Source organism: Dermacentor albipictus, chromosome 6 (assembly GCF_038994185.2).
Source record: "Dermacentor albipictus isolate Rhodes 1998 colony chromosome 6, USDA_Dalb.pri_finalv2, whole genome shotgun sequence".
NCBI classification, from domain to species: domain Eukaryota; kingdom Metazoa; phylum Arthropoda; class Arachnida; order Ixodida; family Ixodidae; genus Dermacentor; species Dermacentor albipictus.
Window position 1 is genome coordinate 18689648 of NC_091826.1, and position 72089 is coordinate 18761736.

Below are 72089 nucleotides of genomic sequence, written 5' to 3' on the forward strand. Positions count from 1 at the left end.
GAAGGTACTGCAATGCCGGGCCGACCGGCGGCGCAGGTGAAGCAGGCGTTAAGCACTACCCATACGTGTGCCCATCGCAAAAACACTGCAATGCAGGGCCCACCCGCGGCGGAGGTGAAGCAGGCGTTAAGCACTCCCCATACGTGGGCCGATCCCGAATATAGTGCGGAGGTGCAGTTCGCCATTAAGGGGCCCACATACACAGCTTTGCTGGTCATCCTTCTTCACAGAGTGGAAGGGCACTGAGATTTCTTTATATAGTTTTTCCGCTTGCACTATTACATAGTGTGTTTCACTAAACTTGAGCCAACCTTTAAAAATATGCAAATACTACGTAGATGGACAGAACCAAGGTAAGGTTGTTTGCCGTCGCTTGGAGGTAGATTAATTTTGCATTCGGCAATAATTAGACAATTAGTCTTACTTAAGTAATGAACTTCCCAATTATTATAATCACATGAAAACTAGCAATGAGAAAATTGTAGAGCCATGCGAGAAACTCAACATATACAGCGTTCTGTTGTTCAATAGGTGCTGCATAAAGCGTTTTTTTTTTCCGAGCGTGAAAGAAGCCCGTGATTACACGCACCTTGCCTCGAGCGGCCGGTTGCGCGGCAGTTTTGTGTGTATTCGCGGGCTTCTTCGCGGGCTTCTTCGCGGGTTGAAGAGCGGGATGTCCCAACCTGGCTACTGGATTTAGGACGCACTGCTTAGCCCCCGGGGGCTGCTGTGGGAACACGCGCCACAAATCTCCGAATTCGATACATAATTTGGCGAATGTTAGCAGCTCCCACAGACGAGTTCGAGCAAGTGACGTTGACGCGCACGACCAACCCGCCCTCGTTTCCGTGTGTCCGTTCGCGTTCGCGTTGTGGTTACCAGCACAAACGATATCGACTCACCGTGGTGGCCCAGATGGTACGGGGTTGTGCTGTTGAGGTTTAGGCCACGGATTCCGTCCCAGCCACGGCGGCCGCATTCGGAAGAGGGCGGGATGCATATATGCTCGTGCAGCGTGCATTGGGTGGACGTTGAAGAAACCCAGGTGCTCGAAATTTGGATTCAGAGGATCCACCCCTACGGCGTGCATCAATCAAGAAGTGGCTTTGGCACGCAGCATCCCAGAATTTCAATGATATCTGATATCGACAGGCGTTATCACAGTCAAATGTAGATGAGAGGCTCCCTGCATTCTATACGGGGTATGAACTGACGTCATCAAGGTCGCTATATTGTAGTACAGCGAGCACGGTGAAAGCCTGCGTGTAATCACAATCCGCTTATCTCCAGAAGCACAGTGGAAGCTGTGAATTCGACTACAGTATGGCGTACGTGACGTCACTTGAATACTCCCTATACAAGCGGCGGGGGTGGGGTGTGTATGTGGCACCAGTTAGGGGGGGGGGGGGCAGCCAGTCCGTCTCCGCTTTATTATTCGACGATGGACGCCTCATGTCGCTGGGAGTTGGCTTTGAGGCTACGTAACTCTTCACCACTCCGTTTCAAAGGGGATGCCAATAAGTCATCATTGTCGAGGCTACCTGGCATGCGTTCCTGCAGGTGTTCCCATTCATACCGCTGATGATAACACACACGTAAGCAAGACAAGGCTGGAAGCGTGTTATTTAACACCTTAAGGCCCGTTGGGGAATCACGTATCAGCGGCCAGCAGGAGCGACATCTTGTGACACTTTGTCCAACTACAACGCCTTCGAAACGTTTCTGTTGCGTGAATGTTATCGTCGAACGAAAAAAAATGAGGACAACCGTATATTAATGCGCGCGTCTGCCCACGCTTCGCATCGGCACAAGCAGTAAATCGCGGTTACCGCGTTAATAGGTTTTTGTATGCCCAGTTGCGAGCAATGCGAGCAAGATAGCGCTACCAGCGTTGCTGCCGTCCACCTCTCCGTAACCTGGCATGCGGCAATAAGTTATGTTCACCGACAACCTCAAACTGTCCATAAATTACACGTACAGTGTTCAGCAAATGAAACGCGAACAACGCGAAATGCAGTCAGTGCATCACAAAGGCTCTGGCTTTTATGTAATTTTGAAATCCAGGCGCTCGGTGTCTCCAGCGGCCACCAGTGGCGCAAAAAAGTGACGGAAGCTACAAGCTCCAAGCATCGCGTTTCAATTACCGAGCCCTGTATATTGCTAAACCATCTGTCGGCTTAAGACAACGAAAAAGTTCAACGCAACCTCCCTGAAGGGGAACTATCCAAGATACGCGTAGAATTATACTGCAGCCGGCGCGGCGTTGAACGCGTTAGGCGTCGGGGTTATGCTGATGTAGTACGCACTATTCATACAAGCGTGAGAAGTACGAGCAGAGAGATACACATTAACATTGCGTTAAACCTATGCTACGTGCAGCATACTCACGTTTTGAATTCTCTTTAGCCACCTTCAATTCTCACTGGACAAGTGTTTGCCCACACTGCTTGCTATCCATCTCTTGGTATAGGCGTATACAATTCCTGCCTAGGTTTAACGCCTCCTTTGCTTATGGAGTATAAGGAATCGCGGCAGAGGACGGGCTCGTAGAATCTCTTGCGCCGCTACCTTCCTATTAACCTTAAGCTTCACATTATCGCCCAGTATTGGAAAGGGGTTTTCTGGTTTTACATGCAATTTTATGGTCCACTCGCCTTAAAATGCTACACGTGGAAAAGCTCAACCGCTAGTCGATGCCTATCCAGGACAATTCAACCTGAACGAGTTAGGGGCGATGAGGCGAAGTCACTGCGCCGGACACTATTGCGTCGCTCCTTGCGAGAGAGGAGCAGCAGCATCATAGCTTTTCGGATAACCTTATAAACAGATAGCCCTGCCTTTAGAAACTGCGAGCATTTTTTTTTTTTAGTGCACCGTTTCCGGGATCGACGAATAAAAGACTAGAAACATACCCCATGAGAAAGAGTGAGTTACGCTCACTCTGCGCACAGTAAGATGTACGCAAACTCCGGAGTAGTGCTCGTGTGCGATTAGTGCTCGCCTTGCAGTGCTTGTGCAGTCTAAGAAGATCCGGCAGCTTTTTCCAGAAAAAGGAGAAGCGCTCGCTGATTGTGCGCTATACTAACCCGTCCATGATGCTCCCATTCCGTCGGTGTGGGTAGATCAGCTGCAGACAGTGGATGGGCTCTTGCGGATGGCTGACACGAGAGTCTTCGCATCACATGGAGTTAGTGAGACGGAGAGCAGGAATAAGAAGTTTTATTTTGACAGATCTGTAAGGCGTAGTCTAAAGTGATGAATTCTCAGTACAATAAGCGCAAAAACACGACCATAAACGAAATTAAAAGCGACTCATGCTGCCTGACTTGGGCTTCATCCCCGATGATACAGAAAGCAGCATACAGTGCATTTATTTATACAGAATGAACACATGAAGTCACACGTGTACATGTATACATATAGAATATATAAGGGGATTTACATAGCACAAAGAATTTCTCAGCTTCAAGGTACTTCCGCGTATAAAAATGCAAAACGGACATTATTGCATATTGTCAGCCTGGATGTCAGGCTTTAGGCAGGAGTGGGGTACATAACAATGCAGTATATAGGAATACAATCTACATTTGGTCGAGCAAGTACGGCATTAGAAGGACCCACGTAAGACATACAAAGGGACGTAGAAACAATATGCCACGACAAGGTGAAGCATCGTTAGCTATTGCGGAATGCACTCAAGAAAGGAGACACCGTCGAATACTCAACATTGACAGGTAGGTTATTCCATGTGCGAATACTGCTCCGTTTTCGTAGAACACCAGAAATAAAAGCGACAATAACAGCATAACATAGGTCGCACCAATAGCTTTACGGCTTTATTTGCATGCATAAGGGCTTCACAGCGTGAAGTTATTTGAACTACCTGAAATGAGTAAGCGTTGCACAGCACCTTCGCTGGGAGCGGAATAAAACTTCACCCCGATTTTTGTTTTCACCAAACGAGAACGTCACTATTCGAACGTGCCTCTTCTGTGCCTTTAGGACCCAACTGGACATAAACCTATTCCTACATGATGACCCTACGTACCACGTCACCTCATAATCACTGACCCCACAATATGCAGTAATTTCGTGGATAGCCGTCCTATTGCGAACTATTGAGTGCTGTGTGGGCATCGTTCTTTCTCTTCGTCCATGTAACTAGTTACACAAAAAAAGGCCTTCAAGATGGCGCAACAATAAGTCCAAATGCCTGCACTGGTGGTATCACAAACCTATCGCGAGCATTGTGCGATATAAATGCAAGGGTGTCGTCTGTACTGAAGAGTGAAATAAAATGTTACTTCCTGGAGAAAGGCCCCGGAAAAACAAGTTCGACTGAGCAGCATCGTACATGTGTGGTTGCTTGACTTTGCGTCACAGCGGATTGAAGCAGCAAAAAAAAAGTAATGGCAGAGTAATGAGGTACAGGAAATCATCTATTTAAGACAGTGCTCGCTTTTCCAGTTATCAAGCAACGTGGAGACAAGATAATTACTGGTTGAGAACATTCGAAGTAATTGGTAATAAAATGTGTGTTCTCATATGGCGATTATATAGGCTAACAATAGCATCTGCGAATTAAAAAACTATTCAAAGCAAACTCATTCAAATACATTCGAAGTGCTACGCAAAGACATTAACACAGCGTACAGCAAGAAGTACGAGAGGAACTCGTAAACGTAACTGGCTTCAACACAAAATACAATACTAAAGCGGACATTCGATTTTCCTGCGCGTGCTCGTCACTTGTCTAGACACATTTAGACACGACTTAGCAAAGGGGAGTAAATTTAGTCCCTTTGAAGCTGCCGTCAGACAATGGCTCACTCGATACACAACAATCACGAAATTACCACACTCCGTAATCGCAACTACAGTCAGCAGGCAACGACGTCACAGCCGCGTCAAGGGTGCACTGTTCCTACTGACCTGGCGCAGTAAGCAATAAAAAGGCATACATAAACCAACTACGGCGCCATTCTGATGCAGTATAGGCGGTGAACAAACGACGACAACGAGAAGCAGTCTGATGAACGGACAGGCAATAATACATGTAATGATCATGTAATGATTCCCGCACATCAAAAAAGAAAAAGCTAAAACGGTGAGCACAATAAGATCTACGACAAACCAGTCTTAAAGCTGGATGTCATTATCATCGTGAGCAAATCAGCAAATTTTTGTTGGCGAGAGTAACCGCCCTCCCCTTTCCCATTCATTGACATTGTGTGCTTTTGTAGTGGCACGCTGATCCTTCCGAGTGGGTGATGAGGGACGTGGAAGAACCGAGAATGTATGGAGACCTTTCGGATACGATCAAGACGCCAGAACAAATCAGCCGAATGCCGAAACGAGCACCGAGATCAACCAAAGGACCAAAGCCAAAGAAACGAGCGGTTCAACCAATTGAAATGTAGATGACCATGGAGGATAGTAAACCATCAAACCAGGAACCTTTCAATAAGAATGATCCAGAAAAACCTGGAGCATCAACTGTGACGCTGGAAATGCTACCAAAATATAAAAAATTCGATGTTCGCCGTGTAGCAGTAAAGCATATGTCACACGTTCTCTACCGAATAAAATATGCACAGAGTAGGTGACACATCCGAAATGGACGAACCAAAATGCGAGCTCGTGACACACACACACACACACACACACACACACACACACACACACACACACACACACACACACACACACACACACACACACACACACACGATCAATGTACTACTACGAAAGTGCACAATGGGAATGAATGTCCGTTACTCTCGCCACCAAAAATTTACAGATCAGCTCATGAAGACACTGACAACCCTTCTTAAAGACCGAGTGGTGTCCAAGTAAAAAGGCTTATTTACTGTGCTCCATCGGTGAGCAGCGCATCCATTCGGTGAGCAACGCACGAACCTTTCAGAGCAGAAAAGCTTGTTGCTCTATTAAACTTATTAAATATGCCTGCGCAAACAAAAAATCAACATTGAAGAACTCTAGGAGCACATCCGATGGACGGTTGCGGGACGGTGACGATACGTAGTCCTTCAGAACATGAACACGCCAACAGTGCAGGCGTGCGAGGCTTTCACAGCAAGGAGGAAGCGTGTTGTATGGATCCTGGGGCAGGACGACCGGGCTGAAGATATTCGCTCTTGAGGTAAGGCCAGGAGTCTTGTAGATGAGCGTGCTGGAACATCTCTTGCACCACAAGCGACAGCATGCACTGGGAACCTGAAAGACATAAGCCGCGTTTGTTGGTCATTTGAATACACGCAGTAGCAGTACAGTCGTGCGTACGCGACACTTACCAGACGTATAGGAGGGCGAGGGGACGAGTCCAGTCTACCAGCAGGAGGCCACTGGCGAGAGAGTGTAGAATAGCGGTCGCTCCTGGTACAGGGGATGCTCGTGCCCGAAGTAATATCTCGCAGCGAGGACAGTAGTGCAGGAGCGCGCTGGGTACCCTTGTGGACCGCAACAGAAAACAGGCGTGCAGAACCTGGAACAACACAGTGCTTATTTGTTAACCACTGGAGGAGACAGCCGTATAACGATTCGTGTGTACGCGACACTTACCAGACGTATGGGAGGGCGAGGGGACGAGTCCAGTCTACCAGCAGGGCGTCCCTGGCGAGAGAATGTAGAATGGCGGTCGCTCCTGGAACAGGGGATGCTCGTGCCCGAAGTAATATCTTGCAGCGAGGACAGTAGTGCAGGAGCGCGCTGGGTACCCTTGTGGACCGCAACAGAAAACAGGCGTGCAGAACCTGGAACAACACAGTGCTTATTTGTTAACCACTGGAGGAGACAGCCGTATAACGAGCCGTGTGTAGGCGACACTTACCAGACGTATGGGAGGGTGAGGGGACGAGTCCAGTCTACCAGCAGGGCGTCCCTGGCGAGAGAATGTAGAATGGCGGTCGCTCCTGGAACAGGGGATGCTCGTGCCCGAAGTAATATCTTGCAGCGAGGACAGTAGTGCAGGAGCGCGCTGGGTACCCTTGTGGACCGCAACAGAAAACAGGCGTGCAGAACCTGGAACAACACAGTGCTTATTTGTTAACCACTGGAGGAGACAGCCGTATAACGAGCCGTGTGTAGGCGACACTTACCAGACGTATGGGAGGGTGAGGGGACGAGTCCAGTCTACCAGCAGGAGGCCACTGGCGAGAGAGTGTAGAATAGCGGTCGCTCCTGGTACAGGGGATGCTCGTGCCCGAAGTAATATCTCGCAGCGAGGACAGTAGTGCAGGAGCGCGCTGGGTACCCTTGTGGACCGCAACAGAAAACAGGCGTGCAGAACCTGGAACAACACAGTGCTTATTTGTTAACCACTGGAGGAGACAGCCGTATAACGAGCCGTGTGTAGGCGACACTTACCAGACGTATGGGAGGGTGAGGGGACGAGTCCAGTCTACCAGCAGGGCGTCCCTGGCGAGAGAATGTAGAATGGCGGTCGCTCCTGGAACAGGGGATGCTCGTGCCCGAAGTAATATCTTGCAGCGAGGACAGTAGTGCAGGAGCGCGCTGGGTACCCTTGTGGACCGCAACAGAAAACAGGCGTGCAGAACCTGGAACAACACAGTGCTTATTTGTTAACCACTGGAGGAGACAGCCGTATAACGAGTCGTGTGTACGCGACACTTACCAGACGTATAGGAGGGCGAGGGGACGAGTCCAGTCTACCAGCAGGAGGCCACTGGCGAGAGAGTGTAGAATAGCGGTCGCTCCTGGTACAGGGGATGCTCGTGCCCGAAGTAATATCTCGCAGCGAGGACAGTAGTGCAGGAGCGCGCTGGGTACCCTTGTGGACCGCAACAGAAAACAGGCGTGCAGAACCTGGAACAACACAGTGCTTATTTGTTAACCACTGGAGGAGACAGCCGTATAACGAGCCGTGTGTAGGCGACACTTACCAGACGTATGGGAGGGTGAGGGGACGAGTCCAGTCTACCAGCAGGGCGTCCCTGGCGAGAGAATGTAGAATGGCGGTCGCTCCTGGTACAGGGGATGCTCGTGCCCGAAGTAATATCTTGCAGCGAGGACAGTAGTGCAGGAGCGCGCTGGGTACCCTTGTGGACCGCAACAGAAAACAGGCGTGCAGAACCTGGAACAACACAGTGCTTATTTGTTAACCACTGGAGGAGACAGCCGTATAACGAGTCGTGTGTACGCGACACTTACCAGACGTATGGGAGGGCGAGGGGACGAGTCCAGTCTACCAGCAGGGCGTCACTGGCGAGAGAACGTAGAATAGCGGTCGCTCCTGGTACAGGGGATGCTCGTGCCCGAAGTAATATCTTGCAGCGAGGACAGTAGTGCAGGAGCGCGCTGGGTACCCTTGTGGACCGCAACAGAAAACAGGCGTGCAGAACCTGGAACAACACAGTGCTTATTTGTTAACCACTGGAGGAGACAGCCGTATAACGAGTCGTGTGTACGCGACACTTACCAGACGTATGGGAGGGTGAGGGGACGAGTCCAGTCTACCAGCAGGGCGTCACTGGCGAGAGAATGTAGAATAGCGGTCGCTCCTGGTACAGGGGATGCTCGTGCCCGAAGCAATATCTTGCAGCGAGGACAGTAGTGCAGGAGCGCGCTGGGTACCCTTGTGGACCGCAACAGAAAACAGGCGTGCAGAACCTGGAACAACACAGTGCTTATTTGTTAACCACTGGAGGAGACAGCCGTATAACGAGTCGTGTGTACGCGACACTTACCAGACGTATGGGAGGGCGAGGGGACGAGTCCAGTCTACCAGCAGGGCGTCACTGGCGAGAGAACGTAGAATAGCGGTCGCTCCTGGTACAGGGGATGCTCGTGCCCGAAGTAATATCTTGCAGCGAGGACAGTAGTGCAGGAGCGCGCTGGGTACCCTTGTGGACCGCAACAGAAAACAGGCGTGCAGAACCTGGAACAACACAGTGCTTATTTGTTAACCACTGGAGGAGACAGCCGTATAACGAGTCGTGTGTACGCGACACTTACCAGACGTATGGGAGGGCGAGGGGACGAGTCCAGTCTACCAGCAGGGCGTCACTGGCGAGAGAACGTAGAATAGCGGTCGCTCCTGGTACAGGGGATGCTCGTGCCCGAAGTAATATCTTGCAGCGAGGACAGTAGTGCAGGAGCGCGCTGGGTACCCTTGTGGACCGCAACAGAAAACAGGCGTGCAGAACCTGGAACAACACAGTGCTTATTTGTTAACCACTGGAGGAGACAGCCGTATAACGAGTCGTGTGTACGCGACACTTACCAGACGTATGGGAGGGCGAGGGGACGAGTCCAGTCTACCAGCAGGGCGTCACTGGCGAGAGAATGTAGAATAGCGGTCGCTCCTGGTACAGGGGATGCTCGTGCCCGAAGTAATATCTTGCAGCGAGGACAGTAGTGCAGGAGCGCGCTGGGTACCCTTGTGGACCGCAACAGAAAACAGGCGTGCAGAACCTGGAACAACACAGTGCTTATTTGTTAACCACTGGAGGAGACAGCCGTATAACGAGTCGTGTGTACGCGACACTTACCAGACGTATGGGAGGGCGAGGGGACGAGTCCAGTCTACCAGCAGGGCGTCACTGGCGAGAGAACGTAGAATAGCGGTCGCTCCTGGTACAGGGGATGCTCGTGCCCGAAGTAATATCTTGCAGCGAGGACAGTAGTGCAGGAGCGCGCTGGGTACCCTTGTGGACCGCAACAGAAAACAGGCGTGCAGAACCTGGAACAACACAGTGCTTATTTGTTAACCACTGGAGGAGACAGCCGTATAACGAGTCGTGTGTACGCGACACTTACCAGACGTATGGGAGGGTGAGGGGACGAGTCCAGTCTACCAGCAGGACGCCACTGGCGAGAGAATGCAGAACAGCAGTCGGTGCCTGCCACAGGTGATGCTCGTGCCCGAAGTAATCTTCTGGAGCGCAGACCGTAGACGAAAGGAAGATGCAATGGAAAGTGGAAAGCATTCTCGAATGGACTCACAAATGTGGTCTAGAATAAGACGTTCGAAACTCAATCCCGCTATGGTGTTTGACGTCACAAAAAGTGACGAAAATAACGCCAACAAAAAGTTGAGAATGGACTATACTGGGCGAATTCCTGAGAAAGAAGCGATGCATGAGTTGAAGCATGTAGTTACAACCTGCACAAGGACTGTTCAGAAGGATGGAGAGCAAGTGAACGTGGAAACCAACCAAGTAGCAACTGGAAGACTATACCGAAAGCTGGAGACAAATGTCTTACCGAGAGAAAAGTACAACTGTTCAATGCGAGAAGTTTCACGCTTGGAATGGGAGAACGACCGTGATCGGTAGAATCCGAACGTTAAATACTACACGTCGCATCACGCAATGACCGAATACCGACAAGTAAAAGTAAGCGTAGTATTTGACGCTTCGATGTCAGGATCAAGAATGTTTTGAATGATAACTTTCAGGCAGGAGGCGAGAGAGAAACCGGATGAGATTCTGGTTTGCTTCCCTGCCCTGAGGGAAGGGAAATGAGACGGAGAAGGCAACAGCGAGAAAAAGCAAAGTAGCTGAAAAAACAATGTAGTGATCGTCGTGTAGGTGCAGGCAGGAGGGAATTTGGGCGCAGGTGTACCAACAATAATAATGAATTTTCGAAGGAACTCCTGCAATGACCGTAAATGTAATTAGGTTTTCGCTGATGAAGTTATGCTTGGAACATCGCAAGAAAACCAGGGAAAATGCATGAACAAGGAAGCAAATACAAAAAATATCTCCAAGCTTCAATGAATCTTAGGAAATAAACATCAATCACCGATGAGAATTTTAATGCGCATCAAGACGCCGTTCCTACGTAACCAAGCGAGACTAGAATTCTAGGAATGAAATGGCACGCGGCCGACGGTATTCTGCTATCGGCATTCAATAACGAGGAATAACCGAAACATGTTGGGACAACCGTCTTCCAGACGAAGATAAATGATCTATGGAGGAATGCATCCAGGAAAACCAAAATTAATCGACAATATGAAACGGAACAGCACAACACACCATTTTTCTCGGATGAAAGCCCGGCGGCGCATGTAAGTGCAGCATTCATGGTAACGTTACGAGAGCGGAGATAGTGCTGGTCCTGACAAAAACAGTAGCTCTGATGGATACCGTCGTCATTCTAGCAAAAGTAGAACTTGCGAGCATCAGTAAAGTACTAGACCTCTCGTACAATCATGGTGCATAGGAGAAAGAAAATGCTTGAAGCACAAGTTGAACACAGGCTTTAAAAAAAATCTAAGATTGCTCAGTAGGAAAACTATGCGGAAAATGTAGCAGATATAACCAGGAGGCACACTAGAAGAGATTTCGTAGTGAATTTCGTGGAAGGGATCGGAGTTTATGCAGACCAAGGAATAGCCGTTACAAAACGCCGGATAATAATGGAAGGAAAGAAGCAGATGAATCCCGTTTTGGACGTCGAAAAGGATTTCAAGACGAGGCATCGAAGTTGACAGGTTCGGTATTTACTTGAATATTGGAAAGGTAACTGCGTGGATGTTTCGTTCGGTGAATATTAGCAGAGAAGTTCAAAGGTCCACTAAACGTAGAGATACTGCCGAAACCTGCCTCATTTGGCAAGAACGAAGTGTCTATATTGGAAAAGAATTGCAGAAATTCAGCAAGCAAGCGAATGTGTAGACAAGAGGCGAGTGCCAGATGTTCCAAGAAGACTTCAAGGGCACCTTTGGCAGGGCCCATATGACAAGACGAGCAGCAACAAATGACATACCAGGAAGAAATGTTTACTATTAGTCCGACACGTATATGGACAAACTGCACAACGGAGTACGTGGAACATCGACTCGAATAATGACGAGATTTCGGGCAAAGAGGGGACGAAAATAAGTGAAACAAAGCAATACGACAGTGCGTTGTGTGGCGAAAATAACGTTACAGATCCTTGTAAGAGGAAGTACTTCCTCTTGACGATGGACTAAAGACAACATTGTTTGAAATAGTTGGCCTACGTTTCAACGGTGCTCAGGGACCAACTACAAAAGAAAGGAGACATTGCCATATTGCGTAACAACTTTCACATGCGCCGTGACAACAGGTGTACACTGCGAAACTGGTGGAGACGCTTGAACTCTATTCTACACTCTTTCCGGTGCTTCCCAGCTCGAAAATAAATGTGATCAGCGACAACGCAACACACCGGAAAACTAATAAGGAATTGAATGTTGTCACAACATTACGTCGCCAAACAACTGACGAGTTCGTGACCAATCACCAAGTGGAATTACCTGCTGAAGAAGCACAGTAAGATGGCGGCTTCCGATGAAGGCGCATCCGTACTTTTCGAGTCAACTGCGAAAAGCGATCGGCCGACGTGTACTGCATAATGGAGAAATATACCTTAATATACGAAGTGCGTCAAGAACAACCAACTGTTAACGCAAGTTCACGGTGGACCTAGACAACCTATTCCATTAGCTCTTGCATACCCAACGGGCGGAAACAAGCGTGGGAGGAGACATTGAAGGACGGCAACCTTCGATAAAAGGGGAGACCATGTGAAGTTACAAAAGCACAGTAAAAAATGCAACTGAGAGTAGACGAAATAATTTATGTGTCAGGAAATGACATCACCTAACATCACCAGGAACTGAAGTCCAACGTCGTCTTACATGGAGAGTGATAGTCAAGAGCCTATTGCAAAATCTGTGTGGCAAAGGATGTTTTCCGTAGCATAAACCAAACGTCGATGACCGGCATAGTATATACATTCGACAGCAAATTTCTCCGGAAGCCCACAAAGTTTGTATGCTTGCGGCACCGGGAAGATGTAGCAACATGAGTAAGCAAAACAGCACTGAGAGAAAAGGAACAGCTGCCATTGGAAAAGCTCCATCTCGTAACAAAGCTTCATTCAAAAGAGACGTTCGGAACCTTAAATGACGCAGGATTTAGATACCACACGAGAAAACATCCGTAGTACCATTGGAATCTATATGGTACTTGTCAGAAGTAGGGCAGCGAGATGAACGAATCTCGGTCTGCAAGCTGGAAGCCACCGGCGAGGAAAATGCTGACGTAAAACAGCCGGCCATGGGACGAGTAGAGACGAAGTTGATCTCTGTATTGTAGGAGAGAGACTAGATGTGCTGAAGTGGCCCGCTGGATGTGCTTGTGAATAGCCCCAATGGAAAGCAGACGGTAGGAACCTGCAATGACGCAGGGCTCGTTAAACACCCGAGAACACAGCAATACTACGATTCTAGTGTTCATGGTACTTACCAGGAGTAGTGCCTGGCGCGGAAGAAAGCCAAATCCACCAGCGAGACTCCAGCGGCGAGGGAATGCGATGGATGCGAAGAAACTGGATCATCTTCCTACTCTTGACGGTCGCGATCGAAAGCAGACGTCGGGATGCTGAAAGGACAATATTCGTACTGAGCATTTGCAATAAAATACTTGAACGCGTACTGCACAAGAGATTATCGAGGTCTCTAAATAGAATTAGGACACCTCAAATTGGTTTACAGTTTAAGGCAACTGAGCTAGCTTTACTGCAAACAAATTCTTATAATAGCGACCAAACGTTGTATGCAGTGGAAGTATGTCTGGACCGAGGCTTTCGATTCAGTCAACCACCAAGTAATTTTCAATAAGCTGAATTCTTACGGAATTAGAGGGTGCGGGCTAAGCCTTATTAGAAGCTATTTGCAAAATGGTACGCAACATGCTACACTGGGTTTATCATCGTCCAAACTAATCCGACTACAGATGCACCAAAAGGCTCATTAGGGCTGCTTTTCGTGTTCGTTTGTATGTGCCATACCACTTGTATCCCACTAATGGAAAAATGCTTTTGTACAAAACTCAGTGTTGTCCCATGTGACGGCAGAGGTGCTCGGCCTCTGTCCCGACGTGGGAGCGGCCCGCATCAGTCCCAGACTGATCACTCAGGACCTAAATAAAACTCTTCATACCATATCACTGACGACATCAATTTCTTTGCGTGATTCAGAATTAACAAAAAGTAAATAGGCGGCGAGGAGAGTTGTCAAAGATGCTAGATGGAAACTACGAGTAGCTTAATGAGAACGTCAGTTAAAGTACGAATTTATTTGGGTTTGAAGCGCTAGAGAGTTACTATTTAGAATAGATACGTGCATTAATGTGGAGCACACAAACTAACATTTTTGTATTTTTCGTTTATCGAGAGACTATCTTGTAATGAGCATGTTAATTGAAACTTGAAGCTGTCACCCCGAATGGGCTCTTTAGGAAGGATGAGACACCAAATACCTGCTAGGTTCAGGTCAAGTATATTTTTGATATAATCAGATCCTGCATTCTGTTCTGAGGGGCACAAGCACTAGATCAAAAGGCTAGTGATGTTACAAAAGAAGCGTTGCCATGCGCTTGAAGTCGAGAAACACGGACTCTGCTAGGGATTTTCATGACGGTTACAAATTGCTATTCACAAGCAAACTACACGCGTGCGGACGCTCAACATATATCTACACCGAGGTTAAATGAGCCAAACGAAAACGAAAAGAGACTTGAAAATAAATGCAGCTCAGTAATGTGCTAATTGCCAAAACTGAGCGCAAATTGTGACAGACGGAATATTAGCTTCTAGAACCCTGCTGTCGTTAATGATTGCATGTTAAATTTGAGTTGAAGGTTGGCAAGTTCCCGAGACATTTCAGAAAGCTTGTTTGGAGAGATCTATTAAGGGAGCAATCGAACCTTTTTCTCTAGGGCATACGTAATACCAAACTTGCCCTTCCCCCTTTTTATTTTCTTTGATGTTTCGCACAAGCTGCTTCCTGCCACATCTTTCGTCGGATTAACAAGTGCGACTCCGAACAGCTACAGGTGTGTGCCACTCTGCACGTATCGCGACGATGCAACCACCCCTCTGAACTAAAAAGCCGCACCGGCAACGCCATGGTCACGGGGCGTCGCATCGCTTCCAGCATGATGGCTGCACAGCTGATCAATCAGATCAGCTGTGATCACCTGCATGTTTGATTGATTGATCAATCAATCATGCAGGTAAGGGAATGTACAAAGAACCGCAAAGGTTCACGGGATACGGCTTCCCCTGTCAATGTGATTCCTCCACTGTTAGGGCATGGCACGTCTAATTTAGCGAATCACTGTAGGTGGTGAAGGCTACTACATGTTAGAACATTTCTTTCGAAGCTGTGAGACGACGCTTCGCCAGAATCCAGCTTCTTCGCACATCCTGCGTGCCGTAATCTTTTTCGCTTGACGGTACGTAAGTGCATTTGCACGAGTACCTAGTTTTTCCTAGTTCTTACGTGGCCACGGACATTTATTGGTCTTTGCGATTGTCACGACTGCATTAAGAAGCCTACGCTTGGAGGGAACACTGAAACCATTCGAGGACCAGAAGTTACGGATTCGGAAGGATCTCTTGCCAACATCAAGGACAAGAATAAGCGACTCGTAGATACAGAAACCAAATTAAACTCGTTAATGACGATGAAAAAAAAAATTCATGCTTGAGAAATCCAGGTTGTTGGTGCGAATGGCGTATGATGAGCACTTGGAAGAATCGAGCACTAAAAGAAACTCGCATCAGGAGGTGAAATTTGAATGTCGAAGGCATCCCCGAGGTGGAAGGAGAATCGAGTAGGCTACCGGGAAATGAACTTGCTACAGCGTTCGTTGACAACGGCAAAATCAATAGGGTAGAGTGGCGCCCAGAGCAGCCTGCCCGTTCCAGACTAGCGTAAGTTGCAGCGACTAGGGTTCTGTCTTGTCTGCAGCCGAATGGCAGGAAAGTTCCACGGGCTCTTGGTCATTACAGTTAAAAACTTGATTAGGATGCGCTTGGCCAGGAAGCAGTAAGTATTCAACGCCTCCAGCGTTTATGCAAGCCAAAAAACGAGGCAAGAATGTGTTATAATTAGGCGCGTAAATTCGCGGAAAGAAAAGGCATGTCAAAAGAGGAAAAGAGGGTATTTGAAAGAAAATTTAATACGGACTAGTAATTGAAGCAATACTTTGCACGAAAGGTCAGAAAAGGTCAAAAGAAATAAACCGTAAGACGTAAGTGTCCATCGCGATCGACAAACTATGCATGAGGAATCTGCCAGACGTCTGGCTCGACCGAAACGATAAAGTGCCGTCGCAAAAAACTTATGCAGATGTAACGGACGTGTTTGAATCTGAAGCGAACCTTTCTTGAAACGATTCATTGCGGTTTATTTCGGGGAATGCGCGCCCACGTTGTCTCCTTTAACCGTGCATCACAATGTGAGAAATTTTATACAGTTGGAGTCGATGGCATCTTCATTTTAGTTGTACCAATCACTTCGCCAGACCCTTTGTGGGTAAGTGCCATAGCGTAGAGATCAACACGCGGCAGTCATCGACCAGGGCTTAAACTGGCGTCGGCACGACACGTAACCCCCGCTTCATGGGCATTCGCCGTTCTGCACATGGGTCATTGTACCATCCCCTAAAGACTCTCCTGCACTTATTAGACTTGGTATGCACGATTTAGCTGGCACTCGACAACAGAGTCGTAGTACTACTGACGTCTGTACACGGTACTTACCCGTAGTAGTCCAGGCCCACAAGACCGCACCGACGACGGAACACGGTGGGCCGTGATACGAGTGACGTTCTGGAAAATAGCGAGCATAATAAGCACACACGCTGGAAAAACCAACAGCAGCAACGGCAATGAAACGGGCCGCTTACCGTAGCCGCTGCCCGGCCCAGCTCCGACGAACACAGCAGGCGACGTCCGGCGTCGAGATGCTGCGTAGAGCGGGTTAGTGCATGATAGCTGGCGAGGCAGTTTCCGAATGACGCTTGCTTCCCGTGAGCCCACATTTCGCTCGATAGCACTGACGCGCGCGGGCTACCTTGTCACGAAATAGTGGGGTCGGGTCGCAAGGCCATACGGAAGGGTCCATGTCCCTGACGCAGTCGTAAGAGGACGGCTAACAGCTATAGCCTGCGCAGTAGCTAAACCTGAAGCTATACCCCATCACGCGACACACGCGGCCCGTCCTCTACGATTCCGGCACGGAGAAGACCCGTGTGGCCGCACGCCATGCCCACGACACCTAGGGCTTACAGCTAAGGAACAAACCTAACTTTACGTTATCTTGTGATGTAGCCATACATCCTAGTAAGCGCTAGCTAGTGCAAGTGAACAAACAGTTAACTTCTCTAAGGCATGCGCCACCCTCGCCAGCTAGACCACCCAGAAAAATGAACAAAGCAAATACAAATGCCTGGTGAGCGTTTAGGACGCTCGATGCGAAGCTCGTAGAGGACGACGCTAGCCGCGACGAGGGGTTGCTGCGCAGGTCCTGGGTTCGTGGCGAGGCTCAGACTTGGATGTCCCGTTGGCGGCCGATGTGCAAACGTGCACAGACGTGGAACGATTGTTGCTCAAAAGCATCTGATCTGGAACGGAGGCAAGAAAACACTTGAATTTTGAGCAGCAACCTGCGCTGCCAAAAGTTTATGTGTACTTTTGCCACACATGAGGGCGGAATTTTTCCGAACGCTAGGACAACATTTGTTCAAAAACCACTATAAAAATGCGAGAAATTCGCTTTCCGAGGATCTGCGGCTAAATTCTTTGTAGCTGACTGACAACTAAAACCCGTTCGGCAAGAAAACTAAACAAGAACGATGGAATCCTAAATGTGGGCTTTAGTGGCCAGCAGAAGAAAAAAAAAAACATGTCGATACCAAGTACAGTTCCTTGGTAAAATGCCTTTCAAACCTCAGACAGTTATTGTCAGCTATTAATGCCTTCAAGCAATGTATAATGCGAGTCAAGAAAGCTATCTAAATTAGAAGCAACACTTCCCGCTCCTAATCGGCATGGTTCAAGCATTACACTTGGTTAGAAAATAAAGAAAAAGATTACGGAATTTTCAGTTTGTTACACGTGGCCATGTTTTGTCTGAACACATGATGGCACAATACGCATGAGGCTAGCAGTCTTCACCCTTCAGTGGAGCAATTCCGCTCTGTAACAAAAGATCCTCCAACCAACTTTGCTAAAACTTCCAACATTTAGTCTTACCCGCACTGCAATCGCCACAAAAGTGACCAAGGTCGCTTACGTGCGCCTCTTGTAATGTCTATGTTTGCAACTTGCAATCAGCTGTAGAAAGCGTAACCGAAGTTGGTCAGATGAGAGATGAGATTTAGAAATCGCGCAAAATAGCGTCCGTGTAATAATTCAGGCATGTCGCTTTGACTTCAGTTGTCTACTAATAGAAACTACTATTACCCGTATGCGTACAGTACAACACAATCATGCAAAGAAAAACGCCTTTGACGTAAAAGAAAAATTGACCACGTTTTTCATTACAAGAAAATATGATAAGGTTAATTCCCCACCTTTTGGCAACTCTGCCTCGAATGTCCTCCTCGCTCACCCCCGTCAAAAACGGCCATCTGAAAAGCGAAAACAGTGCTTATTTATTTACAACATACCGCAGACCCTAAATAGATCCTAGCAGGTGGGGCAACACAAAACGGCAACAATAACTGCAAACGCACAGCAGATTACATTGCAGTGAACAGAATATGTGAAGAATGACACATAGCAGGTACAGTAAACAAATCTGCAACTGTCAAGCGATATTGTAAAAGGCATCTATACTGGTAAGCAGATCAGAAGGGAGGAGAGTTAATGTGCACGGAAAGAAAGAGCATTTAAAAATGTTCACTCTAGTCTTGTACGGTGTTAGGTACTCCACGTGATGCTTTCTTGCTAGGCGTAAATTCTAACCACTCAAGGTCAGAGACGAAGTACGAGCAGTCAGTACGCGATACTCACCAGTAGTGGCGGGCGAGGAGCGTGGTTCCGACTGCCAGCAGGACGCCATGGGTGAGGGAATGTAAATTAAGAAACGGCGTTGGCCCCAGTACGAGTAACCTTCCAATTCGTGGGCCTCAATCGAAAGCAGACGTCGGGATCCTGAAAGGACAATATCCTAACTGAGAATGTTCACTAGAGCATCCGAAAGCGTACTACAAAAAAAAAAAGATTTACCACGCTCGTAAAAAAAAGCATGGAAGAAATTTCGCGACACCAGTTGAGTTTGGAACAGGGCAGCCGAGCTATCAATATTGCAAATGAAGGAAACAAAGATACGGAACAAAAGTTGTAAGCAGTAGGAATATTTCTCGACGTAAGAAAGGCCTTCGATTCAGTCGAACAGTAAGTAATTAGCAGTACGTTTCCTTACAAGATTAGTGGGTGCGGGCTGCGCTTAATTAGAGCCTATCGTCTAAACTCACGGGTGCATCAACCACCAAGCTAATGTGAGCGACTAAAGGTATACGACAAGCATATTTTAGCGTCGATCTTATTTTTGCTTTATAGGTAAATATCGCTACAATTACACAAACAGGAAAAAGAAAGGTTTTGTACGCGGATGATATCAGTCGTTTTTCTGGTGATGACTTAAGAGATAAGCAAACAGGTGGTTAAGAGAGTTGCCAAAGTTGCCGGATGTGAACGAGGTTCAATAGGACATCAATAAATTATCATATTAATCAATTTATCATACAGAGCGGAAAAACAATATTGACGTTTTTCATGACCATCTCCAATGAGCATGTTAAAAGTTTAAACGTGAAGCTGTCCCGCATAACACGTGCTATAGGAAGGATGAGACTAAATACCAGCTAGAATCAGGTCAAGTCCACCTTCGAAACGGTCACAGATGCAGTACTATATTGGCATATGTGACACAACTTCTAGTGCTAAAATTAAAAGGCGAGCGACGTAAAAAAATTTCCATTCGCTCCAATGTTGCCGCACAACGGACTGCCAGGGATTCTTGCGATTGGTACAAATTGCCATATGCAAGCCAACCACACGTGCTGAAGGACGACATTAATACTGAGGTTAAGAGATCCACGAAAACTTGAAAATCGAAGCACACATTCTGGCAGACAGCGTTAACCTCTAACAGAGGGACTTATTTTACAATGCCGCCATCACAAGCCATCGCAGCCGAGGGCGACGAGGGCACTGTTGCAGTTTTTAAGGGTTACATAATTGGACAAGCGGCTGTAGCATGTTCATAGTGCTGCAACTGCTACTGTGCTGTGCAGTGTGCGGCGACAGTGACCAACTGTGATTGTATGTCTGTGCTCCTTTCTTTATCTCTACTCATCACTTTACCTCCCCTCTTTCCCCAGCGTAGGGTAGCTAACCCGATTTTCTCCTCCGGTGAACCACCTTGCCTTTCCCGTTTTATCTGTCTCTTTGAGCCCCGCTATCTCGAATGCTTGTAATATAGCAAGCGAAGTCCCAGACACATTTCAACAAGCTACTTTAGAGACGTCGGTTGAGGGACCATTTTTAATTTTTTTATTTACATTACCCCTAAGGGCCCTGACATGAGGGTATTACATGGGGGGGGGGGGTACAAACATGAAATATACACAAGAACATTTTACATATGTTAATATGTGCACATAGGCACAAGTAATATCTAATCTGCTACCACTAACCATTTTCTTGCAACAAAATTTGGGAAGATGGTAGGTTAACTTCAGTAGCTATGCGTGATGGTAGGTTATTCCATTCTATTATTGTGCGAGGAATAAATGATTTTGCGTAGAGCGACGAGCGGCACATTATGCGTTTTACTTTGTTAGCGTGGTCACGGCGCGGGAAAACTGCAGGGGGTGGTGAAATGAAGTCTTCGTGAAGCGTGGAATGGTGATAAAGTTTATGAAATAAGGTTAGGAGAGCATACTGCCGTCGACGTGATAGTGATTCCAACTCGGCACGTTGTTTTAACGATGTGACGCTGGTGAAGAGTGAATAATCGGAAAAGATGAAGCGAACAGCACGGTTTTGCAAAGATTCAATGTTGTTGATTATGTATGCTTGATCGGGATCCCATATGGCAGAAGCATATTCAATTTTTGGGCGGATCAGCGTGGTATAAGCCAGTTATTTTTAAGTGAGAAGGTGCGTGCTTGAGGTTACGCTTAAGAAGACCGAGTGCTCGGTTAGCTGATGCTAAGACGGTGTTAATATGGTAATGCCAAGTTAGGTCAGACTGAAGATGAAGGCCAAGATACTTGTAAGTTGGCGCAAGTTCTACTCTAGCATTATTGAGAAAGTAGGTGGTAAGAAGTCGAGTGGAACGGTTGGTAAATGACATTAGCTGGGTTTTGGATGTATTTAAAGACATTAACCACGAAGAGCACCAAGCGGTCACAGCATCAAGATCAGTTTGTAAGGAAAGTCGGTCAGCGTCATTACTAATATTACGATATATAACACAATCATCTGCGAATAATCGAATTCAAGATGAGACACATTTGGGTAGATCATTAATGAAAATTAAGAAAAGTAGGGGACCGAGGACGCTGCCCTGGGGGACTCCAGATGTTAAAGGAACAGAACAGTTACAGCCATTAGCACAGGTAAATTGTCTGTTGGAGAGAAAATCTTTAATCCATGCAAGAACGTTTGGGTGAATATGTAAGTGTGTTAATTTGATTAGAAGCCTGTGATGAGGAACGCGATCAAAAGCTTTAGAGAAGTCAAGAAACACTGCGTCAACTTGGAATCCTTCGTTAAGTGCGGAAAATATATCGTTAGTAAATCCGGCGAGCCGAGTGTCGCATGAATGACCCTTGCGAAAACCGTGCTGGTACTTGAAGATGATATCATGGTCTTCTAGGTAGTTGATGACTTGTGTGTGTATGACGTGCTCGAGAAGTCTACATATGGTGCTAGTTAATGAGATAGGACGATAGTTAAGTGGGACAGAGCGATCACCCGATTTAAATATTGGCATTACTTTAGCTATTCGCCAGTAAAGAGGAATAATGCCAGTTGATAATGATTGTGAAAACATGGCTGATAACACTTGAAAAATGTTTAAAGCGTTTTTAAGTACCTTGTTATTGAAACCAAGATGATCAGAGCTAGTAGTAGTTTTGAGGTTATTCAACAGGGCAAGAATACCAGAATCACTGATGATAATTTCTGGCATGGAAGTGTTAGGCAATGGCTCTAATATAGGCGAAGAAGTTATATCTTCATTGGTGAACACTGATGAAAATGCATCGTTTAGAAGCTGCGAACACTCAGTTTCAGTGACTGGTTGTCCGTCAGCATTAATTAGTACTATATCAGGATAGGAACTCGGATTGATAATGCGCCAGAATCTATGAGAATTATTGGTTAACATAGTAGACAGGTCGTGAGTGAAGAAATTACGACGGGTTGTTTTAAACAGGGACTGATACTCTTTATCACAATTTTTGTACTTGTTCCATGATGACAGGAGACGTGTGGTCATTGCTTGGCGGTACAAACGTTTTTCTTATTAAGACGAAGACGATGTGTGAACGAAGGTGAATTTTTATGATGTCGGATGGTGATGATTGGCACATACTTAACAAGGTGAGACAAGGTGGTTTTGAATGACAGCCAGTTTAATTCGATTGAGCGTGATGAATACTGAGCCAGGAAGCTTTCAGAGAAGGTGTTTAGTTCCGAGTTGATCATCTCAAAATTCGCGCGATTGTAGCAATGAATTTGCTTAATGGTAGCTTTCTTTTCAGTAAATGGATGAGTCATGCACCCAGTGATAATGTCGTGATCGGATAAACCATTTAAATGCAGTATATCAGAAAGAACGTCCGGGTTATTTGTTAGGACAAGATCAAGGATATTAGCCGTAGTAGCGGAGCGACGGGTAGGACTAGTAATAAGTTGAGCAAAAGAAAAATCTAAGCAGGAATGAAGAAAGGTGTGGGCTTCTTTATCACTGGAATTAACACAGAGTGGACCATTCAATGCTTGGAAAATTAAAATCTCCAAATACGAGGAAAATAGAGTTAGGAAAACGCACATGCAAGTCGCCGAGTATTCTATGGAATTCACCCGAGAATCCATCAGACATATCGGGCGGCCGGTAGAAAGCACCAATAATATCAGTAACTCCGAATTTACACCATATCAATACACATTCGAGGAAAGTATATTGTTTCCACTGGGATTACGTAGTATAAAGATTGGATTTATTTCCTTGCTTTTTATATACCAGGTTCTTTTTCCTGGGTTATCCAAATTTACGCAATTAACAGTTAGGCAAGGAAAGCCTAATATTTCCTTTAAGAATGCCAAGCGTTGTTTAGTCATGTGATGTCTTGAATTACAATTACCAGAAAGTAAATGCACTCCATGCTTGTTTATTAATTGCTAGTCTAGATAAGTGAAGTGAAATGTGCTTTTTTATGCACTTGATCAAGTTTTGTTTCAGTGACAATGGTATGTTACAGTTGCTCGAGTTTGCAAGACATTGAGGAACCGGACCTAGTCGGGTACCGACAAGCATTTGTATTCCCTGGTTTTCCTCGTATTCCATTTCCTTTGTCGTGTACCTGTCCGAGCGATGAAACACATTTATGTAACGAAAGGGAAGGTGAATCTGAAACGAGCTCAAGCGATAAGGCTTATTTTTCGACCACTCTAGGACACAGCCGTAGTACGAGTCGCGTGTGAGTGGTACTTGCCCGTAGCAGAGCAGGGCGATGAGCAATCTCCTCTGCCAGGGAGACCGCACCGGCCAAGGGGAAGGGTCGGCCACGGTGCGAGCGGTGCTCGAGGCCATCTCCTGATGAGGACGTTGGGAGGATGGCAAACGTGGAGCAGCGCGCTGGATATCCATCTTACACGTGGGCTGCAATCGAAAGCAGAGGTCAGGATTCTGGAACAATAAGACATGGATGCAGTGGGGCTAAGTGATGGGGCAGTTGGCACGTATCGAACGAGGAATGAACTTAGTTAACCAGGCGCATACACAGCAAAGAGCACAGGACGATGCTCGTTTTATTAACAAGCGGCTCAACCAGCAGTCCTGTGCACTTATTCGCACTGTGTACGCATCTTAATCGCTGGTTTAGTTGCTTGTTCAATAAGGCATGGAAGTGCTACCAGCACGCACCTTGTAATGAACCAGTTATGCGTTTTGTAGCTGATGTTTGCGCCACATCATTCAGCGCGCTTGGAACAAGCGGTGCTGTGCGATGAGACTGGCTGCGCAAGAGCACATGGCCACATGCTGCTCCCCGCCACACCTTTCGTCGGATTAAGCGGTACGACTCTGAACGGCTACCTGTGTGGACCACTCTGCACGTATCGAAACAGCGCAACCATACCTCCTAACTTGAAAATGCCACACCGTCAACGCCGTGATGACCGGGCATGGCAGCGCTACCTGCACTCAAGTCGCAGGCTAATCCCCTCACCTACATTGTGCAGGTGGGTAAACGTTGTGGTACGTGCACTAGAACATTGTCGATTCTTTTGTTTGAATCATTCCATTCATACTTCTTTTGTTTGAATCATTTCATTCATTCCATATACCGTGCACATGTAATGCTATACCATTTGAACATGCAATTAAGCATCTCGGAATAATATTTGATGAGCATATAACATGGAATGATCATGTGCAGTATATATGTAACAGGCTTAGAGCTGTGTCTGCGATGATGTACAACCTAAGAGGTAAAACTTCGATGCACTTGAGGCGCACCATATACATGGCGCTGGCTGAAGCCATTATAACCTACGGTATTGCATTGTATGGAACTTGTTCTGATCACAAAATGGGAGCCATAAACCGCATAATTAAAAGAATAGTAAACAGTGTAACCTACGGAACTATGCTGCAACAGGCTGACAAGGAGGAACAATACAATAGGCTTGGCATACTGGAAATGCGTGAACTATTTTATTACACTGTGCTCGCACGTCATTACTATGCAAAGGATTTCAAAGTACCTGTCAAGAAAAACGTTGCCCTAAGAAAGACAGAAACATACATTAAGCCACGATGCTTTACACATTACGGGAAAAAGTAAGGGGATATTATGTGCCACAGATATTTAATGAACTTGCAGAAGCGCTTGGAAATTTAAAAACTAAACGAAAAATGACAATCAATAAGGAAATGGTGCTCATCATTGCATATAAATCACTGATGGCCTCTTGCATGTGGAAGGTTGCTTTCCTAGATTTGCTCCTTAAATATTCTGCGAGTTGTCGTATGGCTCATTGTCAAGCTATTATGATGTCCTTTATTTATTTACTTATTTTTAATTTTGCTCGAGTTGTAGTCATTATGTCTCTATAGTTTTGTATAATATGGTTAGTATGTACTAGTATGCCTCACTTCATTGTTTTGTGGTACACGTTCGATGATGCCCTGTGCTGCCTGAACAACCAACAAGCACGCTGTGCTTAGGTTGGACAGGAAATGAAAACCTATGTACCAAATGAAGATGAATAAAATTTTTTATTTGATTTGATACTAATAACCTAGATTTCGCAAGCATCAAATTTTGTTTGCAACTTCAACAAGTTCAATTCTTCTAATCAATCTATTTTCCTTGGCCCTTGATATCGACAGTAGTTTCAAGTTCCTTAGCGATCAGCTTAAGGTCTGGTCCTGGGTTGGTTTCAATGTACCCTTGCATCAGAAATACGCTGATGTACACCGTGTCGATCACACGTAATGATCGTGGGAAAGGCAGTGCTAGTAAAAAGATATTGCTGCACGCAGAACCACGCAACTGAGGACTGTCGTCGGAACATTCCAATGACGGCGGAAAGAAAGGCCATTCTCACTCAGAACACAGCATGTTTCAGATGCACCCGGCCTAAATACATTGCACATATTTGTAGAGCAAGAGTAAAAGGCAAGCAGTGCGAAGAAGCTCATGCTAGACTAGCGTGCTTAACAGTGAGGCAAGAAAAGGCAGGGCAGATCACAACAAAACTAGCAGAAGCGACGACGGGTAATCTACATGTAACTCAATATGCAAAGCACAATTTTGCTCTTTTGCAGGCAGCTTTAACATGTATAGGGCGAAAGAAAGTTGGCAGAGAGTGCGGATTTTTCTTTGATAGGGGAAGCCAGCGGACATTTACTGAAGTTGGAATAGCAAAATAGGTGCTAATATGATACGCCAGGAAAGGCTGAAGATTGGTTTGTTCGGATGAGACGACAAATTCAAGTTAACGTTGTCAAAGTGACTAGCAGAGCGAGAAAAATCAGCAAGTGTAACAGAAGATCTACAATACCTGCTTCAAATCAGAAATTCAACGAGAAAACTAAACTACAGCCACAAGTGGCGGATGACTGAACCGAGACTGCAACTGACGCCATAGGACTGCCCACAGACGCAGATTGTCATAGGCAGTTTACTGGCAGAACGCTAACTAAAACAGACTGATGGCAGTCTAGACAACACTGGTTGAGCACCGCAAGATCCATCGGTGCAAACCAAAACAATTAAAGCAAGCACAAAATTAAGCAGCCATGGTTCTGAAGGTTGAAGCTGGGGAAATTCAGCAAGAGGTAAAAAGTGGAGGGACTTGATGTCTAATACGAAGGAACTGGTAGTGCTAGAAGTTCTCCAATACTACACAAGCAAGGATCAAATATTACAAGCATAAAAGCTGCACGTGTTAGCCGACGCGTGTCCCACAGCATACGAAGCGGCAGTATACTTGGCAGTCATGTAAACTGATGGAGCAAAGAGTCAAGGCTACCGGCAACGAAAAGCGGCGTAGCTCCAATAAAATCCAAGTTCAGCAAGACTTGAGCTAATGGCAGCGGCGACAGCATCAAGACTAGGCGTCTACACTGAAAGTCACTTTAGCGGAAGAATTCAGGAAGCAGCCTGCTTGACGGACTTTGTTATACTTGATTGAATCAAAAGGAGAAGCAAAAGGGAAACATTTCTTAACAGAGTCGCAGAAATAAGGAAAAACAGTACAAAACAGCGAGTCGTTCATTCAAGGTGAAGACAATCTGGCCGATCTACACACCACGTGGTATAAAGGCAAAGACGATCGCGGACTCGAAAAACATGGTGGCATGGTCCCGAATGAGTTACATCTGGAGGCGGAAAGACCAAACGTGATTCACACGAATGTACAAACGGACGATCAACACGGAAAGCAATGCCACACCTGCACAAAAAAACAAAAACAAAAAAAAAACAAATATTGAAAACCCAAAGTTATTTGTCATATGGGCGGCATATAAGAGTAACAGCATGTGTATTCAGGTTCATAGACACCGCAAGACCACAACAACAGGAAAAGAGAACTGCAGAGACATAGTGGATATCACAAAGTGCAATTCAGGCAGCCAACTGGCTATGCTGACTCAAACGCTAAATCGATTAAAATAAATGGACAAGTCTACTTATACAGCAAAGGGGTCGCAAAACAGAAAGGACTCTTGCACTGCAGCCGGGAATCAAAGCCGGCACATCCTCGTATTTCCAAAGGACGGGTATTTCACGAAAGCGCCGATACCTCACGTTAATCAAACATTGCACGGCCGATTTCAAAAAACGCTAGCGCAACTGCGGGCTATGTTCTGAATATTTCAAGGACTACAAGGCGTAAAAAGCATTTTAAGTAAACGCACGGTCTGAAAGAGGCGCAACAAGACTAAGCCACTTAAGTTATGCCTCCCCTCCCGGCGTACAGAGTCCACGAATCGGGGCCATTAAGTAACAGGAGCCTACTTCACCGGAACACTTTATGCGAAAAACAAATACGACAATGTAGAACAATACGTAGTAATTTTCACCTGCACGGTAACGAAAGGAGTCCTTGGTCATCTCCAAATGTACATGTCGATATCCAGCTTTTTTTTTTTTGAACAAACTGTCCGGCAATTCAGCAGTACCAATTCACCAACGCCAGTACCTTCACAAAGGCCGAGAACGAAATGCTTGAAGCTATTTGGCACGAATGGGTGAATGATTACTGCAGTACACACCACAGGAAAATAGCCGAGTGCGCCCCGTGGAGTGGGGGGGGGGGGGGGGGGGGGGGGGGTGTTACGAACTCCTCACACGAAGGCTGCCAACATCGATGCGAGAAATCATCTCGAGAAGTAAAACTACAGTGGAGAAACCACGCAAATGTAGCAGAAGTTGAGCAATCAACAATCGACCTTTAACTAACGTGCAAGGCGAACCTAATGAGGCCATGCCACTGACGCCTGCACACACAGGCGGACCGTGGCAGCATCAAAATGGACAAACGACGTCATAGAGAGGAAACGATTAAGCCGTATGGCGAAGCAGATGCGAACTCGTGAAAGCTTGGAAGAGATGGCATCGCCAATATCTAAAGTAAATAAGAGATACTGTCAAGCCAAAACGAGAAAAGCGAAACCCTTGTCCAGAGGCGATGCGGTGTTAGGAGCGGGGACTAACATTTTGAAAAATGAAATGAAATGAAATGAAATGTGTTACCGTGGATGTAACCCAACAACAAGAGCTTGTCTACTTCGAAAAGGGAACAAAGGATACCTCAGAACATATTCGAACATCTACCCTCTTGAAGGGTGCCTCAAGTTGCCCGCCAAAGCCTATCTCAGTGCAAGTTGGGAGGCGGTAGCCTGCATGTATATATTCAAGGTACTCGAAGACCGATAACACGAGAAAGGCTCCATGCCGCGAGCTACTTCAATAAACCGTTCATGTTAGAAGCAGTCACCGGTCTCGATCGTTTAAACATGGATCACACGAACGCGGCATATCACACGAACGTGGCACTAGAGCATCGCACTGACCAGCGAAGAAATCATACGGCGGGAAAAATCACCGCCAATTACCGTCAATCAACGCAAACAGTGAAGGAAGCTTCGCTTACATCGATTCTAATAGGGTGTGGAAGCCGCGTAATTGAATTTTTTACATGCTATGGCGTTCAGTATGAGCTACGGCATGAGAGCAACAGGAAAAACGGCTACGCGTTGCAGCTACTACTAAGCGCGTTTGTGACTGCAGTAGTCGCGCCTGCTGTGCTCCGAGTCGAGAGCGGCAGTATTTAGAGTAGCAGCAACAACAATAATAACACCAACTGAGAATAAAAACACCAACTGAGAAAAAAAACACCAACTGAGAATAAAAACACCAACTGAGAATAAAAACACCAACTGAGAATAAAAACACCAACTGAGAATAAAAACACCAACTGAGAATAAAAACACCAACTGAGAATAAAAACACCAACTGTGAATAAAAACACCAACTGTGAATAAAAACACCAACTGTGAATAAAAACACCAACTGTGAATAAAAATACCAACTGTGAATAAAAATGCCAACTGTGAATAAAAATGCCAACTGTGAATAAAAATGCCAACTGTGAATAATAATAATAGGACACAGTCGTAGTACAAATTGCGTTTAAGCGAAGTTTACCAGTAGTAGCAGACGAAGTCCCCCGTGCCAGCAGGACGCCATGGACGTGGAAATGCAAAGGGGCCAACGCGGTCAGCCACGGTAAGTGGTGCTCAAGGCCATCTCCGGTTGGGGACGTTGGGAGGATGGCAAACGTGGAGCAGCACACTGGATATCCTTTCTACTCGTGGTCCGCAATCTCGAAAGCGGACCTCGGGATCCTGAAACGACAACAAAACTTTTTTTAAGCACTCGAGAACACAGCCGTATAGTACTACTACTGGTGTCTGTACGTGTTACTTACCCGCAGTAGTCCAGGCCCACAAGACCACACCGACGACAGAACACGGTGTGCGGCGGTGCGAGTGACACTCTGGAAAATAGCGAGCACAGTAAGCACACACGCCGAAAAACGAACAGCAACAACGACAATGAAACGGGCCGCTTACCGCAGCTGATGCCCGGCCCGGCTCCGACGAACACAGCAGGCGACGTCCGGCGTAGAGCTGCTGCGTAGAGCGGGTTAGTACATGATAGCTGGCGAGGCAGTTTCCGAATGACGCTTGCTACCGTGAGTCCACATTTCGCTAGATCCCGCAAGGTAGTCCGCGCACTCCCGCACGCAGGCTACCTTGTCACGAAATAGTGGGGTCGGGTGGCAAGGCCATACGGATGGGTCCATGTCCCTGACGCAGTCGTATGAGGACGGCTATCAGCTGTTGCCTGCGTAGTGTTAGCTAACCCTCTGTGCCAGCTAAAATCTGAAGCTATACACTGCCACCCGCAACACGTGGCCCGTCCTCTTCGATTCCGGCACGGAGAAGACCTGTGTGGCCGCAAGCCACGCCCGCGAAACCTCGGGCTTACAGCTAAGCAACAAAACTAACCTTACGTTATCTTGTGATGTAGCCATACATCCTAGTAAGCGCTAGCTAGTGCAACGGGACAGTTAACTTCTCTAAGGCTTGCGCCACCCTCGCCAGCTAGACCACCCAGAAAAATGAACAAAGCAAATACAAATGCCTGGTGAGCGTTTAGGACGCTCGATGCGAAGCTCGTAGAGGACGACGCTAGCCGTGACGAGGGGTTGCCGCGCAGGTTGTGGGTTCGTGGCGAGGCTCAGACTTGGATGTCCCGTCGGTGGCCGATGTGCAAACGTGGAACGATTGTTGCTCAAAAGCATCCGATCTGGAACGGAGGCAAGAAAATACGTAGAATTTTGAGCAGAAACTTGCGCTGCCCAAATTTTACGTGTACTTTTGCCACACATGAGGGCGGAATTTTTCCGAACGCTAGGACAACATTTGTCCAAAAACCACTATACAAATGCGAGAAATTCGCTTTGAGAATCTGCGGCTAAATTCTTTGCAGCTGACTTACAACTAAAACCCGTTCGACAAGAAAACTATAAACAAGAACGATGGAGTCCGAAATGTGTGCTTTAGTGGCAAGCAGAAGAAAAAAGGAACATGTCGATAACAAGTACAGTTCCTTGGTAAAATGCCTTTCAGACCTCAGACAGTTATTGTCAGCTATTAATGCCTTCAAGCAATGTATTATACGAGTCAAGAAAACTATCTAAATTACAAGCTACACTTCCCGTGCCTAATCGGCATGGTTCAAGCATTACACTTGGCTTAGAAAATAAAGAAATAAACATTACGGAATGTTCAGTTTGTTACACGCGGCCATGTTTCGTCTGAACACATGATGGCACAATACGTATGAAGCTAGCGGTCTTCACCCTTCAGTGGAGCAATTCCGCTCTGTAACAAAGGATCCTCCAAACAGCTTTGCTAAAACTTCCAAGATTTAGACTTACCCGCACTGCAATCGCCACAAAGGTGACCAAGGTCGCTTACGTGCGGCTCTTGTAATGTCTATATTTGCAACTTGCAATCAGCTGCAGAAAGCTTAACCGAATTTGGCCACATAAGAGATGAGATTTAGAAATCGCGCAAAATAGCGTCCGTGTAATAATTCAGGCATGTCGCTTTGACTACAGTTGTCTACTAATGTAAACTACTATTACCCGTATTCGTACATTACAACACACTAAAGCAAAGAAAAACGTCTTTGACGTGAAAGAAAAAATGACCACGTTTTTCATTACAAGAATTTATAATAAGGTTAATTCCCCACCTTTTGGCAACTCTGCCTCGAATGTCCTCCTCGCTCACCCCCGTCAAAAACGGCCATCTGAAAAGCGAAAACAGTGCTTATTTATTTACAACATACCGCAGACCCTAAATAGATCCTAGCAGGTGGGGCAACACAAAACGGCAACAATAACTACAAACGCACAGCAGATTACATTGCAGTGAACAGAATATGTGAAGAATGACACATAGCAGGTACAGTAAACAAATCTGCAACTGTCAAGCGATATTGTAAAAGGCATCTATACTGGTAAGCAGATCAGTAGGGAGGGGAGAGTTAATGTGCACGGAAAGAAAGAGCATTTAAAAATGTTCACTCTAGTCTTGTACGGTGTTAGGTACTCCACGTGATGCTTTCTTGCTAGGCGCAAATTCTAACCACTCAAGGTCAGAGACGAAGTACGAGCAGTCAGTACGCGATACTCACCAGTAGTGGCGGGCGAGGAGCGTGGTTCCGACTGCCAGCAGGACGCCATGGGTGAGGGAATGTAAATTAAGAAACGGCGTTGGCCCCAGTACGAGTAACCTTCCAATTCGTGGGCCTCAATCGAAAGCAGACGTCGGGATCCTGAAAGGACAATATCCCAACCGAGAATGTTCACTAGAGCATCCGAAAGCGTACTACAAAAAAAAAAAAAGATTTACCACGCTCGTAAAAAAAAGCATGGAAGAAATTTCGCGACACCAGTTGAGTTTGGAACAGGGCAGCCGAGCTATCAATATTGCAAATGAAGGAAACAAAGATACGGAACAAAAGTTGTAAGCAGTAGGAATATTTCTCGACGTAAGAAAGGCCTTCGATTCAGTCGAACAGTAAGTAATTAGCAGTACGTTTCCTTACAAGATTAGTGGGTGCGGGCTGCGCTTAATTAGAGCCTATCGTCTAAACTCACGGGTGCATCAACCACCAAGCTAATGTGAGCGACTAAAGGTATACGACAAGCATATTTTAGCGTCGATCTTATTTTTGCTTTATAGGTAAATATCGCTACAATTACACAAACAGGAAAAAGAAAGGTTTTGTACGCGGATGATATCAGTCGTTTTTCTGGTGATGACTTAAGAGATAAGCAAACAGGTGGTTAAGAGAGTTGCCAAAGTTGCCGGATGTGAACGAGGTTCAATAGGACATCAATAAATTATCATATTAATGAATTTATCATACAGAGCGGAAAAACAATATTGACGTTTTTCATGACCATCTCCAATGAGCATGTTAAAAGTTTAAACGTGAAGCTGTCCCGCATAACACGTGCTATAGGAAGGATGAGACTAAATACCAGCTAGAATCAGGTCAAGTCCACCTTCGAAACGGTCACAGATGCAGTACTATATTGGCATATGTGACACAACTTCTAGTGCTAAAATTAAAAGGCGAGCGACGTAAAAAAATTTCCATTCGCTCCAATGTTGCCGCACAACGGACTGCCAGGGATTCTTGCGATTGGTACAAATTGCCATATGCAAGCCAACCACACGTGCTGAAGGACGACATTAATACTGAGGTTAAGAGATCCACGAAAACTTGAAAATCGAAGCACACATTCTGGCAGACAGCGTTAACCTCTAACAGAGGGACTTATTTTACAATGCCGCCATCACAAGCCATCGCAGCCGAGGGCGACGAGGGCACTGTTGCAGTTTTTAAGGGTTACATAATTGGACAAGCGGCTGTAGCATGTTCATAGTGCTGCAACTGCTACTGTGCTGTGCAGTGTGCGGCGACAGTGACCAACTGTGATTGTATGTCTGTGCTCCTTTCTTTATCTCTACTCATCACTTTACCTCCCCTCTTTCCCCAGCGTAGGGTAGCTAACCCGATTTTCTCCTCCGGTGAACCACCCTGCCTTTCCCGTTTTATCTGTCTCTTTGAGCCCCGCTATCTCGAATGTTTGTAATATAGCAAGCGAAGTCCCAGACACATTTCAACAAGCTACTTTAGAGACGTCGGTTGAGGGACCATTTTTATTTTTTTTTATTTACATTACCCCTAAGGGCCCTGACATGAGGGTATTAAATGGGGGGGGGGGGGGACAAACATGAAATATACACAGGAACATTTTAAATATGTTAATATGTGCACATAGGCACAAGTAATATCTAATATGCTACCACTAACCGTTTTCTTGCAACAAAATTTGGAAAGATGGTAGGTTAACTTCAGTAGCTATGCGTGATGGTAGGTTATTCCGTTCTAGTATTGTGCGAGGAATAAATGATTTTGCGTAGAGCGACGAGCGGCACATTATGCGTTTTATTTTGTTAGCGTGGTCACGGCGCGGGAAAACTGCAGGGGGTGGTGAAAAGAAGTCTCCGTGAAGCGTGGAATGGTGATAAAGTTTATGAAATAAGGTTAGGAGAGCATACTGCCGTCGACGTGATAGTGATTCCAACTCGGCACGTTGTTTTAACGATTTGACGCTGGTGAAGAGTGAATAATCGGAAAAGATGAAGCGAACAGCACGGTTTTGCAAAGATTCAATGTTGTTGATTATGTATGCTTGATCGGGATCCCATATGGCAGAAGCATATTCAATTTTTGGGCGGATCAGCGTGGTATAAGCAAGTTATTTTTAAGTGAGAAGGTGCGTGCTTGAGGTTACGCTTAAGAAGACCGAGTGCTCGGTTAGCTGATGCTAAGACGGTGTTAATATGGTAATGCCAAGTTAGGTCAGACTGAAGATGAAGGCCAAGATACTTGTAAGTTGGCGCAAGTTCTACTCTAGCATTATTGAGAAAGTAGGTGGTAAGAAGACGAATGGAACGGTTGGTAAATGACATTAGCTGGGTTTTGGATGTATTTAAAGACATTAACCACGAAGAGCACCAAGCGGTCACAGCATCAAGATCAGTTTGTAAGGAAAGTCGGTCAGCGTCATTACTAATATTACGATATATAACACAATCATCTGCGAATAATCGAATTCAAGATGAGACACATTTGGGTAGATCATTAATGAAAATTAAGAAAAGTAGGGGACCGAGGACGCTGCCCTGGGGGACTCCAGATGTTAAAGGAACAGAACAGTTACAGCCATTAGCACAGGTAAATTGTCTGTTGGAGAGAAAATCTTTAATCCATGCAAGAACGTTTGGGTGAATATGTAAGTGTGTTAATTTGATTAGAAGCCTGTGATGAGGAACGCGATCAAAAGCTTTAGAGAAGTCAAGAAACACTGCGTCAACTTGGAATCCTTCGTTAAGTGCGGAAAATATATCGTTAGTAAATCCGGCGAGCTGAGTGTCGCATGAATGACCCTTGCGAAAACCGTGCTGGTACTTGAAGATGATATCATGGTCTTCTAGGTAGTTGATGACTTGTGCGTGTATGACGTGCTCGAGAAGTCTACATATGGTGCTAGTTAACGAGATAGGACGATAGTTAAGTGGGACAGAGCGATCACCCGATTTAAATATTGGCATTACTTTAGCTATTCGCCAGTAAAGAGGAATAATGCCAGTTGATAATGATTGTGAAAACATGGCTGATAACACTTGAAAAATGTTTAAAGCGTTTTTAAGTACCTTGTTATTGAAACCAAGATGATCAGAGCTAGTAGTAGTTTTGAGGTTATTCAACAGGACAAGAATACCAGAATCACTGATGACAATTTCTGGCATGGAAGTGTTAGGCAATGGCTCTAATATAGGCGAAGAAGTTATATCTTCATTGGTGAACACTGATGAAAATGCATCGTTTAGAAGCTGCGAACACTCAGTTTCAGTGACTGGTTGTCCGTCAGCATTAATTAGTACTATATCAGGATAGGAACTCGGATTGATAATGCGCCAGAATCTATGAGAATTATTGGTTAACATAGTAGACAGGTCGTGAGTGAAGAAATTACGACGGGTTGTTTTAAACAGGGACTGATACGCTTTATCACAATTTTTGTACTTGTTCCATGATGACAGGAGACGTGTGGTCATTGCTTGGCGGTACAAACGTTTTTCTTATTAAGACGAAGACGATGTGTGAACGAAGGTGAATTTTTATGATGTCGGATGGTGATGATTGGCACATACTTAACAAGGTGAGACAAGGTGGTTTTGAATGACAGCCAGTTTAATTCGATTGAGCGTGATGAATACTGAGCCAGGAAGCTTTCAGAGAAGGTGTTTAGTTCCGAGTTGATCATCTCAAAATTCGCGCGATTGTAGCAATGAATTCGCTTAATGGTAGCTTTCTTTTCAGTAAATGTACGAGTCATGCACCCAGTGATAATGTCGTGATCGGATAAACCATTTAAATGCAGTATATCAGAAAGAACGTCCGGGTTATTTGTTAGGACAAGATCAAGGATATTAGCCGTGGTAGCGGAGCGACGGGTAGGACTAGTAATAAGTTGAGCAAAAGAAAAATCTAAGCAGGAATGAAGAAAGGTGTGGGCTTCTTTATCACTGGAATTAACACAGAGTGGACCATTCAATGCTTGGAAAATTAAAATCTCCAAATACGAGGAAAATAGAGTTAGGAAAACGCACATGCAAGTCGCTGAGTATTCTATGGAATTCACCCGAGAATCCATCAGACATATCGGGCGGCCGGTAGAAAGCACCAATAATATCAGTAACTCCGAATTTACACCATATCAATACACATTCGAGGAAAGTATATTATTGTTTCCACTGGGATTACGTAGTATAAAGATTGGATTTATTTCCTTGCTTTTTATATACCAGGTTCTTTTTCCTGGGTTATCCAAATTTACGCAATTAACAGTTAGGCAAGGAAAGCCTAATAATTCCTTTAAGAATGCCAAGCGTTGTTTAGTCATGTGATGTCTTGAATTACAATTACCAGAAAGTAAACGCACTCCATGCTTGTTTATGAATTGCTAGTCTAGATAAGTGAAGTGAAATGTGCTTTTTTATGCACTTGATCAAGTTTTGTTTCAGTGAAAATGGTATGTTACAGTTGCTCGAGTTTGCAAGACATTGAGGAACCGGACCTAGTCGGGTACCGACAAGCATTTGTATTCCCTGGTTTTCCTCGTATTCCATTTCCTTTGTCGTGTACCTGTCCGAGCGATGAAACACATTTATGTAACGAAAGGGAAGGTGAATCTGAAACGAGCTCAAGCGATAAGGCTTATTTTTCGACCACTCGAGGACACAGCCGTAGTACGAGTCGCCTGTGTGTGGTACTTGCCCGTAGCAAAGCAGGGCGATGAGCAATCTCCTCTGCCAGGGAGACCGCACCGGCCAAGGGGAACGGTCGGCCACGGTGCGAGCGGTGCTCGAGGCCATCTCCTGATGAGGACGTTGGGAGGATGGCAAACGTGGAGCAGCGCGCTGGATATCCATCTTACACGTGGGCTGCAATCGAAAGCAGAGGTCAAGATTCTGGAACAATAAGACATGGATGCAGTGGGGCTAAGTGATGGGGGAGTTGGCACGTATCGAACGAGGAATCAACCCAGTTAACCAGGCGCATACACAGCAAAGAAGAGCACAGGACGATGCTCGTTTTGCTATCAAGCGACTCAACCAGCACAGTCCTGTGCACTTATTCGCACTGTGTACACATCTTAATCGCTGGTTTAGTTGCTTGTTCAATAAGGCATGGAAGTGCTACCAGCACGCACCTTGTAATGAACCAGTTATGCGTTTTGTAGCTGATGTTTGCGCCACATCATTCAGCGCGCTTGGAACAAGCGGTGCTGTGCGATGAGACTGGCTGCGCGAGAGCACATGGCCACATGCTGCTCCCCGCCACACCTTTCGTCGGATTAAGCGGTACGACTCTGAACGGCTACCTGTGTGGACCACTCTGCACGTATCGAAACAGCGCAACCATACCTCCTAACTTGAAAATGCCGCACCGTCAACGCCGTGATGACCGGGCATGGCAGCGCTACCTGCACTCAAGTCGCAAGCTAATCCCCTCACCTACATTGTGCAGGTGGGTAAACGTTGTGGTACGTGCACTAGAACATTGTCGATTCTTTTGTTTGAATCATTCCATTCATACTTCTGTTTGAATCATTTCATTCATTCCATATACCGTGCACATGTAATGCTATACCATTTGAACATGCAATTAAGCATCTCGGAATAATATTTGATGAGCATATAACATGGAATGATCATGTGCAGTATATATGTAACAGGCTTAGAGCTGTGTCTGCGATGATGTACAACCTAAGAGGTAAAACTTCGATGCACTTGAGGCGCACCATATACATGGCGCTGGCTGAATCTATTATAACCTACGGTATTGCATTGTATGGAACTTGTTCTGATCACAAAATGGGAGCCATAAACCGCATAATTAAAAGAATAGTAAACAACGTAACCTACGGAACTGTGCTGCAACAGGCTAACAAGGAGGAACAATACAATAGGCTTGGCATACTGGAAATGCGTGAACTATTTTATTACACTGTGCTCGCACGTCATTACTATGCAAAGGATTTCAAAGTACCTGTCAAGAAAAACGTTGCCCTAAGAAAGACAGAAACATACATTAAGCCACGATGCTTTACACATTACGGGAAAAAGTAAGGGGATATTATGTGCCACAGATATTTAATGAACTTGCAGAAGCGCTTGGAAATTTAAAAACTAAACGAAAAATGACTAAATCAATAAGGAAATGGTGCTCATCATTGCATATAAATCACTGATGGCCTCTTGCATGTGGAAGGTTGCTTTCCTAGATTTGCTCCTTAAATATTCTGCGAGTTGTCGTATGGCTCATTGCCAAGCTATTATGATGTCCTTTATTTATTTACTTATTTTTAATTTTGCTCGAGTTGTAGTCATTATGTCTCTATAGTTTTGTATAATATGGTTAGTATGTACTAGTATGCCTCACTTCATTGTTTTGTGGTACACGTTCGACGATGCCCTGTGCTGCCTGAACAACCAACAAGCACGCTGTGCTTAGGTTGGACAGGAAATGAAAACCTATGTACCAAATGAAGATGAATAAAATTTTTGATTTGATACTAATAACCTAGATTTCGCAAGCATCAAATTTTGTTTGCAACTTCAACAAGTTCAATTCTTCTAATCAATCTATTTTCCTTGGCCCTTGATATCGACAGTAGTTTCAAGTTCCTTAGCGATCAGCTTAAGGTCTGGTCCTGGGTTGGTTTCAATGTACCCTTGCATCAGAAATACGCTGATGTACACCGTGTCGATCACACGTAATGATCGTGGGAAAGGCAGTGCTAGTAAAAAGATATTGCTGCACGCAGAACCACGCAACTGAGGACTGTCGTCGGAACATTCCAATGACTGCGGAAAAAAAGGCCATTCTCACTCAGAACACAGCATGTTTCAGATGCACCCGGCCTAAATACATTGCACATATTTGTAGAGCAAGAGTAAAAGGCAAGCAGTGCGAAGAAGCTCATGCTATACTAGCGTGCTTAACAGTGAGGCAAGAAAAGGCAGGGCAGATCACAACAAAACTAGCAGAAGCGACGACGGCTAATCTACATGTAACTCAATATGCAAAGCACAATTTTGCTCTTTTGCAGGCAGCTTTAACATGTACAGGGCGAAAGAAAGTTGGCAGACAGTGCGGGTTTTTCTTTGATAGGGGAAGCCAGCGGACATTTACTGAAGTTGGAATAGCAAAATAGGTGCTAATATGATACGACAGGAAAGGCTGAAGATTGGTTTGTTCGGATGAGACGACAAATTCAAGTTAATGTTGTCAAAGTGACTAGCAGAGCGGGAAAAATCAGCAAGTGTAATAGAAGATCTACAAGTTGACGCGGCATCTTTGTATACCTGCTTCAAATCAGAAATTCAACGAGAAAGCTAAACTACAGCCACAAGTGGCGGATGACTGAACCGAGACTGCAACTGACGCCATGTGACTGCCCGCAGACGCAGATTGTCATAGGCAGATTACTGGCAGAACGCTAACTAAAACAGACTGATGGCAGTCTAGACAACACTGGTTGAGCACCGCAAGATCCGTCGGTGCAAACCAAAACAATTAAAGCAAGCACAAAATTAAGCAGCCATGGTTCTGAAGGTTGAAGCTGGGGAAAGAATTCAGCAAGAGGTAAAAAGTGGAGGGACTTGTCTAATACGAAGGAATTGCTAGTGCTAGTTCTCCAATACTACACAAGCAAGGATCAAATATTACAAGCATACAAGCTGCACGTGTTAACCGACGCGTGTCCAACAGCATACGAAGCGGCAGTATACTTGGCAGTCATGTAAATTGATGGAACAAAGAGTCAAGGCTACCGGCAACGAAAAGCGGCGTAGCTCCAATAAAATCCAAGTTCAGCAAGACTTGAGCTAATGGCAGCGGCGACAGCATCAAGACTAGGCGTCTACACTGAAAGTCACTTTAGCGGAAGAATTCAGGAAGCAGCCTGCTTGACGGACTTTGTTATACTTGATTGAATCAAAAGGAGAAGCAAAGGGGAAACATTTCTTAACAGAGTCGCAGAAATAAGGAAAAACAGTACAAAACAGCGAGTCGTTCATTCAAGGTGAAGACAATCTGGCCGATCTACACACCACGTGGTATAAAGGCAAAGACGTTCGAGGACTCGAAAAACATGGTGGCATGGTCCCGAATGAGTTACATCTGGAGGCGGAAAGACCAAACGTGATTCACACGAATGTACAAACGGACGATCAACACGGAAAGCAATGTCACACCTGCACAAAAAAAAACAAAAACAAAAAAAAAACAAATATTGAAAACCCAAAGTTATTTGTCATATGGGCGGCATATAAGAGTAACAGCATGTGTATTCAGGTTCATAGACACCGCAAGACCACAACAACAGGAAAAGAGAACTGCAGAGACATAGTGGATATCACAAAGTGCAATTCAGGCAGCCAACTGGCTATGCTGACTCAAACGCTAAATCGATTAAAATAAATGGACAAGTCTACTTATACAGCAAAGGGGTCGCAAAACAGAAAGGACTCTTGCACTGCAGCCGGGAATCAAAGCCGGCACATCCTCGTATTTCCAAAGGACGGGTATTTCACGAAAGCGCCGATACCTCACGTTAATCAAATATTGCACGGCCGATTTCAAAAAACGCTAGCGCAACTGCGGGCTATGTTCTGAATATTGCAAGGACTACAAGGCGTAAAAAGCATTTTAAGTAAACGCACGGTCTGAAAGAGGCGCAACAAGACTAAGCCACTTAAGTTATGCCTCCCCTCCCGGCGTACAGAGTCCACGAATCGGGGCCATTAAGTAACAGGAGCCTACTTCACCGGAACACTTTATGGGAAAAACAAATACGACAATGTAGAACAATACGTAGTAATTTTCACCTGCACGGTAACGAAAGGAGTCCTTGGTCATCTCCAAATGTACATCTCGATATCCAGCTTTTTTTTTTTTTGAACAAACTGTCCGGCAATTCAGCAGTACCAATTCACCAACGCCAGTACCTTCACAAAGGCCGAGAACGAAATGCTTGAAGCTATTTGGCACGAATGGGTGAATGATTACTGCAGTACACACCACAGGAAAATAGCCGAGTGCGCCCCGTGGAGTGGGGGGAGGGGGGGGGGGGTGTTACGAACTCCTCACACGAAGGCTGCCAACATCGATGCGAGAAATCATCTCGAGAAGTAAAACTACAGTGGAGAAACCACGCGCAATTGTAGCAGAAGTTGAGCAATCAACAATCGACCTTTAACTAACGTGCAAGGCGAACCTAATGAGGCCATGCCACTGACGCCTGCACACACAGGCGGACCGTGGCAGCATCAAAATGGACAAACGACGTCATAGAGAGGAAACGATTAAGCAGTATGGCGAAGCAGATGCGAACTCGTGAAAGCTTGGAAGAGATGGCATCGCCAATATCTAAAGTAAATAAGAGATACTGTCAAGCCAAAACGAGAAAAGCGAAACCCTTGTCCAGAGGCGATGCGGTGTTAGGAGCGGGGACTAACATTTTGAAAAATGAAATGAAATGAAATGTGTTACCGTGGATGTGACCCAACAACAAGAGCTTGTCTACTTCGAAAAGGGAACAAAGGATTCCTCAGAACATATTCGAACATCTACCCTCTTGAAGGGTGCCTCAAGTAGCCCGCCAAAGCCTATCTCAGTGCAAGTTGGGAGGCGGTAGCCTGCATGTATATATTCAAGGTACTCGAAGACCGATAACACGAGAAAGGCTCCATGCCGCGAGCTACTTCAATAAACCGTTCATGTTAGAAGCAGTCACCGGTCTCGATCGTTTAAACATGGATCACACGAACGCGGCATATCACACGAACGTGGCACTAGAGCATCGCACTGACCAGCGAAGAAAACATACGGCGGGAAAAATCACCGCCAATTACCGTGAATCAACGCAAACAGTGAAGGAAGCTGCGCTTACATCGATTCTAATAGGGTGTGGAAGCCGCGTAATTTAATTTTTTACATGCTATGGCGTTCAGTATGAGCTACGGCATGAGAGCAACAGGAAAAACGGCTACGCGTTGCAGCTACTACTAAGCGCGTTTGTGACTGCAGTAGTCGCGCCTGCTGTGCTCCGAGTCGAGAGCGGCAGTATTTAGAGTAGCAGCAACAACAATAATAATACCAACTGAGAATAAAAATACCAACTGAGAATAAAAATACCAACTGAGAATAAAAATACCAACTGAGAATAAAAATACCAACTGAGAATAAAAATACCAACTGAGAATAAAAATACCAACTGAGAATAAAAATACCAACTGAGAATAAAAATACCAACTGAGAATAAAAATACCAACTGAGAATAAAAATACCAACTGAGAATAAAAATACCAACTGAGAATAAAAATACCAACTGAGAATAAAAATACCAACTGAGAATAAAAATACCAACTGTGAATAAAAATACCAACTGTGAATAAAAATACCAACTGTGAATAATAATAATAGGACACAGTCGTAGTACAAATTGCGTTTAAGCGAAGTTTACCAGTAGTAGCAGACGAAGTCCCCCGTGCCAGCAGGACGCCATGGACGTGGAAATGCAAAGGGGCCAACGCGGTCAGCCACGGTAAGTGGTGCTCAAGGCCATCTCCGGTTGGGGACGTTGGGAGGATGGCAAACGTGGAGCAGCGCACTGGATATCCTTTCTACTCGTGGTCCGCAATCTCGAAAGCGGACCTCGGGATCCTGAAACGACAAGAAAACTTTTTTATAAGCACTCGATAACACAGCCGCAGTACTACTAGCGTCTGTACGTGGTACTTACCCGTAGTAGTCCAGGCCCACAAGACCACACCGACGACAGAACACGGTGTGCGGCGGTGCGAGTGACGCTCTGGAAAATAGCGAGCACAGTAAGCACACACACTGAAAAAGCGAAGAGCAGCAACGGCAACGAAACGGGCCGCTTACCGCAGCTGATGCCCGGCCCGGCTCCGACGAACACAGCAGGCGACGTCCGGCGTCGAGGTGCTGCGGAGAGCGGGTTAGTACATGATAGCTGGCGAGGCAGTTTCCGAATGACGCTTGCTACCGTGAGTCCACATTTCGCTAGATCCCGCAAGGTAGTCCGCGCACTCCCGCACGCAGGCTACCTTGTCACGAAATAGTGGGGTCGGGTGGCAAGGCCATACGGATGGGTCCATGTCCCTGACGCAGTCGTATGAGGACGGCTATCAGCTGTTGCCTGCGTAGTGTTAGCTAACCCTCTGTGCCAGCTAAAACCTGAAGCTATACACTGCCACCCGCAACACGTGGCCCGCCCTCTTCGATTCCGGCACGGAGAAGACCCGTGTGGCCGCAAGCCACGCCCGCGAAACCTCGGGCTTACAGCTAAGCAACAAAACTAACCTTACGTTATCTTGTGATGTAGCCATACATCCTAGTAAGCGCTAGCTAGTGCAACTGGACAGTTAACTCCTCTAAGGCTTGCGCCACCCTCGCCAGCTAGACCAGCTCGAAAAATGCACAAACGAAATGGAAATGCCTTTTGAGCGTTTAGGACGCTCGATGCGAAGCTCGTAGAGGACGACGCTAGCCGTGACGAGGGGTTCCCGCGCTGGTCCTCGGTTAATGGCCACGCTCAGAGTTCGTCCACAGTTCGATAGTCCAGGCGCCGTCGGGGGGTGGGAACGCGCACAAACAAAAGAACGGGGACCCGGCAGGAACGACTCGCGACTTACACGCTGCGCCGGCTCGACCGGAGTGTCGTTGGCGTATAGTATAACGTAGTAAATGCCGGCTGGCCGTCACTTACGCTCCGGGAGCTCGAAAGAGGGGACAGGAATTGCCGAGGCGGGAGGCGGGTCGGGGAAAAAAAGTCTTTCGAAGCGTGTCTCACGTTTTGCAGGCCCGGGGCATGAAGCCAGTGCTTCCAGAGACGGCCGAAGGCGAGAACATGCGCAGCGTGCAACTTGGACAAGCGCTGCCACGGTTAGCGCGTAATTTAGACCAGCAGGACCTCGAAGTACGGTGCGACGCAGAAGGCAGCCGATAAGAGCCACGCCGAAGTGGACAGAAAATGTAAAATGGCGGCCCAAGCCATCGGATGCTCGCTATATTGCCACGACGCCCGCGACGCTAAGCTCTTCGGCGCATGCGTTGATACGCTGGGCCATTTCTTTTCTTCTCTCATTGGTCTAATATCGAACTACGTCACCGGCTAGCTAGCCGCCGCGCCGCTGCTATCACAGTGATCGGCGCCAGTGGTGATGGTAAAAACAAAGGAATAAAAAAAAAAAAAGACGCCGCCTGCATACAGTTGCCGAACTCGGAATGTTCTAGAAGCTTCCACATGCTTCCACTGTGTTCTTGGACACGCAATGGCGTTAGCGCTGTCGCCGTAGTTTTATGGATATTATAAACCCGCCGACGGAACCTTCGCGGTTCCGTGGCCGCCTTCGCATTCGCGTTGGGCTCCGGCAGCGAGCATGACTTGCAACTCGTGAACGCGCGTCGCGACATGTTTCGAGTTAATTGTCTGCACACGCAGTCGCTTGCTCCTGCCGCACCGTTTCTCTTTGAACAAAAAAAAAAATTGAAATTAAATTCTAGGCCTTCAATTGCGTGCGCGAGCGAAACGATCTGATTACGAGACGCGCCGTAGCGGTGAGAATACGGGTTAATTATGACCACCTGGGGTTCTTTCGCGCGCTTCTAAAACTAAATACACGAGCGTTTTTTTTTTTTGCATTTCGGCCGTTATCGAAGTGCGGCTGCCGCGAGCGTGATCGAGCCCTCGACCTGGAACTGAGCAGCGGAACCCCACAGCCACTAGACTTGCCCCACTTGTGCTTCTTCCGGATGTTGGTGTCCCAAAACGCTATAGCATCCGGTCTTTGCTGACAACGTAATAAAAAGGCGGAGAACGAAGAGCTCAGTTAATAGAAGGCCGTTCTTCCGCTACTCTGAATGACTCAGCGAAAAGACACCGCGAGAGATTTGGGACGAGAAAATCACACGCATGAAGATTTCATAACCACAAGAAATATCATGATGAAAGTATTCTATAAAGCACCTAAGCACAATTAACACTTTTCAAATATTTCAATTCCTTGTTGAAAATGTCATTTAGAATAGATCGGTGCACCCGATCCCACCGCCTGCAGGGCGTTTCGGCATTTCGCCCCCATAGAAATGCGGCCGCCGTGGCCGGGATTTGATCTCCCGATCTCGTGCTTAGCAGCGGAACGCCCTAGCCAATTACGCAAGACTGCAGCCAAGGGTCAGCAGGGATGTGACAATAACATGACAATGCCGGCGTGATGACAATAATTTAAGACAAGAAAGCAGCAGAAAAGTGGAAGAGGCAGAAAAAAAAAAAACTTCGCTGTAACGTATACCTGATAAACCGGACGATGCCTCGATGAGCGGACTAGAGAACTAGTGTTCTTGTATATGCTCCCGCAGGGAGCATATACAGGAACACTATAGAGAACAGACCACTGTAGACACCTAGCGGCTGACAGCGGAGGCTGTGCGTGTCAAGCCCATTTTTATCAGGCCACCGTTTTAAAGAAAGGACAGCAACAAGCCAAAACGGGAAGTCCTGGAAGCCATTGGTATTTCTAAGGAAGGGAGCACGCGTGTCAGCGCCTCCTCGGCATCTCTGATAACTTAGGAAAGAGCGTCTTTGTGGCTTCCGTCGCGCGTCGATTCTGTTAGGGTGGCCGATACGAGGTGCAGACGCTATGTTTTCTTTTTTGCGCTGTATACCTCTACCGTCCAAGGAAATTTTCGTGCCGTTGTTGGCGTGGTAAGCAAAAAACCCATGGTCCCCACACGTGGGCCGACCTGGAGATCTTGGTGTAATGCCGAACCGATCTGCGGCGGAGGTGAAGCAGGCGTTAAGGGGCCCCTGAAACGGTTCGGACAAATCTTGTAGACGCGTGGGGCATGGCTAATCATTCGCACCACAATTTGTGTGATGCGTCCCATATTAAGAGAGCTACGGACGATTACAAGTTACCCTCCTCCATAGTCATGCATTTTCTCCTCAACTCGTTCGCCGAGTGATCGGGGCTAAGCTCCGCCTTCACTGGCTCTGCGTCATGATGACAAGTCGTGTCGTCGACTTCCGGTTCTCTAGGAGCGAGCGCGCGAAGCCTCTCGAAACTCTCCGCCAGCTGCTTGGCAGTCGATCCCAAGCGAGAGCTATCGAAGCAGCGTGCGTTGTGAGCATTCTGTCGCAGCGCCGAATGTGTCTGGTACTCCGGTAACCACAGGCGAGCTGGGCGTTTCGACGGAACGGTGGAGGCGTAAACTCAAGCTGATGAAGGAACGTTAGCGTAGACGTACGTGAGCTGCCTGATCGGTCTCCACGATCCGGCGACTCGCTGGCGCAGAGCTTAATCAGCCAAACAAAGAGCTAATATTGCTCTAACCAAGTGTACAACCTTTTAAACATTTGCAAAAACAACATGTTAACGATTACACTCCTGCGAAAATATTACACCAGCTGCAAAGAATACATTTCGTTGCTGCTACTGTGTGGGGTTGAGCTCTGTGCCACCAGGTGACTGCACCGTGCAGACCATTCACATTTGCGCTTCTGCTCATCCCGTGAAACAAAACGGACAAACGGCCAGGCCCTGTCCTATTGCGCTTGCGTTTACCCCAATACCTTGCGTTATAGTTATCTTCCGGTGTAAAGTGATGGCCGCAAACGACCAAATCCTGGCGCCGATCGGGTAGCGGCTGTCCGATGCGCTGCAGCCAGTCCGCTCGTCTGCTGCCTTGAAGAGGGACACGATGTCACAGCTTGACATATTGCCAGTCACTACGCAACAAAGTCGAATCACAGTGCTCCGACCGCGGAGCTCTCGTCAAAATGGAGCACGTTGTAACACAAGCAGACGATTTTTGCTCTGTGCCGGAAGTGCTTGAGTGTAGTGAGGAATTGTTCTTGTGCATGCTCTTTCTGTTACTTTCTTTTTATACAAACAAATTAACTAACATTCCAACTATTACGAACATCATTTGTTCACCATAAAGGTGGAAAAATTATCTATTACGCGCCCTGGGTCGATCCAGAAGATACTGCAATGCCAGCTCGACCCGCGGCGCAGGTGAAGCAGGCGTTAAGCGCTCCCAATCCGTGGGCCGAACCCGAAGATAGTGCAATGCCAGGCCGACTCGCGGCGCAGGTGAAGCAGGCGTTAAGCACTCCCCATACGTGGGCCGATCCCGAATATAGTGCGGAGGTGCAGTTCGCCATTAAGGGGCCCACATACACAGCTTTGCTGGTCATCCTTCTTCACAGAGTGGAAGGGCACTGAGATTTCTTTATATAGTTTTTCCTCTTGCACTATTACATAGTGTGTTTCACTAAACTTGAGCCAACCTTTAAAAATATGCAAATACTACGTAGATGGACAGAACCAAGGTAAGGTTGTTTGCCGTCGCTTGGAGGTAGATTATTTTTTGCATTCCACAATAATTAGACAGTCCTACTTAATTAACTTCCCAATTATCATAATCAGATGAAAACTGGCAATGAGAAAATTGTAAAGCCATGCGAGATAACTCACGATATACAGCTTTCTGTTGTTCAATAGGTGCTGGATAAAGCGTTTTTTTTTTCTTTTTCCGAGCGTGAAAGGAGCCCGTGATTACACGTACCTTGCCTCGAGCGGCCGGTTGCGCGGCAGTTTTGCGTGTATTCACGGGCTTCTTCGCGGGTTGAACAGCCCGATGTCCCAACCTGGCTACTGGATTGAGGACGCACTGCTTAGCCCCCGGGGGCTGCTGTGGGAACACGCGCCACAAATCTCCGAATTCGATACATAATTTGGCGAATGTTAGCAGCTCCCACAGACGAGTTCGAGCAAGTGACGTTGACGCGCACCACCAACCCGCCCTCGTTTCCATGTGCACGTTCGCATTCGCGTTGCGGTTACCAGCACTAACGATATCGACTCACCGTGGTGGCCCAGATGGTACGGGGTTGTGCTGTTGAGGTTTAGGCCACGGATTCCGTCCCAGCCACGGCGGCCGCATTCGGAAGAGGGCGGGATGCAAATATGCTCGTGCAGCGTGCATTGGGTGGACGTTGAAGAAACCCAGGTGCTCGAAATTCGGATTCAGAGGATCCACCCCTACGGTATGCATCAATCACGTAGTGGCTTTGGCACGCAGCATCCCAGAATTTCAATGATATCTGATATCGACAGGCGTTATCACAGTCAAATGTAGATGAGAGGCTCCCTGCATTTTATACGGGGTATGAACTGACGTCATCAACGTCGCTATATTGTATTACAGCGAGCACGGTGAAAGCCTGCGTGTACTCAATCCGCTTATCTCCAGACGTCTATTTTAGACGTCTCACGTAACATCATCGACGGCTGCAGAACTCGCAGCTATCCGTGCTGCTTTAGAGTTTATTAGTCACAAATCGTCACAGTCATGGTCCCTCTTATGTGACTCGAAGGCAGCTCTCCAGTGTCTGATGTCCCCTTTCAACCACGGACCAAATATGCAACTAGTGGCAGACATCCGACTACTCCACCATCAAGCAATCAACAAAGGGCACAACGTCATCTACCAGTGGATACCGGGTCATTGCGGAATTGCGGGCAATCATCATGCGGATGACGCCGCCCGATCGGCCCACGACGGTGCCCGCGTTGTACCACTACCACTGTCACGAACAGACGCAGCCACAAGTCTTCGCTCTCTCGCCCGCGAGCTTACGCAGAATCTGTGGAACACCAGTGAGTTCACGAACGAACGTCTCCACAGACTGGATCCATGTCTGCAACTCCGGCTACCACCAGGGTTACCACGAGCGGAAGCAACACTTCTGTGCCGCCTGTGGCTCGGCGTCGCTTTCACGAACTCCTATTCATTCCGTATTGGAATGGCCGACAGCCCTACTTGCGGAACCTGCGACTGCGAGGAGACGATTCAGCACCTCCTTTGTGACTGTCCCAGCTACAAAGTGCCAAGAACAGTGCTCGTAACCGCGCTCGAAAAACTGGACAATCGCCCCTTTACAGAGGAGAAGGCTCTAGGACACTGGTCCAGACGGGCTTCGGCACTCAAGGCCTTAAAGGCTTTGCTGAAGTATCTAAGGACTTGCGAATTGTGCGATCGCCTTTGAGTGTTGTATCGTGTAGTATCGCGGTACTGCGTGAATTTCCTTAATTTTTTTTTCTCCTCTTCTTCTTCTTTCTCCTTTTACTCCCTTTACCCCTTTCCCCAGCACAGGGTAGCCAGCCAGTACTTACACTGGCTAACCTCCCTGTCTTTCCTCCTCTTTGTCTCTCTCTCTCTCTCTTATCTCCAGCACCACAGTGGAAGCTGTGAATTCGACTACAGTATGGCGTACGTGACGTCACTTGAATACTCCCAATACAAGCGGCGGGGGTGGGGGGTGTATGTGGCACCAGTTAGGGGGGGAGGGGGCAGCCCGTCCGTCTCCGCTTTATTATTCGACGATGGACGCCTCATGTCGCTGGGAATTGGCTTTGAGGCTACGTAACTCTTCACCACTCCGTTTCAAAGGGGATGCCAATAAGTCATCATTGTCGAGGCTACCTGGCATGCGTTCCTGCAGGTGTTCCCATTCATACCGCTGATGATAACACACACGTAAGCAAGACAAGGCTGGAAGCGTGTTATTTAACACCTTAAAGCCCGTTGGGGAATCGCGTATCAGCGGCCAGCAGGAGCGACATCTTGTGACACTTTGTCCAACTACAACGCCTTCGAAACGTTTCTGTTGCGTGAATGTTATCGTCGAACGAAAAAAATGAGGACAACCGTATATTAATGCGCGCGTGTCTGCCCACGCTTCGCATCGGCACAAGCAGTAAATCGCGGTTACCGCGTTAATAGGTTTTTGTATGCCCAGTTGCGAGCAATGCGAGCAAGATAGCGTTACCAGCGTTGCTGCCGTCCACCTCTCCGTAACCTGGCATGCGGCAATAAGTTATGTTTACCGACAGCCTCAAACTGTCCATAAATTACACGTACAGTGTTCAGCAAATGAAACGCGAACAACGCGAAATGCAGTCAGTGCATCACAAAGGCTCTGGCTTTTATGTAATTTTGAAATCCAGGCGCTCGGTGTCTCCAGCGGCCACCAGTGGCGCAAAAAAGTGACGGAAGCTACAAGCTCCAAGCATCGCGTTTCAATTACCGAGCCCTGTATATTGCTAAACCATCTGTCGGCTTAAGACAACGAAAAAGTTCAACGCAACCTCCCTGAAGGGGAACTATCCAAGATACGCGTAGAATTATATTGCAGCCGGCGCGGCGTTGAACGCGTTAGGCGTCGGGGTTATGCTGATGTAGTACGCACTATTCATACAAGCGTGAGAAGTACGAGCAGAGAGATACACATTAACATTGCGTTAAACCTATGCTACGTGCAGCATACTCACGTTTTGAATTCTCTTTAGCCACCTTCAATTCTCACTGGACAAGTGTTTGCCCATACTGCTTGCTATCCATCTCTTGGTATAGGCGTATACAATTCCTGCCTAGGTTTAACGCCTCCTTTGCTTATGGAGTATAAGGAATCGCGGCAGAGGACGGGCTCGTAGAATCTCTTGCGCCGTTACCTTCCTATTAACCTTAAGCTTCACATTATCGCCCAGTATTGGAAAGGGGGTTTTCTGGTTTTACATGCAATTTTATGGTCCACTCGCCTTAAAATGCTACACACGTGGAAAAGCTCAACCGCTAGTCAATGCCTATCCAGGACAATTCAACCTGAACGAGTTAGGGGCGATGAGGCGAAGTCACTGCGCCGGACACTATTGCGTCGCTCCTTGCGAGAGAGGAGCAGCATCATAGCTTTTCGGATAACCTTATAAACAGATAGCCCTGCCTTTAGAAACTGCGAGCATTTTTTTTTTAGTGCACCGTCTCCGGGATCGACGAATAAGACTAGAAACATACCCCATGAGAAAGAGTGAGTTACGCTCACTCTGCGCACAGTAAGATGTACGCAAACTCCGGAGTAGTGCTCGTGTGCGATTAGTGCTCGCCTTGCAGTGCTTGTGCAGTCTAAGAAGATCCGGCAGCTTTTTCCAGAAAAAGGAGAAGCGCTCGCTGATTGTGCGCTATACTAACCCGTCCATGATGCTCCCATTCCGTCGGTGTGGGTAGATCAGCTGCAGACAGTGGATGGGCTCTTGCGGATGGCTGACACGAGAGTCTTCGCATCACATGGAGTTAGTGAGACGGAGAGCAGGAATAAGAAGTTTTATTTTGACAGATCTGTAAGGCGTAGTCTAAAGTGATGAATTCTCAGTACAATAAGCGCAAAAACACGACCATAAACGAAATTAAAAGCGACTCATGCTGCCTGACTTGGGCTTCATCCCCGATGATACAGAAAGCAGCATACAGTGCATTTATTTATACAGAATGAACACATGAAGTCACACGTGTACATGTATACATATAGAATATATAAGGGGATTTACATAGCACAAAGAATTTCTCAGCTTCAAGGTACTTCCGCGTATAAAAATGCAAAACGGACATTATTGCATATTGTCAGCCTGGATGTCAGGCTTTAGGCAGGAGTGGGGTACATAACAATGCAGTATATAGGAATACAATCTACATTTGGTCGAGCAAGTACGGCATTAGAAGGACCCACGTAAGACATACAAAGGGACGTAGAAACAATATGCCACGACAAGGTGAAGCATCGTTAGCTATTGCGGAATGCACTCAAGGAGACACCGTCGAATACTCAACAACATTGACAGGTAGGTTATTCCATGTGCGAATAGTGCTCCGTTTTCGTAGAACACCAGAAATAAAAGCGACAATAACAGCATAACATAGGTCGCACCAATAGCTTTACGGCTTTATTTGCATGCATAAGGGCTTCACAGCGTGAAGTTATTTGAACTACCTGAAATGAGTAAGCGTTGCACAGCACCTTCGCTGGGAGCGGAATAAAACTTCACCCCGATTTTTGTTTTCACCAAACGAGAACGTCACTATTCGAACGTGCCTCTTCTGTGCCTTTAGGACCCAACTGGACATAAACCTATTCCTACATGATGACCCTACGTACCACGTCACCTCATAATCACTGACCCCACAATATGCAGTAATTTCGTGGATAGCCGTCCTATTGCGAACTATTGAGTGCTGTGTGGGCATCGTTCTTTCTCTTCGTCCATGTAACTAGTTACACAAAAAAAGGCCTTCAAGATGGCGCAACAATAAGTCCAAATGCCTGCACTGGTGGTATCACAAACCTATCGCGAGCATTGTGCGATATAAATGCAAGGGTGTCGTCTGTACTGAAGAGTGAAATAAAATGTTACTTCCTGGAGAAAGGCCCCGGAAAAACAAGTTCGACTGAGCAGCATCGTACATGTGTGGTTGCTTGACTTTGCGTCACAGTGGATTGAAGCAGCAAAAAAAAAAGTAATGGCAGAGTAATGAGGTACAGGAAATCATCTATTTAAGACAGTGCTCGCTTTTCCAGTTATCAAGCAACGTGGAGACAAGATAATTACTGGTTGAGAACATTCGAAGTAATTGGTAATAAAATGTGTGTTCTCATATGGCGATTATATAGGCTAACAATAGCATCTGCGAATTAAAAAAAAACTATTCAAAGCAAACTCATTCAAATACATTCGAAGTGCTACGCAAAGACATTAACACAGCGTACAGCAAGAAGTACGAGAGGAACTCGTAAACGTAACTGGCTTCAACACAAAATACAATACTAAAGCGGACATTCGATTTTCCTGCGCGTGCTCGTCACTTGTCTAGACACATTTAGACACGACTTAGCAAAGGGGAGTAAATGTAGTCCCTTTGAAGCTGCCGTCAGACGATGGCTCACTCGATACACAACAATCACGAAATTACCACACTCCGTAATCGCAACTACAGTCAGCAGGCAACGACGTCACAGCCGCGTCAAGGGTGCGCTGTTCCTACTGACCTGGCGCAGTAAGCAATAAAAAGGCATACATAAATCAACTACGGCGCCGTTCTGATGCAGTATAGGCGGTGAACAAACGACGACAACGAGAAGCAGTCTGATGAACGGACAGGCAATAATACATGTAATGATCATGTAATGATTCCCGCACATCAAAAAAAAAAAAGCTAAAACGGTGAGCACAATAAGATCTACGACAAACCAGTCTTAAAGCTGGATGTCATTATCATCGTGAGCAAATCAGCAAATTTTTGTTGGCGAGAGTAACCACCCTCCCCTTTCCCATTCATTGACATTGTGTGCTTTTGTAGTGGCACGCTGATCCCTCCGAGTGGGTGGTGAGGGACGTGGAAGAACCGAGGATGTATGGAGACCTTTCCGATACGATAAAGACGCCAGAACAAATCACCTGAATGCCGAAACGAGCACTGAGATCTACCAAAGGACCAAAGCCAATGAAACGAGCGGTTCAACCAATTCAAAAGTAGATGACCATGGAGGATAGTAAACCATCAAACCAGGAACCTTTCAACAGGAATGACCCAGAAAAACCTGGAGCATCAACTGACGCTGGAAATGCTACCGAAATATAAAAAATTCGATGTTCGCCGTGTAGCAGTGAAGCTTACGTCACACCTTCTCTACCGAACAAAAGATGCACAGAGTAGGTGACACATCTGAAATGGACGAACCAAAATGCAAGCTCGTGACACACACACACACACACACACACACACACACACACACACACACACACACACACACACACACACACACACACACACACACACACACACACACACACACACACACACACACACACACACACACACACACACACACACACAAACCAGGATCAATGTACGACTACGAAAGTGCACAATGGGAATGAATGTCCGTTACTCTCGCCAGCAAAAATTTACAGATCAGCTCATGAAGACACTCACAACCCTTCTTAAAGACCGAGTGGTGTCCAAGTAAAAAGGCTTATTTACTGTGCTCCGTCGGTGAGCAGGGCATCCATTCGGCGAGCAACGCACGAACATTTCAGAGCAGAAAAGCTTGTTGCTCAATTAAACTTATTAAATATGCTTCCGCAAACAAAATCAACAGTGAAGAACTCTAGGAGCACATCCGATGGACGGTTGCGGGACGGTGAGGAGACAGTCCTTCAGAACATGAACACGCCGCCAACACAGTGCAGGCGTGAGACGCTTTCACAGCAAGGAGGAAGCGTGCTCTATGGATCCTGGTGCAGCACGACCGGGCTTCGACTCTTGAGGTAAGGCCAGGCGTCTTGTAGATGAGCGTGCTGGAACACTTCTCTTGCACCACAAGCGACAGCATGCACTGGGAACCTGAAAGATGCAAGCCGCGTTGGTTGGTCATTCGAATACACGCAGTCGCAGTACAGTCGTGCGTATGTGATATTTACCAGAATCAACTGCAAGCGCTCCGGGCTAAGTCCAGTCCACAAGCAGGACGCCAATGTCGAGAGAATGTAGAATAGCCGTGGCTTCTGGAACAGGTGATGCTCTTGCCTGAAGTAATCATTTGTAGCGCAGGCAGCAGTGTCGTGCAGGAGCGCGCCGGGTACCCTTGTGGACCGCATTAGAAAACGGGAGGGCAGAACCTGGAACGACACAGTGCTTATTTGTTAACCACTGGAGGAGACAGCCGCATATCGAGTCGTGTGTACGCGACACATACCAGACGTATTGGAGGGCGAGGGGATGAGTCCAGTCTACCAGCAGGATGCCACTGGCGAGAGAATGTAGAGTAGTGGTCGCTCCTGGAACAGGGGGTGCTCGTGCCCGAAGTAATATTTTGCAGCGAGGACAGTCGTGCAGGAGCGCGCCGGGTACCCTTGTGGACCGCATTAGAAAACGGGAGGGCAGAACCTGGAACGACACAGTGCTTATGTGTTAAGCACTGGAGGAGACAGCCGCATAACGAGTCGTGTGTACGCGACACTTACCAGACGTATTGGAGGGCGAGGGGACGAGTCCAGTCTACCAGCAGGATGCCACTGGCGAGAGAATGTAGAGTAGGGGTCGCTCCTGGAACTGGGGATGCTCGTGCCCGAAGGAATATTTTGCAGCGAGGACAGTCGTGCAGGAGCGCGCCGGGTACCCTTGTGGACCGCATTAGAAAACGGGAGGGCAGAACCTGGAACGACACAGTGCTTATGTGTTAAGCACTGGAGGAGACAGCCGCATAACGAGTCGTGTGTACGCGACACTTACCAGACGTATTGGAGGGCGAGGGGATGAGTCCAGTCTACCAGCAGGATGCCACTGGCGAGAGAATGTAGAGTAGGGGTCGCTCCTGGAACTGGGGATGCTCGTGCCCGAAGGAATATTTTGCAGCGAGGACAGTCGTGCAGGAGCGCGCCGGGTACCCTTGTGGACCGCATTAGAAAACGGGAGGGCAGAACCTGGAACGACACAGTGCTTATGCGTTAAGCACTGGAGGAGACAGCCGCATAACGAGTCGTGTGTACGCGACACTTACCAGACGTATTGGAGGGCGAGGGGACGAGTCCAGTCTACCAGCAGGATGCCACTGGCGAGAGAATGTAGAGTAGGGGTCGCTCCTGGAACTGGGGATGCTCGTGCCCGAAGGAATATTTTGCAGCGAGGACAGTCGTGCAGGAGCGCGCCGGGTACCCTTGTGGACCGCATTAGAAAACGGGAGGGCAGAACCTGGAACGACACAGTGCTTATGTGTTAAGCACTGGAGGAGACAGCCGCATAACGAGTCGTGTGTACGCGACACTTACCAGACGTATTGGAGGGCGAGGGGACGAGTCCAGTCTACCAGCAGGATGCCACTGGCGAGAGAATGTAGAGTAGGGGTCGCTCCTGGAACTGGGGATGCTCGTGCCCGAAGGAATATTTTGCAGCGAGGACAGTCGTGCAGGAGCGCGCCGGGTACCCTTGTGGACCGCATTAGAAAACGGGAGGGCAGAACCTGGAACGACACAGTGCTTATGTGTTAAGCACTGGAGGAGACAGCCGCATAACGAGTCGTGTGTACGCGACACTTACCAGACGTATTGGAGGGCGAGGGGATGAGTCCAGTCTACCAGCAGGATGCCACTGGCGAGAGAATGTAGAGTAGGGGTCGCTCCTGGAACAGGGGATGCTCGTGCCCGAAGGAATATTTTGCAGCGAGGACAGTCGTGCAGGAGCGCGCTGGGTACCCTTGTGGACCGCATTAGAAAACGGGAGGGCAGAACCTGGAACGACACAGTGCTTATTTGTTAACCACTGGAGGAGACAGCCGCATATCGAGTCGTGTGTACGCGACACATACCAGACGTATTGGAGGGCGAGGGGATGAGTCCAGTCTACCAGCAGGATGCCACTGGCGAGAGAATGTAGAGTAGGGGTCGCTCCTGGAACAGGGGATGCTCGTGCCCGAAGGAATATTTTGCAGCGAGGACAGTCGTGCAGGAGCGCGCTGGGTACCCTTGTGGACCGCATTAGAAAACGGGAGGGCAGAACCTGGAACGACACAGTGCTTATGTGTTAAGCACTGGAGGAGACAGCCGCATAACGAGTCGTGTGTACGCGACACTTACCAGACGTATTGGAGGGCGAGGGGACGAGTCCAGTCTACCAGCAGGATGCCACTGGCGAGAGAATGTAGAGTAGGGGTCGCTCCTGGAACTGGGGATGCTCGTGCCCGAAGGAATATTTTGCAGCGAGGACAGTCGTGCAGGAGCGCGCCGGGTACCCTTGTGGACCGCATTAGAAAACGGGAGGGCAGAACCTGGAACGACACAGTGCTTATTTGTTAACCACTGGAGGAGACAGCCGCATATCGAGTCGTGTGTACGCGACACTTACCAGACGTATTGGAGGGCGAGGGGATGAGTCCAGTCTACCAGCAGGATGCCACTGGCGAGAGAATGTAGAACAGCGGTCGCTCCTGGAACAGGGGATGCTCGTGCCCGAACTTCTGGAGCGCGGACCGCAGACGAAACGAAGATGCAATGGAAAGTGGAAAGCATTCCCGAATGGGTTTTCCCTGGCAAATGTGGTCTAGAATAAGAAGTTCGAAACTCAATCCCGCTATGGTTGAAATTACGCCAACAAGAAGTTGAGAATGGACAATACTGGCCGAATTCCTGAGAAAGAAACGATGCATGAATTGAAGCATGTAGTCACATCCTGCACAAGGACTTCAGAAGGATGGAGAGCAAGTGAACGTGGAAACCAACCAAGTAGCAACTAGAATACTATACCGAAAGCTGGAGACAAATTCCGTACCGACATAAAAGTACAACTGTTCAATGCGAGAAGTTTCACGCTTGGAATGGCAGATCGACGTGATCGGAAGAATCTGAACGTTAAATACTATACGTCTCATCAAGCAATGCCCGAAGACCGACAATTAAAAGTAAGCTTAGTATTTGACGCTCCGCGGTCAGGGTGAAGAATGTTTTGAAGAACCCTCAGGCAGGGTGGGAGAGAGGAACCGCATGAGATTCTGATTTGCTTCCCTGGCCTGGGGGAAGGGGAAATGAAAGACGGAAAAGACAGCAGCAAGAAAAAGCAAGGTAGTTGAAAAAACGATAGTGTAGTGATCGTCTTGTAGGTGCAGACAGGAGGAAATTTGAGTGCAGGTGGACCAATAATAATAATGAATTTTTGAAGCAAGTCTTGCAATGACAGTAAATGTAATTAGGTTTGCGCTGATGAAGTTATGCTTGGAACATCGCAAGAAAACCAGGGAAAGTGCATGAACAAGGAAGCAAGAACAAAAGATATCGCCGAGCTTCAATGAACCTTAGGAAATGGACCTGAAGCAGTGATGAGAATTTTAATGCGCATGTAGACGCCGTTCCTACGTGATCAAGCGAGACTAGAATTCTAGGAATGAAATGGGACATGGCCGACAGTATTCTGCTATCGGCATTCAATAACGAGGAATAACCGAAACATTTTGGGACAATCGTCTACCAGACGAGGATGAATGATCTATGCAGGAATGCATCCAGGAAAATCGGAATAAATCGACAATATGAAACGGAATAGCAACACACTTTATCGGATGCAAGCTCGACGGCGCATGGAAGTGCAGCATTCGTGGTTCTCTTATGAGAGTAGAGACAGTGCTGGTCCTGACAAAAACAGCAGTTCTGATGGATACCGTCGTCATTCTAGCAAAAGTAGAACTTGCGAGCATCAGTGAAACACTAGAGCACTCGTACAGTCATTCTGCATAGGAGAAAGAAAATGCTTGAAGCACAAGTTGAACACAGACTGAAAAAAAAAATCAAGGATTGCTCAGTAGGAAAACTATGCGGATACGTCAGCGGTAGTGAAAAATCTAGCAGATATAACCAGGAGGCACCGTAGAAAAGATTTCGCAGTGAACAATTTTATGCTAGGGATGCGAGTTGATGCGGACCAAGGAAGAGACGTTAAGAAACGCCGGATAATAATGGAAGGACAGAAGGAGATGAATCACGTGTTAGACGCTGAAAAGGATCTCAAGACGAGGCATTGAAGTTGACAGGTTCGGCATTTACTTGAATATTGGGAAGGTAACTGCGTGAATGATTCGTTCCATGAATAATATTAGCAGACAAGTTCAAAGGTCCACTAAAAGTAGAAGAAAGAAATACCGCCGAAACCTGCCTCATTTGGCAAGAACCAAGTGTGTATATTGCAATAGAATTGCAGAAATTCAGCAAAGAAGCGAATGTGCAGACAAGAGGCGAATGCCAGATGTTCCAAGAAGACTTCAAGGGCACCTTTGGCAGGGCCCATATGACAAGGCGAGCAGCAACAGATCACATATACCAGGAAGAAATCTTTATTATTAGTCCGACACGTATATGGACAAACCGCACAACGGAGTATGTGGAACATCGACTCGTATAATGACGAGATTTCGGGGAAATAGAGGACGAAAATAAGTGAAGCAAAGCAATACGACAGTGCGTTGTGTGGCGAAAATAACGTTACAGATCCTTGTAAGAGGAAGTACTTCCTCTGGACGATGGACTAAAGACGACAACATTGTTTGAAATAGTTGGCCTACGTTTCAACGGTGCTCAGGGACCAACTACAAATGAAAGGAGACATTGCCATATTGCGTAACAACTTTCACATGCGCCGTGACAACAGGTGTACACTGCGAAACTGTTGGAGACGCTTGAACTCTTTCCTACACTCTTTCAGGTGTTTCCCAGCTCGAAAATAAGTGTGTTCAGCGACAACGCAAGACACCGGAAAACTAATAATTGAATGTTGTCACAACATTACGTCGCCAAACAACTGAAGAGTTCGTGACCAATCACCAAGTGGAATTACCTGCTGAAGAAGCACAGTAAGATGGCGGCTTCCGATGAAGGCTCATCCGTACTTTTCGAGTCAACTGCGAAAAGCGATCGGCCGACGTGTACTGCATAATGGAGAAATATACCTTAATATACGAAGTGCGTCAAGAACAACCAACTGTTAAAGCAAGTTCACGGTGGACCTAGACAACCTATTCCATTAGCTCTTGCATACCCAACGGGCGGAAACAGAAGCGTGGGAGGAGACATTGAAGAAAAGGACGGCAACCTTCGATAAAAGGGGAGACCATGTGAAGTTACAAAAGCACTGTAAAAAATATGCCACTGAGAGTAGACGAAATAACTTATGTGTCAGGAAATGACATCACCTAACATCACCAGGAACTGAAGTCCAACGTGGTCTTACATGGAGAGTGATAGTCAAGAGCCTATTGCAAAATCTGTGTGGCAAAGGATGCTTTCCGTAGCATAAACCAAACGTCGATGACCGGCATAGTGTACACATTCGACAGCAAATTTCTCCGGAAGCCCACAAAGTTTGTATGCTTGCGGCACCGGGAAGATGTAGCAACATGAGTAAGCAAAACAGCACAGAGAAAAGGAACAGCTGCCATTGGAAAAGCTCCATCTCGTAACAAAGCTTCATTCAAAAGAGACGTTTGGAACCTTAAATGACGCAGGATTTAGATACCACACGAGAAAACATCCGTAGTACCATTGGAATCTATATGGTACTTGTCAGAAGTAGGGCAGCGAGATGAACGAATCTCGGTCTGCAAGCTGGAAGCCACCGGCGAGAAAAATGCTGACGTAAAACAGCCGGCCATGGGACGAGTAGAGATGAAGTTGATCTCTATTGTAGGAGAAAGACTAGATGTGCTGAAGTGGCCCGCTGGATGTGCTTGTGAATAGCCCCAATGGAAAGCAGACGGTAGGAACCTGCAATGACGCAGGGCTCCTTAAACACTCGAGAACACAGCAATACTACGATTCTAGTGTTCATGGTACTTACCAGGGGTAGCGCCTGGCGCGGAAGAAAGCCCAATCCACCAGCGAGACTCCAGCGGCGAGGGAATGCGATAGATGCGAAGACATTGGATCATCTTCCTACTCTTGAGGGCCGCGATCGAAAGCAGACGTCGGGATCCTGAAAGGACAATATTCGTACTGAGCAGTTGCAATAAAATACTTGAACGCGTACTGCACAAGAGATTATCGAGGTCTCTAAATAGAATTAGGACACTTCAAATTGGTTTATAGTATAAGGCAACTGAGCTAGCTTTACTGCAAACAAAGTCTTATAAATAGCGACCAAACGTCGTATGCAGTGGAAGTATGTCTGGACCGAGGCTTTCGATTCAGTCAACCACCAAGTAATTTTCAATAAGCTGAATTCTTACGGAATTAGAGGGTGCGGGCTAAGCCTTATTAGAAGCTATTTGCAAAATGGTACGCAAGATGCTACACTGGGTTTATCATCGTCCAAACTAATCCGACTACAGATGCACCAAAAGGCTCATTAGGGCTGCTTTTCGTGTTCGTTTGTATGTGCCATACCACTTGTATCCCACTAATGGAAAAATGCTTTTGTACAAAACTCAGTGCTGCCCCGTGTGACGGCAGAGGTGCTCGGCCTCTGCCGTCACAGAGGTGCAGAGGCAGAGGTGCTCGGCCCGCATCAGTCCCAGACTGATCCCTCAGGACCTAAATAAAGCTCTTCATACCATATCACTGACGACATCAATTTCTTTAGGCGATTCAGAATTAACAAAAGGTAAATAGGCGGTGAGGAGAGTTGTTAAAGATGCTAGATGGAAACTACGAGTAGCTTAATGAGAACGTCAGTTAAAGTACGAATTTATTTCGGTTTGAAGCGCTAGAGAGTTACTATTTAGAATATATACGTGCATTAATGTGGAGCACACAAACTAACATTTTGTATATTCGTTTATCGCGAGTCTATCTTGTAATGAGCATGTTAATTGAAACTTGAAGCTGTCACCCCGAATGGGCTCTTTAGGAAGGATGAGACACCAAATACCTGCTAGGTTCAGGTCAAGTATATTTTTGATATAATCAGATCCTGCATTCTGTTCTGAGGGGCACAAGCACTAGATCAAAAGGCTAGTGATGTTACAAAAGAAGCGTTGCCATGCGCTTGAAGTCGAGAAACACGGACTCTGCTAGGGATTTTCATGACGGTTACAAATTGCTATTCACAAGCAAACTACATGCGTGCGGACGCTCAACATATATCTACAACGAGGTTAAATGAACCAAACGAAAACGAAGAGACTTGAAAAATGCAGCTCAGAAAGGTGTTAATTGCCAAACTGAGGACAAATTGTGACAGACGGAATATTAGCTTCTAGAACACTGCTGTCGTTAATGATTGCACGTTAGATTTGAGTTTCAAGGTTGGCAAGTGCCCGAGACTTTTCAGAAAGCTTGTTTAGAGATCTATTAAGGGAGCAAACGAACTTTTTCCCTATTGCATACGTAATAGCATACTTGCCCTCCTTTGATTTTTTTGTACAAGCTGCTTGCTGCCACATCTTTCGTTGCATTAACTGGTGCGACTCTTAAAAGCTACAGGTGCGTAGCACTCTGCACATATCGCGACGACGAAACCACCCCTCTGAACTGAAAAACGCCGCGCCGGCAACGCCTAGGTCACGGGGCATCGCAGCGCTGCCAGCATGAAGGTTGCACAGTTAACCCTTTGGCCTACATCATGCAGGTGAGCGAATGTCCAGTGAACTGCAAAGGTTCACGGGATACGGTTTTCCCCTGTCAATGTGATTTCTCCACTGTTAAGGCATGGTACGTCTAATTCAATGAAGCAGTGTAGGTGGTGAAGGCTGCTACTACATGGTGGAACATTTCTTCCGAGGCTGTGCGACCACGGTTCGCCGGAATTCAGCTTCGCAGATTCTGCGTGCCGTAAACATTTTCGCTTGACGGTACGTGCGTTATCACGAGTACCTAGTTTTTCCTAGTTCTGTTGTGGCCACAGACTTTGTCCTTGTGATTGTCACGACTGCATTAAGAAGCCTACGCTTGGAGGGAACACTGAAACCATTCGAGGACCAGAAGTTACCGATTCGGAAGGATCTCTTGCCAACATCAAGGACAAGAACAAGCGACTGGTAGATACAGGAACCAAATTAATTGCCGGCTATGTATGCAAGGCTAACCCCGCCTACTTCAACATCACCACCACCACCACAGGAACCAAATTAAACTCGTTAATGACGATGAAAAAAAGTTCATGCTTGAGAAATCCAGGTTGTTGGTGCGAATAGGGTATGATGAACACTTGGAAGATGGAAGAATCGAGCACTAAAAAAAAAAAAAAACTCGCATCAGGAGGTGAAATTTGTCGACTGCATCCCCGAGGTGGAAGGAGAATTGAGTAGGCTACCGGGAAATGAACTTGCTACAGCGTTCGTTGACAGCGACAAAACCAACAGGGTAGAGTGACGCCCAGAGCAGCCTGCCCGTTCCAGACTAGCGTAAGTTGCAGCGACTAGGGTTCTGTCTTGTCTGCAGCCGAATGGCAGGAAAGTTCCACGGGCTCTTGGTCATTACAGTTAAACTTGATCAGGATGCGCTTGGCCAGGAAGCAGTAAGTATTCAACGCCTCCAGCGTTTATGCAAGCCAAAAAACGAGGCAAGAATGTGGTATAATTAGGCGCGTAAGTTCGCGGAAAGAAAAGGCATGTCAAAAGAGGAAAAGAGGGTATTTGAAAGAAAATTTAATACGGACTAGTAATTGAAGCAATACCTTGCACGAAATGTCAGAAAAGGTCAAAAGAAATAAACCGTAAGACGTAAGTGTCCATCGCGATCGACAAACTATGCATGAGGAATCTGCCAGACGTCTGGCTCGACCGAAACGATAAAGTGCCGTCGCAAAGAACTTATGCAGATGTAACGGACGTGTTTGAATCTGAAGCGAACCTTTCTTGAAACGATTCATTGCGGTTTATTTCGGGGAATGCGCGCCCACGTTGTCTCCTTTAACCGTGCATCACAATGTGAGAAATTTTATACAGTTGGAGTCGATGGCATCTTCATTTTAGTTGTACCAATCACTTCGCCAGACCCTTTGTGGGTAAGTGCCATAGCGTAGAGATCAACACGCGGCAGTCATCGACCAGGGCTTAAACTGGCGTCGGCACGACACGTAACCCCCGCTTCATGGGCATTCGCCGTTCTGCACATGGGTCATTGTACCATCCCCTAAAGACTCTCCTGCACTTATTAGACTTGGTATGCACGATTTAGCTGGCACTCGACAACAGAGTCGTAGTACTACTGACGTCTGTACACGGTACTTACCCGTAGTAGTCCAGGCCCACAAGACCGCACCGACGACGGAACACGGTGGGCCGTGATACGAGTGACGTTCTGGAAAATAGCGAGCATAATAAGCACACACGCTGGAAAAACCAACAGCAGCAACGGCAATGAAACGGGCCGCTTACCGTAGCCGCTTCCCGGCCCAGCTCCGACGAACACAGCAGGCGACGTCCGGCGTCGAGTTGCTGCGTAGAGCGGGTTAGTACATGATAGCTGGCGAGGCAGTTTCCGAATGACGTTTGCTTCCGTGAGCCCACATTTCGCTCGATAGCACTGACGCGCGCGGGCTACCTTGTCACGAAATAGTGGGGTCGGGTCGCAAGGCCATACGGAAGGGTCCATGTCCCTGACGCAGTCGTAAGAGGACGGCTAACAGCTATAGCCTGCGCAGTAGCTAAACCTGAAGCTATACCCCATCACACGCGGCCCGTCCTCTACGATTCCGGCACGGAGAAGACCCATGTGGCCGCACGCCATGCCCACGAAACCTCGGGCTTACAGCTAAGGAACAAACCTAACTTTACGTTATCTTGTGATGTAGCCATACATCCTAGTAAGCGCTAGCTAGTGCAAGTGAACAAACAGTTAACTTCTCTAAGGCATGCGCCACCCTCGCCAGCTAGACCACCCAGAAAAATGAACAAAGCAAATACAAATGCCTGGTGAGCGTTTAGGACGCTCGATGCGAAGCTCGTAGAGGACGACGCTAGCCGTGACGAGGGGTTGCCGCGCAGGTCCTGGGTTCGTGGCGAGGCTCAGACTTGGATGTCCCGTTGGCGGCCGATGTGCAAACGTGCACAGACGTGGAACGATTGTTGCTCAAAAGCATCTGATCTGGAACGGAGGCAAGAAAACACTTGAATTTTGAGCAGCAACCTGCGCTGCCAAAAGTTTATGTGTACTTTTGCCACACATGAGGGCGGAATTTTTCCGAACGCTAGGACAACATTTGTTCAAAAACCACTATAAAAATGCGAGAAATTCGCTTTCCGAGGATCTGCGGCTAAATTCTTTGTAGCTGACTGACAACTAAAACCCGTTCGGCAAGAAAACTAAACAAGAACGATGGAATCCTAAATGTGGGCTTTAGTGGCCAGCAGAAGAAAAAAAAACATGTCGATACCAAGTACAGTTCCTTGGTAAAATGCCTTTCAAACCTCAGACAGTTATTGTCAGCTATTAATGCCTTCAAGCAATGTATAATGCGAGTCAAGAAAGCTATCTAAATTAGAAGCAACACTTCCCGCTCCTAATCGGCATGGTTCAAGCATTACACTTGGTTAGAAAATAAAGAAAAAGATTACGGAATTTTCAGTTTGTTACACGTGGCCATGTTTTGTCTGAACACATGGCACAATACGCATGAGGCTAGCAGTCTTCACCCTTCAGTGGAGCAATTCCGCTCTGTAACAAAAGATCCTCCAACCAGCTTTGCTAAAACTTCCAACATTTAGTCTTACCCGCACTGCAATCGCCACAAAAGTGACCAAGGTCGCTTACGTGCGCCTCTTGTAATGTCTATGTTTGCAACTTGCAATCAGCTGTAGAAAGCGTAACCGAAGTTGGTCAGATGAGAGATGAGATTTAGAAATCGCGCAAAATAGCGTCCGTGTAATAATTCAGGCATGTCGCTTTGACTTCAGTTGTCTACTAATAGAAACTACTATTACCCGTATGCGTACATTACAACACAATCATGCAAAGAAAAACGCCTTTGACGTAAAAGAAAAATTGACCACGTTTTCCATTACAAGAATTTATGATAAGGTTGATTCCCCACCTTTTGGCAACTCTGCCTCGAATGTCCTCCTCGCTCACCCCCGTCAAAAACGGCCATCTGAAAAGCAAAAACAGTGCTTATTTATTTACAACATACCGCAGACCCTAAATAGATCCTAGCAGGTGGGGCAACACAAAACGGCAACAACTACAAACGCACAGCAGATTACATTGCAGTGAACAGAATATGTGAAGAATGACACATAGCAGGTACAGTAAACAAATCTGCAACTGTCAAGCGATATTGTAAAAGGCATCTATACTGGTAAGCAGATCAGTAGGGAGGAGAGAGTTAATGTGCACGGAAAGAAAGAGCATTTAAAAATGTTCACTCTAGTCTTGTACGGTGTTAGGTACTCCACGTGATGCTTTCTTGCTAGGCGCAAATTCTAACCACTCAAGGTCAGAGACGAAGTACGAGCAGTCAGTACGCGATACTCACCAGTAGTGGCGGGCGAGGAGCGTGGTTCCGACTGCCAGCAGGACGCCATGGGTGAGGGAATGTAAATTAAGAAACGGCGTTGGCCCCAGTACGAGTAACCTTCCAATTCGTGGGCCTCAATCGAAAGCAGACGTCGGGATCCTGAAAGGACAATATCCTAACTGAGAATGTTCACTAGAGCATCCGAAAGCGTACTACAAAAAAAAAAAGATTTACCACGCTCGTAAAAAAAAGCATAGAAGAAATTTCGCGACACCAGTTGAGTTTGGAACAGGGCAGCCGAGCTATCAATATTGCAAATGAAGGAAACAAAGATACGGAACAAAAGTTGTAAGCAGTAGGAATATTTCTCGACGTAAGAAAGGCCTTCGATTCAGTCGAACAGTAAGTAATTAGCAGTACGTTTCCTTACAAGATTAGTGGGTGCGGGCTGCGCTTAATTAGAGCCTATCGTCTAAACTCACGGGTGCATCAACCACCAAGCTAATGTGAGCGACTAAAGGTATACGACAAGCATATTTTAGCGTCGATCTTATTTTTGGTTTATAGGTAAATATCGCTACAATTACACAAACAGGAAAAAGAAAGGTTTTGTACGCGGATGATATCAGTCGTTTTTCTGGTGATGACTTAAGAGATAAGCAAACAGGTGGTTAAGAGAGTTGCCAAAGTTGCCGGATGTGAACGAGGTTCAATAGGACATCAATAAATTATCATATTAATCAATTTATCATACAGAGCGGAAAAACAATATTGACGTTTTTCATGACCATCTCCAATGAGCATGTTAAAAGTTTAAACGTGAAGCTGTCCCGCATAACACGTGCTATAGGAAGGATGAGACTAAATACCAGCTAGAATCAGGTCAAGTCCACCTTCGAAACGGTCACAGATGCAGTACTATATTGGCATATGTGACACAACTTCTAGTGCTAAAATTAAAAGGCGAGCGACGTAAAAAAATTTCCATTCGCTCCAATGTTGCCGCACAACGGACTGCCAGGGATTCTTGCGATTGGTACAAATTGCCATATGCAAGCCAACCACACGTGCTGAAGGACGACATTAATACTGAGGTTAAGAGATCCACGAAAACTTGAAAATCGAAGCACACATTCTGGCAGACAGCGTTAACCTCTAACAGAGGGACTTATTTTACAATGCCGCCATCACAACCCATCGCAGCCGAGGGCGACGAGGGCACTGTTGCAGTTTTTAAGGGTTACATAATTGGACAAGCGGCTGTAGCATGTTCATAGTGCTGCAACTGCTACTGTGCTGTGCAGTGTGCGGCGACAGTGACCAACTGTGATTGTATGTCTGTGCTCCTTTCTTTATCTCTACTCATCACTTTACCTCCCCTCTTTCCCCAGCGTAGGGTAGCTAACCCGATTTTCTCCTCCGGTGAACCACCCTGCCTTTCCCGTTTTATCTGTCTCTTTGAGCCCCGCTATCTCGAATGTAATATAGCAAGCGAAGTCCCAGACACATTTCAACAAGCTACTTTAGAGACGTCGGTTGAGGGACCATTTTTATTTTTTTTATTTACATTACCCCTAAGGGCCCTCACATGAGGGTATTACATGGGGGGGGGGGTACAAACATGAAATATACACAGGAACATTTTAAATATGTTAATATGTGCACATAGGCACAAGTAATATCTAATCTGCTACCACTAACCATTTTCTTGCAACAAAATTTGGAAAGATGGTAGGTTAACTTCAGTAGCTATGCGTGATGGTAGGTTATTCCGTTCTAGTATTGTGCGAGGAATAAATGATTTTGCGTAGAGCGACGAGCGGCACATTATGCGTTTTATTTTGTTAGCGTGGTCACGGCGCGGGAAAACTGCAGGGGGTGGTGAAATGAAGTCTTCGTGAAGCGTGGAATGGTGATAAAGTTTATGAAATAAGGTTAGGAGAGCATACTGCCGTCGACGTGATAGTGATTCCAACTCGGCACGTTGTTTTAACGATGTGACGCTGGTGAAGAGTGAATAATCGGAAAAGATGAAGCGAACAGCACGGTTTTGCAAAGATTCAATGTTGTTGATTATGTATGCTTGATCGGGATCCCATATGGCAGAAGCATATTCAATTTTTGGGCGGATCAGCGTGGTATAAGCAAGTTATTTTTAAGTGAGAAGGTGCGTGCTTGAGGTTACGCTTAAGAAGACCGAGTGCTCGGTTAGCTGATGCTAAGACGGTGTTAATATGGTAATGCCAAGTTAGGTCAGACTGAAGATGAAGGCCAAGATACTTGTAAGTTGGCGCAAGTTCTACTCTAGCATTATTGAGAAAGTAGGTGGTAAGAAGACGAATGGAACGGTTGGTAAATGACATTAGCTGGGTTTTGGATGTATTTAAAGACATTAACCACGAAGAGCACCAAGCGGTCACAGCATCAAGATCAGTTTGTAAGGAAAGTCAGTCAGCGTCATTACTAATATTACGATATATAACACAATCATCTGCGAATAATCGAATTCAAGATGAGACACATTTGGGTAGATCATTAATGAAAATTATGAAAAGTAGGGGACCGAGGACGCTGCCCTGGGGGACTCCAGATGTTAAAGGAACAGAACAGTTACAGCCATTAGCACAGGTAAATTGTCTGTTGGAGAGAAAATCTTTAATCCATGCAAGAACGTTTGGGTGAATATGTAAGTGTGTTAATTTGATTAGAAGCCTGTGATGAGGAACGCGATCAAAAGCTTTAGAGAAGTCAAGAAACACTGCGTCAACTTGGAATCCTTCGTTAAGTGCGGAAAATATATCGTTAGTAAATCCGGCGAGCTGAGTGTCGCATGAATGACCCTTGCGAAAACCGTGCTGGTACTTGAAGATGATATCATGGTCTTCTAGGTAGTTGATGACTTGTGCGTGTATGACGTGCTCGAGAAGTCTACATATGGTGCTAGTTAACGAGATAGGACGATAGTTAAGTGGGACAGAGCGATCACCCGATTTAAATATTGGCATTACTTTAGCTATTCGCCAGTAAAGAGGAATAATGCCAGTTGATAATGATTGTGAAAACATGGCTGATAACACTTGAAAAATGTTTAAAGCGTTTTTAAGTACCTTGTTATTGAAACCAAGATGATCAGAGCTAGTAGTAGTTTTGAGGTTATTCAACAGGGCAAGAATACCAGAATCACTGATGACAATTTCTGGCATGGAAGTGTTAGGCAATGGCTCTAATATAGGCGAAGAAGTTATATCTTCATTGGTGAACACTGATGAAAATGCATCGTTTAGAAGCTGCGAACACTCAGTTTCAGTGACTGGTTGTCCGTCAGCATTAATTAGTACTATATCAGGATAGGAACTCGGATTGATAATGCGCCAGAATCTATGAGAATTATTGGTTAACATAGTAGACAGGTCGTGAGTGAAGAAATTACGACGGGTTGTTTTAAACAGGGACTGATACTCTATCACAATTTTTGTACTTGTTCCATGATGACAGGAGACGTGTGGTCATTGCTTGGCGGTACAAACGTTTTTCTTATTAAGACGAAGACGATGTGTGAACGAAGGTGAATTTTTATGATGTCGGATGGTGATGATTGGCACATACTTAACAAGGTGAGACAAGGTGGTTTTGAATGACAGCCAGTTTAATTCGATTGAGCGTGATGAATACTGAGCCAGGAAGCTTTCAGAGAAGGTGTTTAGTTCCGAGTTGATCATCTCAAAATTCGCGCGATTGTAGCAATGAATTCGCTTAATGGTAGCTTTCTTTTCAGTAAATGGATGAGTCATGCACCCAGTGATAATTTCGTGATCGGATAAACCATTTAAATGCAGTATATCAGAAAGAACGTCCGGGTTATTTGTTAGGACAAGATCAAGGATATTAGCCGTGGTAGCGGAGCGACGGGTAGGACTAGTAATAAGTTGAGCAAAAGAAAAATCTAAGCAGGAATGAAGAAAGGTGTGGGCTTCTTTATCACTGGAATTAACACAGAGTGGACCATTCAATGCTTGGAAAATTAAAATCTCCAAATACGAGGAAAATAGAGTTAGGAAAACGCACATGCAAGTCGCTGAGTATTCTATGGAATTCACCCGAGAATCCATCAGACATATCGGGCGGCCGGTAGAAAGCACCAATAATATCAGTAACTCCGAATTTACACCATATCAATACACATTCGAGGAAAGTATATTATCGTTTCCACTGGGATTACGTAGTATAAAGATTGGATTTATTTCCTTGCTTTTTATATACCAGGTTCTTTTTCCTGGGTTATCCAAATTTACGCAATTAACAGTTAGGCAAGGAAAGCCTAATAATTCCTTTAAGAATGCCAAGCGTTGTTTAGTCATGTGATGTCTTGAATTACAATTACCAGAAAGTAAACGCACTCCATGCTTGTTTATGAATTGCTAGTCTAGATAAGTGAAGTGAAATGTGCTTTTTTATGCACTTGATCAAGTTTTGTTTCAGTGAAAATGGTATGTTACAGTTGCTCGAGTTTGCAAGACATTGAGGAACCGGACCTAGTCGGGTACCGACAAGCATTTGTATTCCCTGGTTTTCCTCGTATTCCATTTCCTTTGTCGTGTACCTGTCCGAGCGATGAAACACATTTATGTAACGAAAGGGAAGGTGAATCTGAAACGAGCTCAAGCGATAAGGCTTATTTTTCGACCACTCGAGGACACAGCCGTAGTACGAGTCGCCTGTGTGTGGTACTTGCCCGTAGCAAAGCAGGGCGATGAGCAATCTCCTCTGCCAGGGAGACCGCACCGGCCAAGGGGAACGGTCGGCCACGGTGCAAGCGGTGCTCGAGGCCATCTCCTGATGAGGACGTTGGGAGGATGGCAAACGTGGAGCAGCGCGCTGGATATCCATCTTACACGTGGGCTGCAATCGAAAGCAGAGGTCAAGATTCTGGAACAATAAGACATGGATGCAGTGGGGCTAAGTGATGGGGGAGTTGGCACGTATCGAACGAGGAATCAACCCAGTTAACCAGGCGCATACACAGCAAAGAAGAGCACAGGACGATGCTCGTTTTGCTATCAAGCGACTCAACCAGCACAGTCCTGTGCACTTATTCGCACTGTGTACGCATCTTAATCGCTGGTTTAGTTGCTTGTTCAATAAGGCATGGAAGTGCTACCAGCACGCACCTTGTAATGAACCAGTTATGCGTTTTGTAGCTGATGTTTGCGCCACATCATTCAGCGCGCTTGGAACAAGCGGTGCTGTGCGATGAGACTGGCTGCGCAAGAGCACATGGCCACATGCTGCTCCCCGCCACACCTTTCGTCGGATTAAGCGGTACGACTCTGAACGGCTACCTGTGTGGACCACTCTGCACGTATCGAAACAGCGCAACCATACCTCCTAACTTGAAAATGCCGCACCGTCAACGCCGTGATGACCGGGCATGGCAGCGCTACCTGCACTCAAGTCGCAAGCTAACCCCCTCACTAAACGTTGTGGTACGTGCACTAAAACATTGTCGATTCTTTTGTTTGAATCATTCCATTCATACTTCTTTTGTTTGAATCATTTCATTCATTCCATATACCGTGCACATGTAATGCTATACCATTTGAACATGCAATTAAGCATCTCGGAATAATATTTGATGAGCATATAACATGGAATGATCATGTGCAGTATATATGTAACAGGCTTAGAGCTGTGTCTGCGATGATGTACAACCTAAGAGGTAAAACTTCGATGCACTTGAGGCGCACCATATACATGGCGCTGGCTGAATCTATTATAACCTACGGTATTGCATTGTATGGAACTTGTTCTGATCACAAAATGGGAGCCATAAACCGCATAATTAAAAGAATAGTAAACAGTGTAACCTACGGAACTATGCTGCAACAGGCTGACAAGGAGGAACAATACAATAGGCTTGGCATACTGGAAATGCGTGAACTATTTTATTACACTGTGCTCGCACGTCATTACTATGCAAAGGATTTCAAAGTACCTGTCAAGAAAAACGTTGCCCTAAGAAAGACAGAAACATACATTAAGCCACGATGCTTTACACATTACGGGAAAAAGTAAGGGGATATTATGTGCCACAGATATTTAATGAACTTGCAGAAGCGCTTGGAAATTTAAGAACTAAACGAAAAATGACTAATTCAATAAGGAAATGGTGCTCATCATTGCATATAAATCACTGATGGCCTCTTGCATGTGGAAGGTTGCTTTCCTAGATTTGCTCCTTAAATATTCTGCGAGTTGTCGTATGGCTCATTGTCAAGCTATTATGATGTCCTTTATTTATTTACTTATTTTTAATTTTGCTCGAGTTGTAGTCATTATGTCTCTATAGTTTTGTATAATATGGTTAGTATGTACTAGTATGCCTCACTTCATTGTTTTGTGGTACACGTTCGATGATGCCCTGTGCTGCCTGAACAACCAACAAGCACGCTG

At 46.4% G+C, this 72089-nt stretch overlaps 2 long non-coding RNA genes across 7 annotated transcripts in view; both read right to left on the reverse strand.

The window, feature by feature from the left end:
• Positions 1-3203: 3203 nt before the first annotated feature.
• LOC135896328 (uncharacterized) lies at positions 3204-44570 on the reverse strand. 5 transcript variants are annotated; one of them, XR_010562675.2, is made up of 30 exons: positions 42738-44570; positions 42592-42660; positions 42313-42512; positions 36558-36724; positions 31833-31973; positions 31389-31445; positions 29696-30434; positions 29551-29619; positions 29268-29467; positions 23541-23707; positions 18823-18963; positions 18381-18437; positions 16713-17424; positions 16567-16635; positions 13263-13397; positions 9799-13189; positions 9531-9721; positions 9263-9453; positions 8995-9185; positions 8727-8917; positions 8459-8649; positions 8191-8381; positions 7923-8113; positions 7655-7845; positions 7387-7577; positions 7119-7309; positions 6851-7041; positions 6583-6773; positions 6315-6505; positions 3204-6237 (listed from the first exon to the last, which is right to left on the reverse strand). It is a non-coding gene; the product is annotated as an uncharacterized lncRNA (long non-coding RNA). The 5 variants fall into 5 exon arrangements; XR_010562671.2 differs by having other exon boundaries at positions 16713-17429; positions 42738-44547; XR_010562674.2 differs by lacking the exon at positions 6315-6505 and having other exon boundaries at positions 16713-17429; positions 42738-44547.
• Positions 44571-51023: 6453 nt separating this feature from the next.
• LOC135896329 (uncharacterized) overlaps positions 51024-72089 on the reverse strand; it is a 26887-nt gene continuing 5821 nt past the window's right edge. The window contains exons 4-20 of one of the 2 annotated variants that reach the window (XR_010562677.2): positions 70372-70538; positions 65658-65798; positions 65217-65273; positions 63562-64265; positions 63416-63484; positions 60084-60218; positions 56610-60010; positions 56342-56532; positions 56074-56264; positions 55806-55996; positions 55538-55728; positions 55270-55460; positions 55002-55192; positions 54734-54924; positions 54466-54656; positions 54191-54388; positions 51024-54113 (exon numbers count right to left, since the gene is read on the reverse strand). This is a non-coding gene — a long non-coding RNA (uncharacterized lncRNA). Of the gene's footprint in view, positions 54114-54190; positions 54389-54465; positions 54657-54733; positions 54925-55001; positions 55193-55269; positions 55461-55537; positions 55729-55805; positions 55997-56073; positions 56265-56341; positions 56533-56609; positions 60011-60083; positions 60219-63415; positions 63485-63561; positions 64271-65216; positions 65274-65657; positions 65799-70371; positions 70539-72089 lie in introns of both variants that reach the window. The other variant, XR_010562676.2, reaches the window with a different exon arrangement.